Source organism: Dysidea avara, chromosome 6 (assembly GCF_963678975.1).
Source record: "Dysidea avara chromosome 6, odDysAvar1.4, whole genome shotgun sequence".
Taxonomy (NCBI): Eukaryota; Metazoa; Porifera; class Demospongiae; order Dictyoceratida; family Dysideidae; genus Dysidea; species Dysidea avara.
Window position 1 is genome coordinate 13,623,526 of NC_089277.1, and position 60,948 is coordinate 13,684,473.

At 37.8% G+C, this 60,948-nt stretch overlaps 1 protein-coding gene and 4 long non-coding RNA genes across 5 annotated transcripts; 3 read left to right on the plus strand and 2 right to left on the minus strand.

The window, feature by feature from the left end:
- Positions 1–37,070: 37,070 nt before the first annotated feature.
- Positions 37,071–38,480, plus strand: LOC136258289 (uncharacterized). Its single transcript, XR_010702729.1, has 3 exons — positions 37,071–37,443; positions 37,504–37,550; positions 37,600–38,480. It is a non-coding gene; the product is annotated as an uncharacterized lncRNA (long non-coding RNA).
- A 1,109-nt stretch (positions 38,481–39,589) lies between these two features.
- LOC136258288 (uncharacterized) lies at positions 39,590–40,589 on the plus strand. Its single transcript, XR_010702728.1, has 3 exons — positions 39,590–39,669; positions 39,714–39,810; positions 40,348–40,589. It is a non-coding gene; the product is annotated as an uncharacterized lncRNA (long non-coding RNA).
- A 6,190-nt stretch (positions 40,590–46,779) lies between these two features.
- On the minus strand, positions 46,780–47,884 carry LOC136257351 (TNF receptor-associated factor 4-like). The gene has a single exon (XM_066050519.1). The coding sequence runs from the start codon at positions 47,578–47,580 to the stop codon at positions 46,918–46,920; it is 663 nt and encodes a 220-aa protein (XP_065906591.1). The 5' UTR covers positions 47,581–47,884; the 3' UTR covers positions 46,780–46,917.
- A 154-nt stretch (positions 47,885–48,038) lies between these two features.
- Positions 48,039–50,439, plus strand: LOC136257353 (uncharacterized). The gene is made up of 2 exons (XR_010701924.1): positions 48,039–49,816; positions 49,872–50,439. It is a non-coding gene; the product is annotated as an uncharacterized lncRNA (long non-coding RNA).
- On the minus strand, positions 49,797–59,788 carry LOC136257352 (uncharacterized). Its single transcript, XR_010701923.1, has 3 exons — positions 59,599–59,788; positions 59,043–59,158; positions 49,797–50,083 (listed from the first exon to the last, which is right to left on the minus strand). It is a non-coding gene; the product is annotated as an uncharacterized lncRNA (long non-coding RNA).
- Between the last annotated feature and the right edge of the window lie 1,160 nt (positions 59,789–60,948).

Sequence of the window (60,948 nt, forward strand, 5' to 3'; positions counted from 1 at the left end):
TAGTCCAGCTTCTTTACCAAGCATTGTTGATGCTAATCTTACAGAGTATTCCAGTAAAAATGCCTATACAGATTAAACCAGCTCAACAACATGCTCACAACTGATGAAGACAGTTGGCCAGATGAATTTTTAGTTAGTGATGGCTTAAGTTGCTAGTAAACTGATGGCTCAATTGCCTTTTTTCAGATATATAGATGAATCAGAATAGTCATTCCAGCATCCTTATACAGTTGGATGTCCTTGATCAATTACACAGTTCCCACTATTTATGGGATACAGAAGTATTGTCAGAGAGCTCAGGAGTCAGTATAGTTTCATCAATTGGCAGACAATACAGTGCACAACTGTGCCAAATGTTGTAAAAACAGATACCAACCTCTAGAGGCACTGAGCATGTAATTGCTACTTTAGCTGTCTGTTAATTAAGACTCAAATCTCCTAAATTGCTTTTAATGGTATCAGCAGAATTAGGGAGGAACTTGCCAAAGTGATTAGCCATTCCTAGGATGCATTTGTTAAAAGGTGGTGATAGTATTCAGTGGTGTATTTTGTTATTTAGGCTATGCAACCCAAGTGAGTTTCAGTCAAGCATTACAGCCGTTCATAATGACTGTATTCCATGGTACAGCGCAAGTCATAGCACTCCAGTAGTGCTCCAATAGTTGGCATATATACCACAGTTACGCACATTATCTTGACCTGTTTATACCAGCGATGCAGCACTAGTATTGTGGTTATTGTAGCAGACTTTGAAATTTGTGGTGGCAAATATCTACTTGTGTTGTTTTTAATGTAATTACTCATTTTAACGCTGAATACTTCAATAATTAACATTTTGTAGCTGACACCTGTTAAATATAAAGTGCTTTAACACATTATAAGACTCTTCCATACTGGCACTTTTTGATGTACAATGTTTAGTGACAGCCATTATTATTATTGTATAATACTAACTGTTATAGTTTATTTTTATCTATTTTCTAGAACTGTCAATGTTTGGAATTTCCCTGAGAGCCACCATGATAATTCATTAGCTCTAACTACTAAGGTAATTTAAACTACACCTACATTTTGTATTTTATCAACTTTCTAGGTTAATTATGAACATGAAACAATGGTCAAACAGCGTAGCCACTTCAACAATGTAAGTCAGTTACTGTAGGTGTTGTAATATGAATACTATTGCTGCAGTTTCCAAGTGAGCTACGTAGAATAGTAGCAGTGTATACTGTTGTTTGTTTCTTTTTTTCATTTAGAACAAACTGATTACCATTGATGGTATAATAAATATCAGCCTACTGCCACCATTACGCAATCAGTTCCAAATTGTTAAGGTAAGATATGCTGGGTACGTGTTTGATACTCTATCTCCATTTCTAATTAATGCATTCCTGAGCTCAGTTAGGAGTGCTACTGTATAAGTGTATATAACATTTGTATACTATACCTGTAGTGATCAAAAGTGCCATGCTGTGGTATATATACCATGCTTTGTGGTTACACTTACCATATTTTCACACATTTCACGAAATCCTTACCTAAATGATATGCAGGTCTCTAATACTTAAATCTCCGGCCCTAATGGCACTCCCTTTCACCCACACGTCTCTATGGAAAACAAGTTAGAAGAAAAGCATAAAAAGGGAAAAAGAAAGAATTTACCTACAGAAAATACACCTAAAAGAACCTACAGAAGCCCAGGGAATGTTAGTGAACTGGTAGATGCCCCTTTGCAACGGCAAGATCTATTGTCGGGGGCACACCAATGTGCTTAGAGCATGATCAAGAACCACGGATGCACATGATGGAGGAGGGAAGCAAGGAGAACCCCAAACTGCAATGGAGCCAGCCCATCACCCCTGAATATGGGGAACTCTACTTCTCACTAAGTAATTGAGCCAATGCTTATAGGTGGTTCGCCTAAATCAACCAACATTAATTTTATTCACCTGAGCTGCTAAAAGGAATTTTCAGTGTGTCTCCTTCGTGAATGACTCATGAGTGTGGCACTACTAAAAACTCTGAAATGTCTGATCCATCAATGATTTCTTTGTATACAGTAAATCTACAGTCGTTTCAACTACTGGGTGTAGAATATACCAGTTATAACACAATTACTCAGGATATGGCTAAAATATACGCACAACTTTCTCAACCTCTGAAATATATGCACTCTTCCTTGAGCACACATATCCCTCATAAGCATATATACAGTAAATAATAACCTTCTCATTGCTTTGAAGTTAGTTGTTGAACTTTGTATTAGAATACACGTCTGGTCTACTGGAACATTTGCGAGTTATCTAATCCAAAACAGCTGCATATTTTGACTATAATTCTTGTGTAGTTAGTTATTATTGTGATGGGTACAAAAAGTACTGTATAGTGTAATGTTCTTTGAAGTAATGTATAATGTACATTATTTGTGTTACAGTTAGCATACTACATGCTACAAAATAGCAAATGTAATTGTATTTGTTCTCTTTATAGCCATTACTGATATTCTCCTCAATCACCTGGGAAGGCTTCAATGTGCTATGATTAGTTTTCCACAGCCACCAAGGAGAACATGTACTTTAATGCCACCAAGGTGATTAAAAGAGACCGTGTACTCTAATGTGAAGTTTACATTGTTTGTCTAGGTACTATGGCAAATCTCACATTGACAGCGAAGCCACTTTTGCAATGTAAGTAAATGTTTGTAGTATAAACAGTGTGTTTAAAAATGGTTAAGCTAAAAGTAGGGGTCCATTCATTTTGATGTTAAGTATTCTGTATGTGGAGTTGTTGATGTACACTAGTTAGGATACCATATCAAACGTAACGTAATTTGTTTAGCACATATCCTTTTACATCTGTAATTATCTATTCTCACTGTCGTAATATTAAACACCATCTGATATTAAAGTATGTGACCGGATCTACAAGAATCTCGTATGTTGGTGCTAGCCTAATTTTACAGGAGATTGCAATAAACACAATGGGTGGAGTATTTACAAAATCGCAAAAAAAAACACAATCATAAATTTTTAAAACGCTTTTTTCACAGTGAAGGAAAGTGATAAAGGCACAAACCTTGGTAGCATCATGGTCCCCAAAGCAAGAGGAGTTCCAAACTCTTTCGTATCATTATTCCCAAGGGGATGGAAGATATGAGCGTTAGTCTGGCTCGTATTGGACAAACAGTTCATAATATTTTTTTCTCACGTTTTCACCTTTGCCCTGGTCATAGGAAAGGCCCGGAAGATAAAACTTTCCCAGCAATGGATTCGCCTGTTCATGGAGAACTCGATGGTGTAATCCGTGTAAATTTCATCTTGGTAGAGGACTGCGTTTGTAAGTTCTGATCAAAAGTTTATTTTCTGTATTGTCACTGTACAAGTCAATTTTTCTGTTGTTGCCACTTAGTAGTGCTGTAACTTTGAAAGTTTTTGGCTTCTAGAGCTGAAACTTCACATATAGTACATACAGTAGGACCTTAAACCCTTGAATACGTATATGAGCAGTAGAAATGATTGTAGTATTAGTATTTTGTCATCTGGTGTATGTTCTGTTAGAGCATTTGAACAGAATCCTGTATATAAAAAATTGATAGGTCCATTTTGCTTAACAATTCAAAATTATCATCTGAACACTTCTGCTTGAACAATGACACACAGGTGTTGAAGTACTTATAACTATTTTGTTAGAAAACCCAGTAATTGTGGTATTAGGTGATTGTTGTATTAGGGAATTTAAGGTGACTGCTTTAATAGGGTATATGGATATTCTGTTTACATCAATTGGGTCTTATTAAAATATCCCACATAAGACATATCTTGACTTTTTTTGTAGTAGACTTGTTGCTATGTATAAAGCTTCTATCCTTGTAGCTTCTTCAGGAAAGATTTAAACTCATTTCACAAGTATTCACCACCTCTTACTGCTCTCAGTTAATTCCAGACAAGAAGGTTTGAATTCCTTAACTTCTCAAAAGCATTTGATTTTCTGCTCAGAATTTAGGTTAAAGTCCAGAAACAAATATAACATCCGGTCATTTGCTGTCCAAATAGTCTACATATCTGACCATAAATCAGTTTGCTCAGACATAGTAACTTATCTATCAAAAGAGGGATGTAGCCTAAAGAATACATTTTATCTGTTCAGCTTATGGCTTGTACTACTAATCATAACTACCACTTGGTTGCTAGGTGACACTACATTCTTATAACCCAAGGGGGTGGCCATGAAGTACTAGGCCTACTGTACTCCCATTCAGTTTGCAACAGTTGTTAGCTCGCAACAACAGCCACCAATGGTGTGTACAATTGATACAAACACCAATGGTGTGTACAATTGATACAAACATTGATGGCATTGATTTAACTAGTACATTCTGACTCTTGATTGAAATGTCCTACCTTGTCCTACCATGATCAGTCAAGTCTGCACATGATAGGACATTATGGTGGGTCTACTACTGAAAGATATTTGTCTCCGCATAATGCAAGTAGTTGTCACAAAGTAATGACCTTTGCCAAAGTTTGTGCCACATACATCAATGTACCAGCTGAAGCTTCTCTCTTGATCTTCCAGCTATCATTGGATGATGTGGTTTTCAATGACACTTCCCTGTATACAAGCTTCACTAATCTTGTGATTGTATGTCAATACTTTCTGTCCACTTACTGAAGCAATTGTTTTAGGTTAACATGAGCCAGTGTCTGGTTCATTTTAGAGCTTGCTAATATGGATGACCCAGTACCAATGTCCTTCCAGTTATTTAATAAGTTCTGTTTTTTGTCTATTTTTTTGTACAACATATCTGTCCTTCAACAAACAACTCTGCCACCATTGTGTAATGACCTTGACCTTGTCAAATGCAACAGCTGATATAGTATGGCCATCACTATGCCTCACTGGTCCTGGGATCTCAAACTCCTTGTAGTCACAATGTACGCTTGTTTCTCACCATGGTCAATGATCCAGTCATGACTTTTGTGTGTCTACTTTCAATCCCATTATACTGTAGCAACAAATATCTCGTTGCCTCCAAAGTAAGTGTCTGCATCTTTTTTTATTTTTTGGCTCTCTTGGCACATAAATGTCCTTTGGTAGAAGTATGCTTTTGTTTTGGGCAGTCTTAAGCAAAATGTCCACCACACTGCACAGATTAGTTATTTGTATTAATATGCTGTACCAATAGCTACTATAGAACTAATTATCCAAATCATTATTACCTTTGTCTGCTAAATGTATCTCTGAATCATCATCATCTTCTCTTTAGTATCTACTTTGTGGACAAGAAGATCATTTGTATTTTGTAGCTGTTGATCCACTTTAAAAGTTAATTCATTTCTGGGCCAGTGACAAGTTGTCATCAGTCACTACTTGTGTCTAGTATTTTTACTTATATTCAGTCATGGCAAAGGCAAACAATTAAATAGTGTTCTGATAGTAACCTCTTTCCTATACAATGTGAAGTATGCTCACTATACAACCTGTGGTCTTGTACTCAAAATAACCTTTTCTTCTAGTGTGTAGTATGGTAGTGAATTTATCATAGTACTAGTAGACTTCTTGTGCTTTGCATGTGCTGATCAAGAATTGCATGTCTTGTCTGAGTGTCTACTTACAGTAGCATCTTTTGTCATTAGTGTAGAAGCTATGTACTATAGTGCCTGCAAGGTAATCTTTTGAGGACACTATTTGACTAATATTTTTATCTAAACTGACTGGTATAGTTGCTTTTAGTAACTGGAATGTAACTTGCTTTCTACCTGCAGATTAGAAGGGCTTGGTATTGTTAATCCTGCAAGTTACTTTGTTGGTGTTACATCTCTCCTTTATTTTACAGCAGTCCATACTTACCCAGTCAAAGTGTTGTGTTCGCGGATCAAAACAAAACAAAACATTGTATACATCCATCCATCATCAATCTTTTGTAGATGCTCTTTTACCTTTGCTATTGCCATCCTCGCATCATGCCATGATGTTAGCCGCTGAAATGGGTTCTTCCAGTTGGCTAACTACACTCCCTCTTTCTGAACATGGTTTTATTTTACACAAAGGGCCCTTTTGTAATGGTCTCTGTCTCCGATATGGCTAGCAACCACCATTACTACCTTCAAGCTGTGTGTGTGGCAAACAATTCTCAGTTGAGCATGCCTTTGGATGTCCTTGTGGAGGTTTACCTATAATACATCATAATGAACTAAGAGATATTTACTTGCTGGATTTGCCAAGAGCAGACCGTAATGATAAAAGAAGCAGAGTATTTCAACTATCTGTCACTTGAGTTAATTTTAATATGAGTTGGGCCATATGTCCTAAAATGATTACATGATGCCATGGATACAATACAAGATGAACAAACAGCTGCATGTACTGTAGCTGATCACTATGAAAGATGGCAATGCCTTTAATAGAATAAAAATCCAATACCAGAATATAATGGATATGCCAACAAGAACAAGTATAATTCCAGTGTGTGGTAGCAGACTGTAACAACGTATAGACACAATACTATAGTTTAAGGTATGTGAGACAGCAGCAACGGCAACCACACAGCACTTATCTGCCTAAGGGCACATTTTGTGTATGTTGTGTTTATTATCTTGCGTGGATGTAATTAGCTATGGCTGTGTTTATACAGAAGTGCATGTCAGTGATCTCACTCAATCCCAGCACTGAAAGGTTTCAAGTTGAGAGCTATATATATATATATATTTATCACACAAACTTATCACCTGAAAACTGTGCTTTCTCCACACAATGGCCTGCCAGGCCCAATGACTTTTGGCCATGCAAAACTACTAGTAGCTGAGTGCTGGTACATCGATGGTGTGGCATTGGAATAATGATGTGTAGAACATACGGTACTGCTCAAATGTAACGTTGCACTCGCTTGAGCTGCTCGATTGCGAGTGATTAACAAACTCCCTAATTAAAAGGTGTGGCACCTGTTTCCTTTGCAAGTATTCATCCCATATGAAACATGATGAATATTTGCAAAGGAAACGGGTGCCAAGCTCTTTAATTAGCGAATTTTTAATCACTTGCAATTGAGCAGTGCAAGTGAGTACAATGTTACATTTGAGTGGTACCATACAGGAGATGCACTTATACCGTCGAGTTGTATGCAACAATGTATTATTTGCAACACTGAAGATGGAATAATTCAGCTATCAAGCCAGGTGAAGGATGAACAGAATATACAAAATGCAAACAAATTACAACATGAAAACATACTCTTCATCTCTCCAAGACTTGGAACTCACTATTCCACCTGAACAGCTTAATTAGCAAATAAAGAGGCACTAGCCACAACTACTAGCCACAAACAATCAGTATTCCAGTGGCCTTTCTCCGTGGTCGCTAATCTCCTTCCACTGTGGTCATTGTGAATAGCAAAATAAACCGGGTGTGGCACAACGTTGAAACCAGGTCACTACTGCTGACCCGGATGACCCACTGACCCGGATGTGACCCGGATTGACCCGGATTAATTAAAGCCGAGATGTGTTTCGGCTAGTCTCGAGCGAGCGAACGAGTCTACATTTTCAGCGTTCGATTCGTGTTGAGTAAATATTGCAACTTCAGCCTAGCTGTAGGTTGAAGACCAAAAAAAAAAAAAAAAAAAAATTTCTTCACCTACTGACAATAGCTACCCCTCACCATAGATACCCTCAATTTCGTGCTACATACTACACTTACTAACAAATGAGCGTGGCTGAGCGTATGTTGGTAATGCGATAAGTGGGCGTGGCTCACGAAAGAGCTACGCGATAGCGTTTATAAGTTTCCACGTCGTCAAACGAACAATTTCGTTTCTCACGTGATCCAATCCGGGTCAGACCCGGATAAATTGTAAACCGGGTCAGACCCGAATGACCCGGAGAAAATGTGACCCGGATGACCCGACCCGGTTTCAACGCTGGTGTGGCACTTAATTAGCTGCTTTGTACTGGGTGTTATATAGAATTACAGGTCCGTTTAAGTTATCAGTACGAACTGGCATAAGTATTGTACAATGCGCTTTCGTTCACAGGCGAATCTATCCCCAGTTAGTACATGTCTCTAGGCCTCATAGTTTTCGAGAGCATTAATTATTGTTTATTATTTACTAGGACCGGATCACACTACAACCAAGTGTATACTGTACACCAACGTTGCAATCTACCCGGCCATTGGGCATGTATAAACAGTGCCATAGCCAACACTCAGAGCAGTGTGTGTGCTGGTGGATCACAATAATAAAATACAACTGAACAATAGGAAAGGAATTAAGAATTTTAAGTTTGCATAGAACAAAGTAGGGAAACAAAGAAGGTCGCCTGCACCTGCAGATATACTAGTGGACATGCAATCCTTACAGAAAATAAATGTTCACTAGTTTATCTGCAGGTGTAGGGACCTCTGTTGTTTTGTACTTTTTATTTGATGGTCCGTAATCAAGTTTAAAATTTCTAATTTTTATTATACTTGTGGTTAGTTAGTATTTTCAATAAACCATTATAATGTGTTTTAAATGTGTTCTTAGATGTAGGACACAACATCATTTAACTGTTACTACCTACACAGGTTTATGACTCATGCCACCATATGTCAGAACAATGAAGTAATCTACTGGAATCATACAATGTAAGTTTTAAAATAACATCCAGGTAATTGCACAAATCTTTCTTACGTGCATTTTCTTGCACTACAAAATGATAGTATTATATACTAGTGATCATAGAGGTTTGAACATTCTCACTAACCAGAAACCAGCCTTACAATACCTTCACACTGTCTTGGCAAGCCCAAAAGTCAAACCAAAATGCTTCCAATAAATTACTACAAAATCTACTATTTTTATTAGGTGAAATTTTCTGCTTACATACTACATACTTACTAATGCCTTCACTTCTCAACAAGACATACATTTAGATGTTACAGCAAGACTAATGCTACTATTTTTCTTTGAGATGGTATGTGAGGGGTTCACACCATTCATAATTATGTAAGGCATGCACATTTATTAAGTCTAGATCCAGTTTTCTGGACTGTGTGGATTTAAGGGTTAAGTTTTTAAATGAATCATATAAAGAAGGCATTCAAAAACCTCATTCTTGAACAACAGTCATTTAGCATTTTAATTCTCTGTTAATCTAACTCTCTGTGATGCCTATTTAAAAGTATTTTGTTCAAATGGGCATGTTGGTTTAAGGGTTGAATGCTGAATTCTACATCAATGCATAAACAAGGTGTATACCAACTGTTATTGTGTTACAGATCACATCTATCTCACAACAAAGTGCCAGCTAAGGGAAAACCCCAGCCATGAACAAGACATACCACCAGCCACTATACCACATAACAGGTTGTTGGAAGGGAACAACCTGCCACTGAAATAATCTTTATCTACTACAGAAGGTATTGTGTAAGCCTGCCATCATGTGAGCTATATAAATGTCTGACAATGTGTATCTTAAATAAGTTAGACAAATATATGGCTCACACTTAAAGGGCAGAAGATATATAATGCCACTGGTAGAATAATATTGTGAGTTAGGTAAGATAGCATGTATAGTGTATAAATATGAATATGCCACCAATCCAACAATATTAATTGTGCTACAATAAATTACATTTTCTCACCAAAAAGAGAATGCCACCCATATATATCTACTGCACAAGGTATTGTAAAAGCCTTCCATCATGTGAGCATGTATATATTTGTCTGACAATGTGTATGCTAAATAATTAGACAAATATATACCCCACCTTCACATCTAAATATAGAAGTAAAGGGTATGTGTAAGCTAGCCACCGCCATATATGTAAGATAACATATACAGTATATCGATCTCTCACTTAAAAGGGAATGCCACCATCCAAATACAGAATAAAAACCATAATGTATTGGAAAATTTGCATTTGACATGTCAATATTATATTCACTCAAGTTATCACTGAATAATTGCAGACGTACAAAGCTCATAAGAACATTACATGCATTAGTGATACAGTATACTACATTACTGTACATGTAATGTTTGATAACACATCCTTTGCATAGCTAGATAGACATCAACTCTCAAAGGTCACACAATTCAGTGACCTTTACAAGAGTTAATACCCAGGACTATGTTAGTGACACATGTGACGGTGAATAAATAAATATTTCATAAGTTATACTACTGTATGCCACCACCTATAAAATATAATATGTGTATAATATATAAATAAAATATTTACCGCCGAGATAAAAGGCAATGCCACCTTCCAATACAAAAATATCACACGATAGCTCTAAGGTGCTACCCATAAAATATAGAATATGTTAATATTATATATAAATATTCATATGTTATAGTGTATACAATGTGAATTAGCTAAATATATTGAAAGGGACTAGTTATGTTTGCCACCACCTATATAGCGTATAAATATGAATATTTGTCTCCCAACTAAAAGGTAATACCACCCATAAAATATGAAATACATTACATGATATATAAATATCCATGTGTTATAGGGTATACAATGTGAATTAGCTAAATATATCAAAGGAACTAGTTATGTTTGCCACCACCTATATAGCGTATAAATATGAATATTTGTCTCCCAACTAAAAGGTAATGCCACCCATAAAATATATTACATGATATGTAAATATTCATAAGTTATAGTGTATACAATGTGAATTAGCTAAATATATCGAAAGGGACTAGTTATGTTTGCCACCACCTATATAACATATAAATATGAATATTTGTCTCCCAACTAAAAGGTAATACCACCCATAAAATATGAAATACAATACATGATATGTAAATATCCATGTGTTATAGGGTATACAATGTGAATTAGCTAAATATATCAAAGGAACTAGTTATGTTTGCCACCACCTATATAGCGTATAAATATGAATATTTGTCTCCCAACTAAAAGGTAATGCCACCCATAAAATATATTACATGATATGTAAATATTCATAAGTTATAGTGTATACAATGTGAATTAGCTAAATATATCAAAAGGTATGTTTGCCACCACCTATGTAGCGTACAAATATGAATATTTGTCTCCCAACTAAAAGGTAATGCCACCCATAAAATATGAAATACATTACATGATATATAAATATTCATACATTATAGTGTATACAATGTGAATTAGCTAAATATATCAAAAGAGACTAGTTATGTTTGCCACCACCTATATAGCATATAAATATGAATATTTGTCTCCCAACTAAAAGGTAATGCCACTCATAAAATATTAAATATGTACTAGTAATAGCATGGGTAGCAGTGAAATTTGGGATAAATACCACGAGTGTTGTATCGGAAATGGGGATAAATTTCACGAGGCGAAGCCAAGTGAAATTTACCATTTCCAATACAACAAGAGAAACTGGATATGGACAACATATGGACATGGTGAAAAACCTTTGGCCTATTAACGTTTATTAAACAATAGCTATCAACTCATTCATCAATCAATATTAACTTGCTACACTGCAATTTAATCAGTTATGGTAGCAACTAATAGTCTTTGGCTCTCACCTGCATGGGCCTAAAAGTGATCATCGAGCACAGGCCAAGTATTCATGTTCTCTAGTGAAACTTTGCTCTGCTTGCTGGCATGCAGTTATTGTACAAATTTCTAACATAATTGTGTAAATGAATCACTGCAGAAACTTCTTTACATAGCTATGTACTAAACCTATGTAAACAAAAAAAAAAGAGTTATTAAAAATTTAATTAACTTTACCACCAGCCAAAGCATGTAAATATTACAACTTATTTTGTAACAATAATTTTTTTACACATATAGCTGGTCATAACCATACAAAAATGGAGTGGTTTAAATATTGTTAAATTTTGTACTGTCACTATTTAGCTGTGACTGCTTAATGTGCATAAATACATGTACATGTTTGTAGCTGAATACATATCCTCTAGGGGTCAGCAATGATATTCTCAGGTAAAACATTGCATGCCACAATTTATATGCTCCTTATAAGGAGGAGCATAATACTTGTAAATGTTACGCTGTATGTATCCTCTTGGTTGGCATTAAGCAATCAAATGATAACAGTTACTTTTTTACCAAACAACTATATTATGGTCTCCGATTACACTGTCTGTGATCAAATATTGGATTTTGTATGATTGAACTCAAATGAAGACTAATCAGCTTGTCGCAATCTTAAAAAAGAAACACAAAGACTTTGTCGTACCTGCTTGTTGGTAGTACTGCCTGTTGGTAAAACCATGACAACTTGTCTACATCCCACAATATATATCATCATTTATTGACAAACACAACTAATGTATTAAACAATTATGGCAATAATGTTATATAAAAAATATGTAAAAGCAACAGATATTCATTACGATGGAGAAACATATATTGACAGTGAAGGTAAAGCCAATACTATAATCAATCGATTTGTTTCATCTCCTTCCCCACAAATCTCCAGCAAGCCAACTCCAGACATTTCACAGCTAACAATCAATATTGATGGCATTTTCAACCTGCTGACTCAAATTGAGCACAACAAAGCAGCTTATCCAGATGAAATTCCTCCAAGGTTATTGAAAGAAACAGCATATGAAATGATTTTACTGCTCATCTCTATCTTTCAGCCTTCACTTGACCAAGGCAAGATTAGAAATCAGCCAATATCATGCAAAAATAGAGAACAGGGCATGTCCAGCAAGTTTATCAGCCCATATCACTAACCAGTACTTGTAAGAACATATTCTTTATTTTTACTTATTGTCGAACTGCAACCTCTTGAGTACAAATCAACATGCGTTTCAACATTTAAATAAAGTTTAATTGTGTTACAAACTTTCACACTGTGGAGTTATGGATACAAAATACTTGACAAATCGTTTACTACTTGAAGTGAATCACACCCTGTTCTCTCAGGACTCAGTACTAGCACCACTTCTATTCCTCATGTATTCAAATGATAATCCATCACTAATATTCAAAATAATTTGCGCTGAAGTCTGCCTTCGGAAAATGACCTGCTGATCTTAACTGGGCATATAAATGGCAAATGAATGTATCCATAAAGAAAAAAAAAAAAGACCTACATAACATTTGTCATCGATCCATGGTCAGGGGATACAGCGAAATAAGTTAGCTAAATACCTAGGAATTGTGATTGACGAGGACTGATTTTGGAGTGTTTATGATATTTGTAGCAAAGCCATCAATGCAAAAGCTTTTTATGGTAATATCTCTTGTTATGTCCAGCATCAGTCAAATCCACATCCTTAGTGAGTGAGACCAAAGTGTATTTGCACTTACAATTATCTGTGTACTTATACTCTTTTTATCAGCAAACCAACAGTAAATGACTAGCCTCACTTCTTGCTACAAAACGGAACAAGAAATATAATGTTGTAATCTCTTTTGTTCATTGCAGATTGTCATTCTCCCTATTGTGTTCAGCCATTATGTGTCTTTGTGGCAGTCACTCTACTGCTGGTTGGCCTCAGAGATCTGATAGAGTTATCTTTGGTAGTGTGTCTCTTTGTCTGATTGAACTGTGGTACAAATTTATTACATGTATTATACAAGTATATGTTATTACAAAATAAAAACAAAGCACATAGCCCTCCCACTTCATGTCCATGAACAGATCATCAGAGATAAGTCTTGCAATTTAAAGATGTTTGCTGGTGACTATAAAGAGTGATTTTATCCAAGAGAGAAAGTGCTACTGGACTAGTGTAATTTTAATATCAGTTGTTATAAATGAGATTCAGCATAGCAGGAAATTGTTACAGAATATATTTTGCTACATTGCTGATTATTTCATGACTAGAAAACTCATCCATATTTAGAGTTCATATTTTGATCATCTTCAAAATGTTTGATCATCTTTGAAATAACAAATCATGCTATTACTTGAGTGGTCGTACTACTCTTAACACCAGATGTATGTGTTGTGAATGTGTGAACTATCATTCAACACTCCCCAACAGATCATAGACCATGCAAGTTTCACATACAAAATATTTTTTTCGGAATGGTTCAAGTTATTGTCTGTAAAGCTAAATTTCTTGAGGATACAAGATGCCACTTGATTTGTGAAAGTAATTATGTCAGTGTTACACAAGTGTGAATATAGGAATGACTGCAAACATTCTACTGAGTTACCATATCTCAACTACATAATCTTGATATCGTGAACGTGCAGCTTCAATAAACTCTCTTCACAATTAAACTTGATGATTTATGGAATCAAATTGTATATGAACACCAACCAAGCTATATATCCATTTTGACTATATGAGTTATACCAACATTTTAAGCTTGATCAAGTAGCTAATTATAATAACATCATCCATTGATCATGTTTTGTGGGTTTTGTGAGTGTGTATCAAAACAGTGTTCCTGGAAATTTCCATGACATGTCCAGTCTGTAGTTTTGTGTTACTCTAAAGAATAGTTCGTGTGTGTATCATTGTATGTTGTCACCTCCAGCCATATATAGCCATGAGCACCTAGCAATATTTTTCTTTACCTATCCAGTAGCAGCTTACATACATAAACATAGTCTGTGAAAAATTCTCACAGAAAACCTACTCATAGGCACTTGCGCACATACGCACGTATGCAGTGCATATAATTACTTTCTTACCCAGCACAGATACATTGCAACACTGTTTACATTGATACAGTTACCTTGGCATTATGAAATCACATTCAAACACAAGCTTATGATATATTTTGGTTATGTATCATCAAGACTGCCAGGCGATGACTTTCAAGAACTCGACCTCAGCTCTACTGGCTTTTGTTCCATACACTGCTTCCTACTTTGGTGTTGGTGTCCTTATTGGCATCAACTGTATACCTGCCTCAATTATTCTTCGTACACAGCTTTCTTGGTATTATGCTATCTATACCTGTGCATCTTAGCCCTTGGCAAATTGTTACATACCCTGCTGTCTCACTGTATTATTTTGGCTTGATTTGGCAATATGACCAAGGTAACCACAAGAGTGTATTCGCTTGCAAACCTGGCCACTATACACATGCACACACATACACCTATGCAACACACTTAAATGACTACAGAACTTCTGTAAATATTTTCAGAGTGACCATACAATGAACTATTTAATGGCACCAATTGCTTTGGAAAACTGGAGAGTCTCACTAACACTGGCTTATTTAACGTCTCACTAACACTGGCTTATTTAATGTCTCACTAATACTGGCTTATTTAATAACTTTTACACCGACAATTCATCAGAAGAATGATTGGAACTCTTGTTACCGGTAAAGGATAGTCATCCTGTGATCTACAGTAGATGTCTCACTCTAAGAAACAATACCACAGTGTTATATAGCTACTTTCTTTCCATGATTAAGCACATGTCTTTTCATTTCAATTTTACTGCAGAAAAGACAAATTTTGGTCTCTTGTTAACCATTAAGGATGTGTTTAATTATGAGCAGTAGCTCATACAATGAACAGGGCAAGAGTTTTTCTTTCTTACCCTGGTGCATGATACTGCACAAGCATGCAAGACTTGCACCAATCAAAACGGTAACACAGTGCAACTACAACACAGTACAACTACAACATGCTGCCAAAGGACATATTTCTACACAATTGGCAACCTAAGTGCACATATGCATCCACTATACAAAAGCAAGTCATACATGGCAGCCACTCACTGTACAAACATAAGTCATACACTGTTAAAATGGTAACTCTCCAGGGAGTAAGGTTGAGGTACCTTGCACAAATGCATGCACACACACACGTTACACATACACACACATGCTAAAAGACAAATTGGCAAGGTTGCTGCGTACAGTACCTACACAGAGCAACAAGACATACTGATCATCAGAAACTACAAGATGCTGCCAAAGGACATATTTCTACACAACTGGCAAGCTAAGTGCACATATGCATCCACTATACAAAAGCAAATCATACATGGCAACCACTCACTATACAAACACAAGTCATATACTGATCAAATGGTAACTCTCCAGGGAGTAAGGTTGAGGTACCTTGCACAAATGCATACACACACATGTTACATTCTTGGCACTTGGAACGCGCTACAGTCAAGGATTTGCTATCTTGTTCAAGTGCATAGCCAGATGTGTGCTCATGCACACACACATACACACACACACACACACACATACACACAAGACAAATTGGAGTGCAAAAACTAAATTGGCAAGGTTGCTGCATACAGTACCTACACATGGCAACCACTCACTATACAAACACAAGTCATATACTGATCAAATGGTAACTCTCCAGGGAGTAAGGTTGAGGTACCTTGCGCAAATGCATACACACACATGTTACATTCTTGGCACTTGGAATGTGCTACAGTCAAGGATTTGCTATCTTGTTCAAGTGCATAGCCAGATACACGCACACATACACACACATGCTAAAAGACAAATTGGCAAGGTTGCTGCGTACAGTACCTACACAAAGAGACAAGACATACCGATCATCGGAAACTACAAGATGCTGCCAAAGGACATATTTCTACACAACTGGCAAGCTAAGTGCACATATGCATCCACTATACAAAAGCAAGTCATACATGGCAACCACTCACTGTACAAACACAGGTCATATACTGATCAAATTTTAACTCTCCAGGGAGTAAGGTTGAGGTACCTTGCACAAATGCATACACACACATGTTACATTCTTGGCACTTGGAACGCGCTACAGTCAAGGATTTGCTATCTTGTTCAAGTGCATAGCCAGATGTGTGCTCATGCACACACACACACACACACATACACACAAGACAAATTGGAGCGCAAAAACTAAATTGGCAAGGTTGCTGCATACAGTACCTACACAGAGAGACAAGACATACCGATCATCGGAAACTATAAAAGTTTAGACTCCCAACAACTGTACTTAACAAGATTTTTCAGCCTTGCCCAAGTCCTCACATATGCACATCAATCAAATGGAAATTTGATGTAAGAACTAATCTTACATTCCAAGCAATTAGCAAGGTTGCACTACCTTGCCAGCTGCATAAGGAACAATACATAATAATGCTAATTTAACTTGGAAATCACAAAATATGTATGACATACATTAATTAAATGGAAATTTGTACTATTGTCTCTAAGCAATTAGCAAGATTATAAACTACAGTACATACTCAAGTGCATTATACACATACACACATCATGCAAACACAAGACAAACTGGCAACAAAACAGAATTATGTGAAGAGATTACCACAATTCATACACCAAAGTTGAGGACATACCATCAAGATATGCTTATAAATAGACAAACATTGTCAGCTTTTACACATTCTGTCTGTGCAGCTGCAGTAGTCAGTTAATTTAATTGCTCCATGGTTATTTGGTGGGAAAAAAAAACGGAGGTGGCATTGTGTGGTGTTGTACATAAGAGCTTATTTTAGTGATCTTGCATAGAGCTACAGACTTGGTGTGTGGTGGAGGTTTATGGTAATTGCTTTTTGTTGCATTTCACAATTTCTCACTCAATATGTTCATGATTTGCTTTCAAGCTAGCAAGAAGAAAATGGTCACAAGCATACAATGTCAACATTAACAATAAAGGCATAATGACGGGATACACCTGCCAAATGTAACAGATATCCAGCTTTTCCATCTCTAGATTGATTAAAACCTGAAGATAATCAACAGATGAGGTTTTCCATCTTCAGATTAAAACTTGAAGATATCAGGTGTTTTCATCTTTACATTAAAACCAGAAGATTTCCGGAGTAAAACCTAACAAGAAATTGTGATCACACCTGCTGAAAAATGTGGAGTTTTTATCTTAAATCAGCACAAACAAGGCCTTTAGTTTTTATCTTATGCTAACTTGCTGTCCAGAGTTGATCATCTACAAAACAAATTATTTGATGCAATCAAAGGTAAGGAGTTTGTGTTAGTAATAGATATGAATTCATCTGTTGCTGTTTTGATATAGATTATCTGAGAAGTGTGGATCCAACAGGCACAGACATAGTCAGTTAAGCATCATTCACCACACATCAATGATGAATAGTTTCAACTAACTTGTAAGTGCATAATAGTACATATAAATCAAAACACCATGCATGCATTCCATGTGGTGTGTGATGAGTGTGCATATTCGCTGTACTGTTAGCTTGTGTTAACTGAAGTGCACAATTTTTGTTACAGGTGGACTTGTATTGCAACAGACAATTGGGCAACTACGGTGGAGGATCACTCAGAAATAATCCACATCTGTTGAATTTCTCAAAGGAATTTTGATTATAAATTTTCTGACCAGCACCTACGTATGTCACAAGTTACATCGTTATGGCATTAGAGGCAACCTTCTAGAATGAAACACTTAGACACGAACAAAAGTGACCCTGTTGATGTAACATCTGGGATTCCACAGGCACTGTGCTGGCCCCTTTGTTGTTGTTATGTTTCATAAATGACCAAGTGAGTATGTCATTCAACATCATTCACAAATGAGAATTTTGACAAATTACAAACAAGATTAATCCTATCCGTTTTCAGTACATTTTACACAATGAAGTTATATGTGAAGTAGCACACACAAAATACTTTGACATAGTCATTGATTCTGGTCGCAACATATTCAAGAAGTTACCAATAAAGCTAACAAAATTAAAGGTTTTCTACAATGCAACATCCAGAATCATCCAGTATCTGTCAAGGCCAATGGTTGTAAGTATAAGTCTCTGGTCCAACATATATACGCAAGATCTGTGCTTAATGATTATTCCTACCACTCATGCATTATAGAAATGCTACAAAGATTAACTACTGATGAACTAAAAGCTATTACTATATTTACTACCTTATCCCAGTTGCATCTTACTCATTGAAGTTTCAGCAGTGACTCTCATTTTATCTGTCATCCATAAAGATTTGGAATGCACTACCCAATGATGTGATTTTGTCACAACTCTGAATCAGTTCAAGTCTAAACTAGCAGAACTAGACTAAATAACTTCATTCTGTTACTCTTCCAATGTGGTTTGGTGTATTCTCATCGCTTAAGTGAATAGTAAATCTGAAAAGCAAGTGAGGCATTTTAAAATTCAGACAACTATGAAAATTAATATCAGCTGTCAGCCTAGAGGATATATATCAGCTGTAAACCTAGACAATATCAACTTCAAGTTAATAGCACGCCATAAAGAATTGTGCAAATGTTGTAATATTTCTTTCTCTAATGCTGGTATTTATGCAAAATGCAGGTCTAAATGAAAGTACATAACTAAATCTGTCTACCTAAAGTATTAAGTAATACCTGTACCTGTTCATAACTGGATTTTTCAGGTGATTTAACACCTAAAGAAATGGTAAGAATTCATGAGGTGGGAATTTCAATCAAACAGGAAAAATAGAATACTTAGTGGCTATCAAACAAGGTGGGAGCCATATTCATCTTTATTGTAAAAAAAAATGAGTACCTAAACTCAACCCGATTAAAGAGCAATTTTCCAATTCTAAGGGATTAAAATATGGTATAGTGGCTATAAATCATTCGTCTCATCCAAACTGAATTGGTAGAACAAATACTATGTTGATGGCTACTAAACACTTTTGCAACAGTTGGACGAATAAATTAGTTATTTGGTGGCTATACTGGTATGGACAAGCAAAATTTTTCAAACTTAGGAAATGCTATCAAAGTTGTGGTGACTCAAGTTGGTGGCTCTAAAGCAATAAAGTCTAAGAATTAGTCTTTCTAGCAGAAAAAACACAATATTGAAGTAGTGGCTACAGCTACAAAATGACTAGTTGTGGCAAACCCAGACAAATTGTGGCTATAAATGATTTCTTCCAAACTGATCATGCAAGTATGAAATTGATTCCAAAACTACGATACAAATTTCAAATTGTTGGTTGAGCAGCTGTTGTGACAGCTACAAATAATCAAATGGTGGCTGTGAATACCTCTTCCAAAACTATGATACAAACTTCATGTTGTTGGCTCTTATAGGTGGTGGTAAGGCTAAGCTCTAAAAAGTTGAGCAGCTGTTATAAAGCTACTTCAAATGGTGGCTGTAAATACCTCTTCCAAACCTAGGATACAAATTTCAAGTTGTTGGCTCTTATAGGTGGTGGTAAGACTGACTAAGCACAAAAAAGTTGAGCAGCTGTTGTGACAGCTAGAAATAATCTAATGGTGGCTGTGAATACCTCTTCCAAACCTATAACACAAATTTTAAATGGTTCACTCTTATATGTGATGGCAAGGCTAAGCACTGAAAAGTCGAGCAGCTGTTGTGAGAGCTATATACAAATAATCAAATGGTATTTTGAGCAGCTGTTGTGACAGCTACAAATAATCAAATGGTGGCTGTGAATGCTTCTTCCAAAACTATGATACAAATGTTGAGTTGTTGGCTCTTATAACTACAGGTGGAAAGACTAAGCACAAAAAAGTTGAGTAACTGTTGTGACAGCTGCACATAATCAAATGGTGACTATAAAGACATCTTCCGAAGCTATGATAAAAATTTCATGTTGTTGGCTCATAACTGGAGGCAAGGCTGAACACAAAACAGTTGAGCAGCTGTTATGAGAGCTACAAATAATGAAATGGTGGCTGTGAATACCTCTTCCAAAACTGTGATGCAAATTTCATGTTGTTGGCTCTTATAGATGGTGGCAAGGCTAAGCACTCAAAAGTTGAGCAGCTGTTGTTACAGCTACAAATAATCAAATGGTGGCTGTGAATACATTTTCCAAACCTATAACACAAATTTTAAATGTTCGCTCTAATAGGTGGTGGCAAGGCTAAACACAAAATAAGTACTTTGAGCAGCTGTTGTAACAGCTACAAACAATCAAATGGTGGCTGTGAATACCTCTTCCAAACCTAGGATTCAAATTTCATGTTGTTGGCTCTTATAGGTGGTGGCAAGGCTAAGCACAAAAAAGTTGAGCAGTTGTGACAGCTACATTAATAATCAAATGGTGGATGTATGTGAATACCCGTAACATAAATTTTAAATGGTTCACTCTTATAGGCGGTGGCAAGGGTAAACACAACAAAAGTACTTTGAGCAGCTGTTGTGACAGCTACAAATAATCAAATGTTGGCTGTTAATACCTCTTAAAACTATGATACAAATTTTAAATGGATCGCCCTTATAGGTGGTGGCAACGCTTAGCTAAAAGTTTGGGCAGCTGTTGTGACAGCTACAAATTATCAGATGGTGGTTGTGAATACCTCTTCCAAGCATATAACACAAATTTTAAATGGTTCGCTCTTATGTGTGGTGGCAAGGCTAAGCACTAAAAGGTTGAGCAGCTGTTCTGACAGCTACAAATGGTGGCTGTGAATACGTACCTCTTCCAAACATATAACACAGATTTTAAATGGTTCGTTCTTATATGTGGTGACAAGGCTAATTAAGCACAAAAAAGTTAAGCAGCTGTTGTGACAACTATAAATAATCAAATGGTGGCTGTGAATACCTCTTCCAAAACTATGATACAAATTAAATGTTGTTGGCTCTTATACATGTAGGGTGGTGGCAAGACAGCTGTTCTGACAACTACAAATGGTGATACCTCTTCCAAACATATAACACAAATTTTAAATGGTTCGCTCTTATATATGGTGATGGTGGTTGTGAATACGTACCTCTTCCAAACATATAACTCAAATTTTAATGGTTCACTCTTATATGTGGTGGTAAGGCTTAGCACTAAAAAGTTGAGCAGCTGTTGTAACAGCTACAAGTAATCAAATGGTGGCTGTGAATACCTCTTCCACAACTATGATACAAATTTCATGTTATTGGCTCTTATAGGTGGTGGCAAGACTTAAGCAGCTGTTCTGACAGCTACAAATAGTGGCTGTGAATACCTCTTCCAAACATTTTAAATGGTTCGCTCTTATAGGTGGTGGTAAGACTTAGCTCAAAAATGTTGAGCAGCTGTTCTGACAGCTACAAACGGTGGCTGTGAATACCTCTTCCAAACATATAACACAAATTTTAAATGGTTCACTATTATAATAATCAAATGGTGGCTGTGAATATCTCTACCAAAACTATGATACAAATTTCATGTTGCTGGCTCTTATAGATAGCTACAAATAATTAAATGGTGGCTGTGAATACCTCTTCCAAACATGTAAAACCAATTTTAAATGGTTCACACTTATATGTGGTGGCAAGGCTAAGTACTATAAGTGGAGCAGTTGTTGTGACAGCTATAATTAATCAAATGGTGGCTGTAAATACCTCTTCCAAACCTATAACACAAATTTTAAATGGTTCACTGTTATGTGTGGTGGCAAAAAAGTTGAGCAGCTGTTGCGACAGCTATAAATAATCAAATGGTGGCTGGCTGTGAATACCTCTTCCAGAACTATGATACAAATTTCATGTTACTGGCTCTTATAGGTGGTGGCAAGGCTTAGCCCAAAAATGTTAAGCAGCTGTTCTGACAGCTACAGATGGTGGCTGTGAATACCTCTTCCAAACATATAACACAAGTTTTAAATGGTTTGCTCTTATATATGGTGGCAAGGCTAAGCACTAAAAAGTTGAGCAGTTGTTGTGATAGCTACAAATAATCAAATGGTGTCTGTGAATACCTCTTCCAAACATATAGCTCAAATTTTATTGGTTCACTCTTATATGTGGTGGCAAGGCTTAGCACTAAAAAGTTGAGCAGTTGTTGTGACAGCTACAAGTAATCAAATGGTGGCTGTGAATACCTTATAGGTGGTGGCAAGGCTTAGTGAAAAAAGTTGAGCAGCTGTTGTGACAGCTACAAATAATCAAATGGTGGCTGTGAATACCTCTTCCAAAACTATGATACAAATTTCATGTTGTTGGCTCTTACAGGTGGTGGCAAGGCTAAGCACTAAAAAGTTGAGCAGCTGTTGTGACAGCTACAAATTATTAAATGGTGGTTGTGAATACCTCTTCCAAACATGTAAAACAAATTTTAAATGGTTCACACTTATATGTGGTGGCAAGGCTAAGCACTATACAGTGGCGGATCTAGGAATTTATAAAGGGGGTTTCCAGTTTAGAAGGTGGAGATATATATTGACATGAGATACGCAAACGTTTGCACTACATCGTCTGGTTTGGTAAGGTGAGACCAAAAAAAAAAAAAAAAAAAAAAAAAAAAAAAGGTCACAGCCTAGTAATAGTACATAAAATATATTAAAAACTTCCTACACACTACTTTAGTAGCTACTGTGACTGCTCTAATTACAGTATCTCGATCGAGACGCACGCCGCGATAATTAAAACATTTAATTGTTACGCAATCATTTTTCAAAGGGGGTTTCCGTGGAAACCAATGAAACCCCCCTGGATCCGCCACTGCTATAAAGTGGAGCAGTTGTTGTGACAGCTATAATTAATCAAATGGTGGCTGTAAATACCTCTTCCAAAACTATGATACAAATTTCATGTTATTGGCTCTTATAGGTGGTGGCAAGACTTAAGCAGCTGTTCTGACAGCTACAAATGGTGGCTGTGAATACCTCTTCCAAACATATAACACTAATTTTAAATGGTTCACTCTTATATGTGGTGGCAAGGCTAAGTACTAAAAAGTTGAGCAGCTGTTGTGGCAGCTAAAAATAATTAAATGGTGGCTGTGAATACCTCTTCCAAACATGTAAAACAAATTTTAAATTGTTCACACTTATATGTGGTGGCAAGTAGTTGTTGTGACAGCTACGTATAAATAATCAAATGGTGGCTGTAAATGCCTCTTCCAAACATATAACACAAATTTTAAATGGTTCACTGTTATGTGTGGTGGAAAGGCTAAACACAAATAAGTTGAGCAGCTGTTGCGACAGCTATAAATAATCAAATGGTGGCTGTGAATACCTCTTCCAAACATATAGCTCAAATTTTATTGGTTCACTCTTATATGTGGTGGCAAGGCTTAGCGAAAAAAGTTGAGCAGCTGTTGTGACAGCTACAAATAATCAAATGGTGGTAGCTACAAATAATCAAATGGTGGCTGTGAATACTTCTTCCAAAACTATGATACAAATTTCATGTTGCTGGCTCTTATAGGTGGCAAATGAGGTTGTAGCTGCAAATTGTGGCTATGAATACCTCTTCCAAACATATAACACAAAATATAAATGGTTCGCTCTTATATGTGGTGGCAAATGGTGGCTGTGAATATCTTTCCAAAACTATGATACAAATTTCATGTTGTTGGCCCTTATAGTTGACAGCTACAAACAATCAAATGTTGGCTGTTAATACCTCTTAAAACTATGATACAAATTTTAAATGGATCGCCCTTATTGGTGGTGGCAAGGCTAAGCACATAAAAGTTGAGCAGCTGTTGCGACAGCTATAAATAATCAAATGGTAGCTGTGAATACCTCTTCCAAAACTATGATACAAATTTCATGTTGCTGGCTCTTATAGATGACTACAAATAATTAAATGGTGGCTGTGAATACCTCTTCCAAACATGTAAAACAAATTTTAAATGGTTCACACTTATATGTGGTGGCAAGGCTAAGCACTATAAGTGGAGCAGTTGTTGTGACAGCTATAATTAATCAAATGGTGGCTGTAAATACCTCTTCCAAACCTATAACACAAATTTTAAATGGTTCGCTCTTATATGTGGTGGCAAGGCTAGGCACTAAAAAGTTGAGCAGCTGTTGTGACAGCTACAAATTATCAAATGGTGGCTGTGAATACCTCTTCCAAACTTATATGTAGTGACAAGGCTAAGTACTAAAAAGTTGAACAGCTGTTGTGACAGCTACAAATTATCAAATGGTGGCTGTGAATACCTCTTCCAAACATAACACAAAATTTAAATGGTTCACTATTATAATAATCAAATGGTGGCTGTGAATACCTCTTCCAAAACTATGATACAAATTTCATGTTGCTGGCTCTTATAGATAGCTACAAATAATTAAATGGTGGCTGTGAATACCTCTTCCAAACATGTAAAACCAATTTTAAATGGTTCACACTTATATGTGGTGGCAAGGCTAAGCACTATAAAGTGGAGCAGTTGTTGTGACAGCTACAAATAATCAAATGGTGTCTGTGAATACCTCTTTCAAAGCTATAACACAAAGTTTAAATGGTTTGCTCTTATATGTGGTGGCAAAAAAGTTGAGCAGCTGTTGCGACAACTATAAATAATCAAATGGTGGCTGGCTGTGAGTACCTCTTCCAGAACTATGATACAAATTTCATGTTACTGGCTCTTATAGGTGGTGGCAAGGCTTAGCCCAAAAATGTTAAGCAGCTGTTCTGACAGCTACAGATGGTGGCTGTGAATACCTCTTCCAAACATATAACACAAGTTTTAAATGGTTTGCTCTTATATATGGTGGCAAGGCTAAGCACTAAAAAGTTGAGCAGTTGTTGTGATAGCTACAAATAATCAAATGGTGTCTGTGAATACCTCTCCCAAACATATAGCAGCTCAATTTTTATTGGTTCACTCTTATATGTGGTGGCAAGGCTTAGCACTAAAAAGTTGAGCAGTTGTTGTGACAGCTACAAGTAATCAAATGGTGGCTGTGAATACCAGTTGAGCAGCTGTTGTGACAGCTACAAATAATCAAATGGTGGCTGTGAATACCTCTTCCAAAACTATGATACAAATTTCATGTTGTTGGCTCTTACAGGTGGTGGCAAGGCTAAGCACTAAAAAGTTGAGCAGCTGTTGTGACAGCTACAAATTATTAAATGGTGGTTGTGAATACCTCTTCCAAACATGTAAAACAAATTTTAAATGGTTCACACTTATATGTGGTGGCAAGGCTAAGCACTATAAAGTGGAGCAGTTGTTGTGACAGCTACAAGTAATCAAATGGTTTATTAGCTCTTATAGGTGGTGGCAAGACTTAAGTAGCTGTTCTGACAGCTACAAATGGTGGCCGTGAATACCTCTTCCAAACATTTTAAATGGTTCGCCTTATATGTGGTGGCAAGGCTACTTAAGCACAGAAAAGTTAAGCAGCTGTTGTGACAACTACAAATAATCAAATGGTGGCTGTAAATACCTCTTCCAAACCTATATCACAAATTTTAAATGGTTTGCTCTTATATGTGGTGGCAAGGCTAAGCACTAAAAAGTTGAGCAGCTGTTGTGACAGCTACAAATAATTAAATGGTGGCTATGAATACCTCTTCCAAACATGTAAAAACAAATTTTAAATGGTTCACTGTTATGTGTGGTGGAAAGGCTAAACACAAATAAGTTGAGCAGCTGTTGTGACAGCTATAAATAATCAAATGGTGGCTGTAAATACCTCTTCCAAACATATAACACAAATTTTATTGGTTCACTTTTATATGTGGTGGCAAGGCTTAGCGAAAAAAGTTGAGCAGCTGTTGTGACAGCTACAAATAATCAAATGGTGGCAGCTACAAATAATCAAATGGTGGCAGCTACAAACAATCAAATGTTGGCTGTTAATACCTCTTAAAACTATGATACAAATTTTAAATGGATCGCCCTTATTGGTGGTGGCAAGGCTAAGCACATAAAAGTTGAGCAGCTGTTGCGACAGCTATAAATAATCAAATGGTAGCTGTGAATACCTCTTCCAAAACTATGATACAAATTTCATGTTGCTGGCTCTTATAGATGGCTACAAATAATTAAATGGTGGCTGTGAATACCTCTTCCAAAACTATGATACAAATTTCATGTTGCTGGCTCTTATAGATGGCTACAAATAATTAAATGGTGGCTGTGAATACCTCTTCCAAACATGTAAAACAAATTTTAAATGGTTCACACTTATATGTGGTGGCAAGGCTAAGCACTATAAAATGGAGCAGTTGTTGTGACAGCTACAAATTATCAAATGGTGGCTGTGAATACCTCTTCCAAAACTATGATACAAATTTCATGTTGCTGGCTCTTATAGATGGCTACAAATAATTAAATGGTGGCTGTGAATACCTCTTCCAAACATATAAAACAAATTTTATATGGTTCACACTTATATATGGTGGCAAGGCTAGGCACTAAAAAGTTGAGCAGTTGTTGTGACAGCTACAAATAATCAAATGGTGACTGTGAAAACCTCTTATAAAAACTATAATACAAATTTCATGTTGTTGGCTCTTATAGTTGACAGCTACAGACAATCAAATGTTGGCTGTTAATACCTCTTAAAACTATGATACAAATTATAAATGGATCGCTCTTATAAGTGGTGGCAAGGCTTAGCCAAAAAAGTTGAGCAGCTGTTGTGACAACTACAATAATCAAATGGTGGTTGTTAATACCTCTTCCAAAACTATGATACAAACCTATGATACAAATTTCTTGTTATTGGCTCTTATAGGCGGTGGCAAAACTTAGCTCAAAAATGTTGAGCAGTTGCTACAAATAATCTGGTGGCTGTGAATACTCTTCCAAAACTATGATACAAATTTCATTACTGGCTCTTATAGATGGTGGCAAGGCTTAATTCGAAAAGTTGAACAGCTTTTGTGACAGTTACAAATTATTAAATGGTGGCTGTGAATACCTCTTCCAAACAAATTTTAAATGGCTCACACTTATATGTGGTGGCAAGGCTAAGCACTAAAAAGTTGAGTAGCGTTGTGACAGCTACAAATAAACAAATGGTGGCTGTGAATACCTCTTCCACAAGTATGATACAAATTTCTTGTTGCTGGCTCTTATAGGTGGTGGCAAGGCTTAGCCCAAAAAAGTTGAGCAACTGTTGTGACAGCTACAAATAATCAAATGGTGGCTGTGATTACCTCTTCCACAACTATGATACAAATTTCTTGTTGCTGGCTCTTATAGGTGGTGGCAAGACTTAGCCCAAAAAAGTTGAGCAACTGTTGTGACAGCTACAAATAATCAAATGGTGGCTGTGAATACCGCTTCCAAAACTATGATACAAATTTCTTGTTGCTGGCTCTTATAGGTGGTGGCAAGGCTAACTGTTGTGACAGCTACAAATAATCAAACGGTGGCTGTGAATACCTCTTCCAAAATTATGATACAAATTTCTTTTTGTTGGCTATTATAGGTGGTGGCAAGGCTTAGCCCAAAAAGTTGAGCAGCTGTTTTGACCTGTGAATATCTCTTCCAAAACTATGATACAAATTTCATGTTGCTGGCTCTTATAGATGGCTACAAATAATTAAATGGTGGCTGTGAATACCTCTTCCAAACATGTAAAACAAATTTTTAATGGTTCACACTTATATGTGGTGGCAAGGCTAAGCACTATAAAGTGGAGCAGTTGTTGTGACAGCTACAAATTATCAAATGGTGGCTGTGAATACCTCTTCCAAAACTGTGATACAAATTTCATGTTGCTGGCTCTTATAGATGGCTACAAATAATTAAATGGTGTCTGTGAATACTTCTTATAAAAACTATAATACAAATTTCATGTTGTTGGCTCTTATAGTTGACAGCTACAGACAATCAAATGTTGGCTGTTAATACCTCTTAAAACTATGATACAAATTATAAATGGATCGCCCTTATAGGTGGTGGCAAGGCTAAGCACATAAAAGTTGAGCAGCTGTTGTGACAACTACAAATAATCAAATGGTGGCTGTGATTACCTCTTCCAAAACTATGATACTAATTTCATGTTATTGGCTCTTATAGGTGGTGGCAAGACTTAAGCAGCTGTTCTGACACCTACAAATAGTGGCCATGAATACCTCTTCCAAACATATAACACAAATTTTAAATGGTTCACTCTTATATGTGGTGGCAAGGCTAATTAAACATAGAAAAGTTAAGCAGCTGTTGTGACAACTACAATAATCAAATGGTGGCTGTTAATACCTCTTCCAAAACTATGATACAAATTTCTTGTTATTGGCTCTTATAGGTGGTGGCAAGACTTAGCTCAAAAATGTTGAGCAGCTGCTACAAATAATCTGGTGGCTGTGAATACTCTTCCAAAACTATGATACAAATTTCATTACTGGCTCTTATGGATGGTGGCAAGGCTTAGTTCGAAAAGTTGAGCAGCTGTTGTGACAGTTACAAATTATTAAATGGTGGCTGTGAATACCTCTTCCAAACAAATTTTAAATGGTTCACACTTATATGTGGTGGCAAGGCTAAGCACTAAAAAGTTAAGCAGCGTTGTGACAGCTACAAATAAACAAATGGTGGCTGTGAATACCTCTTCCACAAGTATGATACAAATTTCTTGTTGTTGGCTCTTATAGGTGGTGGCAAGGCTTAGCCCCAAAAAGTTGAGCAACTGTTTTGACAGCTACAAATAAAGAAATGGTGGTTTTGAATATCTCTTCCAAAACTATGATACAAATTTCATGTTAATGGCTCTTATAGGTGGTGGCAAGGCTAACTGTTGTGACAGCTAAAAATAATCAAATGGTGGCTGTGAATACCGCTGATACAAATTTCTTGTTGCTGGTTCTTATAGGTGGTGGCAAGGCTAACTGTTGTGACAGCTACAAATAATCAAACGGTGGCTGTGAATACCTCTTCCAAAATTATGATACAAATTTCTTGTTGTTGGCTATTATAGGTGGTGGCAAGGCTTAGCCCAAAAAGTTGAGCAGCTGTTTTGACAGCTACAAATAAACAAATGGTGGCTGTGAATATCTCTTCCAAAACTATGATACAAATTTCATGTTAATGGCTCTTATAGGTGGTGGCAAAGCTTAGCAGCTGTTCTGACAGCTACAAATGGTGGCTGTGAATACCTTATAGGTGGTGGCAAGGCTTAACGAAAAAAGTTGAGCAGCTGTTGTGACAGCTACAAATAATCAAATGGTGGCTGTGAATACCAACTATGATACAAATTTTAAATGGATCGCCCTTATAGGTGGTGGCAAGGCTTAGCACATAAAAGTTGAGCAGCTGTTGCGACAGCTATAAATAATCAAATGGTAGCTGTGAATACCTCTTCCAAAACTATGATACAGATTTCATGTTATTGGCTCTTATTGGTGGTGGCAAGGCTTAGCCCAAAAATGTTGAATTTCTCTTAAAACTATGATACAAATTTTAAATGGATCGCCCTTATTGGTGGTGGCAAGGCTAAGTACTAAAAAGTTGCGCAGCTGTTGTGGCAGCTACAAATTATCAAATGGTGGCTGTGAATACCTCTTCCAAACATATAACACAAATTTTAAATGGTTCACTATTATAATAATCAAATGGTGGCTGTGAATGCCTTACAAATTTCATGTTGCTGGCTCTTATAGATGGCTACAAATAATTAAATGGTGGCTGTGAATACCTCTTCCAAACATGTAAAACAAACTTTAAATTGTTCACACTTATATGTGGTGGCAAGGCTAAGCACACTATAAAGTGGAGCAGTTGTTGTGACAGCTATAATTAATCAAATGGTGGTACCTCTTAAAACTATGATACAAATTTTAAATGGATCGCTCTTATAGGTGGTGGCAAGGCTTAGCCAAAAAAGTCAATGGTGGCTGTGATTACCTCTTCCAAAACTATGATACTAAGTTCATGTTATTGACTCTTATAGGTGGTGGCAAGACTTAAGCAGCTGTTCTGACACCTACAATAGTGGCCGTGAATACCTCTTCCAAACATATAACACAAATTTTAAATGGTTAACACTTATATGTGGTGGCAAGGCTAATTAAGCATAGAAAAGTTAAGCAGCTGTTGTGACAACTACAATAATCAAATGGTGACTGTTAATACCTCTTCCAAAACCATGATACAAATTTCTTGTTATTGGCTCTTATAGGTGGTGGCAAGACTTAGCTCAAAAATGTTGAGCAGCTGCTACAAATAATCAAATGGTGGCTGTGAATACTCTTCCAAAACTATGATACAAATTTCGTTACTGGTTCTTATTGGTAAGGCTTAGTTCGAAAAGTTGAGCAGCTGTTGTGACAGTTACAAATAAACAAATGATGGCTGTGAATACCTATTCCACAACTATGATACAAATTTCTTGTTGCTGGCTCTTATATGTGGTGGCAAGGCTTAGCCCAAAAAAGTTGAGCAACTGTTGTGACAGCTACAAACAATCAAATGGTGGCTGTAAAAGTTGAGCAGCGTTGTGACAGCTACAAATAAACAAATGGTGGCTGTGAATACCTCTTCCACAAGTATGATACAAATTTCTTGTTGTTGGCTCTTATAGGTGGCAAGGCTTAGCCCAAAAAAGTAGAGCAACTGTTGAGACAGCTACAAACAATCAAATGGTGGCTGTAAAAGTTGAGCAGCGTTGTGACAGCTACAAATAAACAAATGGTGGCTGTGAATACCTCTTCCACAAGTATGATACAAATTTCTTGTTGTTGGCTCTTATAGGTGGTGGCAAGGCTTAGCCCAAAAAAGTTGAGCAACTGTTGTGACAGCTACAAACAATCAAATGGTGGCTTTAAAAGTTGAGCAGCGTTGTGACAGCTACAAATAAACAAATGATGGCTGTGATGATACAAATTTCTTGTTGCTGGCTCTTATAGGTGGTGGCAAGGCTTAGCCCAAAAAAGTTGAGCAACTGTTGTGACAGCTACAAACAATCAAATGGTGGCTTTAAAAGTTGAGCAGCATTGTGACAGCTACAAATAAACAAATGGTGGCTGTGAATACCTCTTCCACAAGTATGATACAAATTTCTTGTTGTTGGCTCTTATAGGTGGCAAGGCTTAGCCCAAAAAAGTTGAGCAACTGTTGAGACAGCTACAAACAATCAAATGGTGGCTGTAAAAGTTGAGCAGCGTTGTGACAGCTACAAATAAACAAATGGTGGCTGTGAATACCTCTTCCACAAGTATGATACAAATTTCTTGTTGTTGGCTCTTATAGGTGGTGGCAAGGCTTAGCCCAAAAAAGTTGAGCAACTGTTGTGACAGCTAAAAATAATCAAATGGTGGCTGTAAAAGTTGAGTAGTGTTGTGACAGACTATGACACAATTTCATGTTGTTGGCTCTTATAGGTGGTGGCAAGGTTAAGCACAAAGAAGCTGAGAAGTTGTTGTGACAGCTACAAATAATCAAATGATGTCTGTGAATACCGCTTCCAAAACTATGATACAAATTTCATGTTAATGGCTCTTATAGGTGGTGGCAAAGCTTAGCAGCTGTTCTGACAGCTACAAATGGTGGCTGTGAATACCTCTTCCAAACCTACGTACAACACAAATTTTAAATGGTTCGCTTATATGTTGTGGCAAGGCTAACAACTTTCATGTTGTTGGCTCTTATAGGTGGTCACAAGGCTTAGTCCAAAAAAGTTGAATAGCTTTTGTGACAATTACAAATAATCAAATGCTCATTCAAACATATAACACAAATTTTAAATGGTTCTCTCTTATATGTGGTGGCAAGGCTTAGCACAAAAATATTGAACAGCTGTTTTAACAGCTACAAGTAATCAAATGGTGGCTATGAATACTTCTTCCAAAGTACGATACAGATTTCATTTGGCTTGCTCATATAGTTTGTTGCAAGTCTAAGCACCAAGAATTTGAGCAACTGTAAATAATCAAATGGTGGCTATAAATATGATCAAATGACGGCCCTGAATACCTCTTCCAAAACTATGATACAATTTTCATGTTGTTGGCTCGCTACAAACAATCAAATGTTTGCTGTTAATTTCTCTTAAAACTATGATACGAATTTTAAAATGGATCGCTCTTATAGGTAGTGGCAAGGCTTAGCCAAAAAAGTTGAACAGCTGTTGTGACAGCTACAAATAATCAAATGGTGGCTGTGAATACCTCTTCCAAAACTATAACACCAATTTTAAATGGCTCGCTCTTATATGTGGCTGTGAATACCTCTTCAAAATCTATAAGCACCAAAAAGTTGAGCAGCTGCTGTGACAGCTAAAAATAATCAAATGGTGGCTGTGAATGCACTAAAAAGTTTAGCAGCTGTTGTGAATACCTCTTCCAAACCAATAACACAAACTTTGAATGGTTCGAAAAAGTATTTGAGCAGTTGTTGTGACAGCCACAAAATATCAAATCGTGGCTGTGAATACCTCTTCCAAAACTATGATACAAATTTCATGTTGCTGGCTCTTATGGTTAACAGCTACAAATAATCAAATGTTGGCTGTGAATACGTCTTGAAACTATGATACAAATTCACAAATTTTAAATGGTTCGCTCTTATTGGTGGTGGCAAGGCTAAACACAAAAAAAGTATTTTGAGCAGCTGTTTTGACAGCTACAAATAATCAAATGGTGGTTGTTAATACCTCTTCCAAAAGTTGTTGGCTCTTATAACTAGTGGCAAGGCTTAGCAAAAAAAAAGTTTAGCATTTGTTTTGACAGCACAAATAATCAAGTAATGGCTGTGAATTCCAAACCTATATCACAATTTTTAAATGGTTGTAACTGTTGTGACATCAGCTACAAATAATCAAATGGTGGCTATAAAGACCTCTTCTAATAGTATGATACAAATTTCAAGTTGTTGGCTCTTGTAACTGTTGTGACACCTACAATAATCAAATGATGGCTGTGACAGCTACATTTCGTTTGCTGTGAATACCTTTTCCAATACAATGATATAAATTTCTAGTTGTTGGCTCTTATAACTAGCACAAACAAGTTGAGCAACTGTTATGACAACTACAAATAATTAATTGGTGGCTATGAATACTTCTTCCAATCCTATAACACAAATTTTAAATGGCTCGCTCCTATAGGTAGCGGAAAGGCTAAACACAAGAAAAGTATTCTGAGCAGCTGTAGTAACAGCTATAAAATCGAATGGTGGCTGTAAATACTTCTTCCAAAACTATGATACAAATTTCATGTTGTTGGCTCTTTTAGTTGACAGCTACAAATAATCAAATGTTGGCTGTGAATACCTCTTAAAACTATGATACAAATTCACAAATTTCAACTAATCAAATGGTGGCTATGAAGAAAACGAGACAAATTTGAAGTTGTTGACTCTTATAACTGGTGGCAAGGCTATACACAAGAAAGTAGCTGTTGTGACAGCTACAAAATAATCAAATAGTGGCTATAAATGCTTCTTCCAAGCCTATAACCCAGATTTTAAATGGTTTTCTCTTATGGGTGGTGGAAAGGCTAATCCAAAAATGTATTTTGAGCAACTGCTCTAATAACTGGTGGCAAGGCAGCGGCTCTTATAGGTGGTGGCAGGGCTAAACACAAGAGAGTAGCTGTTGTGACAGCTACAAAATATTCAAATGGTGGCTATAAATGCTTCTTCCAAGCCTATAACACAAATTTGAAATGGTTCATTTCTAATGGTGGCTATGAATACTTACTATGATACTGGTGGAAAGGCTAAGTACAAAAAGTTGAGCGAAGAAAGATGCATCTCCCTACGGAAGGTTTCCAGATGTAAAAAGAATATTCCAACTGATCTAGTGTGGCTAGGACATAGTAAGCTTATTAATGAAACAATAAAGTTGAGCGGTTTGATTTTATCAGTAATTATACAATATATTTATTACATGTCTATTATTCCCTACCGGATAACTTGTTCACAGCTGATCTCTCTACTAAGGGACTTGAAATGTAGCTGAACCATGTCAATGCTGATTGTATGTTGTATATGGTTGTGCACTCTGTTGACTATAAGTGGTTTGCAGGTTTTCGGATAAGACGTGCAATAGTTGGGAGCAACAGGACAACTTTGTGAAGCAATCTGGCAAATATGATCTAATTGCAGTGGATTATGAAGCCGCGGTAAGACTGGTCAACCGTACAGCATACATGTACAAGTACAAGGAAAAATTAGGAAGTTTCAGTTTGATTAGGGATCATAGACAGAATCTTATACTAATAAGATATATAGTAGCTTCTTTAACTTTGGTGTGTACTGGGTCAAAGTATGTACAGGAAGTCATGTGGTAAAATGACAGAAAGGTAACAGAAACTGGCTACAAGGCTTAGATTACATTCCTCACCTTTTTAAGGTATGTTGTTTAGTGAAATTTTAATAATTGAATTTATTTTCTTTCTAGGACCTCCTGCTTGTACCAGAGAGTTTTTCATTAGGAGAACTGTTCTCATTATGACTCACTATCATGCACTATCCAGCTTTGCTCTTGGCTGGAAATTGATTCACTTCAGGGACATTATTATGGAGATTTGTCACCGTTAATACACTTCTGTTACTAGGGCAACCCTGTTCTAGGTGTGATCGAACCAACATCAGACTCAGAAGTGACCGACTCTGATGTAGGATTTTCACCAGTGAACTCTTCACCTGGCTACCTTGTAAACTCTACTGATAAACATTTTGATAGTAAGTATATAAGTTGTGTACCTATTTTATTTGCCATACCTTCAGTGTAACCTGAAAACACACAACACGCAGATAAGTAGGGGTCTATACTTGGTAGCTGACATATCACACATATTGTTGTGTCCGGTGGTTCATTGACGAATTAAGTTGTAGTTGTACCCGCCACTTTTGTTGGGTGTGGCTGCCATCATTGTTATTATTGAAGCACTGCCCGTGCTTCCACTACTTGGGATGTAGTTGATCTGTTTACCTGTTAAGAAGCCATGTATAATTGTTAAAACAGCCAAGCTGTAAAAAAAGGAGTGCGGCCCTTGAAAAGGCTATGGTGAAAAAAGATGTGAAATCCAAGGTGGCGGCCAAGAAATGGCTGTGATGGTAGGTTAATGGTAAAAATTTTAATAACGACAATTCAGGTGAATTTGGTGCCGCTTGGTCAATTGGCACAAAATTCACCTGAATTGTCGTTATTAAAATTTTTATCATTAACCTACCATCACAGCCATTTCTTGGCCGCCACCTTGGATTTCACATCTTTTTTCACCATAGCCTTTTCAAGGGCCGCACTCCTTTTTTTACAGCTTGGCTGTTTTTGATTAGATTTCACTTCTTTTTGTATTTGTATACCCCAAAGCCGGCCTATGGCCAGCTTTGGGGCTTTTTAACCTATATATTTTTCTTTACCACAGGAAAAAGAAAAAGATGAAGCAGATTTTATAAATACTTTAACTCATTCTGATTTTATCAGTATATGTACAAATTATATATATAATGCATATATCAAGAGTTAATAATATAAAAAGAGAGCATATATTTATTACATGTCAATTAATCCCCACAGGATAATTTGCAGCTGATTTCTCTACTGGGTGACTTGAAATGTAGCTGAACTCTCTACAGGGTGATCTGCTTGTATGTAGATGAAGTCTTTACAGGATTCTCTCTACAGGGTGACTTGACTCTAGCTGAACTCTCTGCAGGGTTATCTGTTTGTAGTTGAATTCTCTACAGGGTGATTTGTTTGCAGCTGATGAACTCTCTACAAGGTAACTTCTTCTAGCTGATCTGTCTACAGGGTGACTTGTTTCTAGCTGGTCTCTCTACAGGGCGATTTGTTTGTAGCTGAATTCTCTACAGGGTGATGTGTTTGCAGCTGAACTCTCTACATGGTGGTTGCTTTGTAGCTAAATTCTCTAATAAGTGACTTCATCTAGCTGAACTCTCTACAGGGTGATCTTTTCATAGCTGAACTCTCTACAGGATGATTTGTTTGCAGCTGAACTCTCTACATGATGATTTCTTTGTAGCTGAACTCTCTACAGGGTGATTTGTTTGTAGCTGAAATCCCTACAAGGTAACTTCTTCTAGCTGATCTTTCTACAGGGCGATTTGTTTGTAGCTGAGTTCTCTACAGGGTGTTCGTTTGCAGCTGAATTCTCTACATGGTGGTTTCTTTATAGCTGAACTCTCTACAAGGTGACTTCTTCTAGCTAATCTCTCTACAGGGTGATTTGTTTGTAGCTGAACTACTCTCTACAGGTGATTTGTTTGTAGCTGAACTCTCTACAAGGCGATACTTCTAGGTGATCTCTCTACAGGATGACTTGTTTCTAACTGAACTCTCAACAGGGTGATCTGTTCATAGCTGAACTTTCTACTGGGTGATTTGTTTGCAGCTGAACTCTCTACATGGTGGTTTCTATGTAGCTGAACTCTCTACAAGGTAATTTCTTCTAGCTGAAGTCTCTACAGGGTGACTTGTTTCTAGCTGATCTCTCTGCACACTGTTAAAAGTGACGTGTTGAAATAACACCAAAACCAGGTGTAATTTGACGGTACCAAATATAACACCACCTTCTGGTGCTATATTAACCAACACAAAGATGGTGCTAAAACAACATGATTATTTGGGTTGAATTGACACTTTTAAAAATGTAATAATAGCACTCTAAAATGCAATAGTAGCATCTGTTACAACTGAGTTCTATGTCAGTTCTATAGTTGAGTTCTTAATTCATCATATCATCTTCAAATATCCAGGCAGTGATCTCTAGTGCAAAAAGACAAAGACACTGGCTTCTGCCACTCTTGATCCTGATATCCTCATATCTGAAGGTTCTCCTCCATTTAGATCTTTTGAATGCTGTTCAGGTGGCTGCCATTGAAGTAACTATGCCACTACCAAGTGATTGGAATAGTCTTGAAATAGCTATTTAAAAGGTACAAAACAGTATGTGTATGTTCTTACTACATACCATGTTCACTGTCACATGTTATCAGCACAAAGTCTTTCTTCCACCTCAAATCTAAAAAAATATCAAATAAAGGTATGGCTAAAATTATGAATTGTTTAACATACTTGTTGTCTTACTGTAGCATTTGTTCAGCTGAATCAGACATACCCATTTATCTAAAGATCAGAGCAATTACATACAAACAATTAAAATTGTTGTATGCATACCTGAAAAAGAGACTGCCACTTTTTCATGCACATAATCAGTTTCCACTTCTGTGACCTATAGCAAGAGAAGCATAATATTTAATATGTTGCTACTACAGACCAAAAGCTAAGTTGGTTGTACCTTTGACTATTGATGCATGTTTATATAGTAGTCTACAATAAGCTTTCTCAATGGACGTTGAACGTTAATATTAATGATTTCTAGACAATACTTATATAATTATAACTGAAACACAGCAGAATGATACTGTACAGATACAGCCACAAAAATCCTATAATACCCTCTTTGGCTATTAACACAAGATCCCACACATTTACACTGGTTTTATCCATAGTTACTTACATGAAACTGTCGCCAAGAAGTTAGCTTCTTTTACTTCACAAGTGACATGAACTACATCTGTCCACATCATGATTCATGTCCCTAGTCCTATATCAATGACTTTATCTGACGGAGACATTATCTGCAGGTGACATTTTACTCTTGCTATGTGTACAAAAAATATCACAGCAGGAAGATGCAAGTTTTCAAACTCCATGCAGTAGCCATTGTAAATGGAAAAATTGCAGGGTCTTCTGTCTTTATTAGCACTGACATAACAGGCAACACTAACACTCATCACAAACTATAACGCAAACAACTAAGATAAACCATATGTATAAATTATTGTCAATAAAAGGCAATCCACAATTCTCCAGCATAACTCAAGCAACCATGCAAGTTTTTTGGTAGCAGCAGTGTAGTAGTAGTAACAGCAGCAGTAGCTATGTTTATCTTTGAACATCGGATTCCACATTCCACATTCCACATAAATATTAGTTCAATTTTAGTAGCTGATGCTGGCACGTTCATTCATAGATCTAAAAACATCAGGAACACAGAGAGAGAGTCAGCACGTATGTACAAACAATATGAATTCTCTTTACCTGTATATGTGATAGTGCCACTACACAGTGCAGTTCCCAACCTCTTGTACAATGACCTATAGTAAGAAAAGCATAAGGAACTACAGATCAAAAGCTATAACAGTGTATACTGTACCTTTGACTTATGGTTCTGATGGGTATTGTAGTCTTCAATAAACTAGCTTTTTCCAATGGACAGTTAATATCAAACAATTCTATTATAAACACAGCATGCAGAACAATGAGAATATGTACAGATACAGCCACAAGCCACAAAAATCCCACACCACCTATTAACAAGATCCCACATATTTACACTGGTTTTATAAAGGTTACTTGAAACCGTTGCCAAGTAGTTAGTTTCTTTCACAATTATATTGACAAGTGGCATGAACTGCATCTGTCCATATCATGAGTTGAATTGTAATCACCTTTATCAATAACTTCCATCTGCCAGCAGTATTGCTGTCATGGAGACATAGCTATAGAGACTCGGATGTAGGAGTAGTAGGACTCTGCGTATGCATAAATAATTATTTGTTATATCAATGAAACATACTTACAGGAGCACCCAGATGTAAAGGAGGCTGCGCGTTAGCCCATAATAGCTGTATCCCTCCTGCATGAGTCCCCTCGGCCGGGAGGTTAATCACTACGTACTTGACATCACATGATGTTGAGGGTCTTAAAGATCAGTCCTTGATGCCAGATGGCTATGACACAACAGGTTAGATTGACGCTCATCACCAAATAGCGGCTGCGTAGTTTCACTATCAATTGAGAGGCAAGCTAATTTAGCTAGCTACCTACAAAATACTGCTCTCGACTGTAAGCTTCATCAGAATAGTAGTTTTTCTGCGAGAGCTTTGGCATGACCTGACCTATCTTTACAAGCGCTAAGTTTTCCATAGTAGCAGCGGCCTCGGTAGCAGCCCTTCTCTTTAAACATCAGATTTATCATCCCCTCTAGTTCACTGCGGTTTAATGCGCTATGATGGTGCGCGTTCATTCTAGTTCATGACGCCAGAGATGATGCTAATTATCGTTTGAATGGCGAGCTCCCTCAAGTAGATATCTTAGTGAGCTAGAACAAGCCTGTATTTAAAGTAGATTACTTACACAGGTTCGACCAACCGTGACACGGGAGAACGGCAAACTTGCACCTGACCGCGGGCTGGTAGAGACCGAGGGTAGAGACTGCATGAGTATAGCGCGAAGAGGTTAGTGTATGGTGCTGCTAAGCTAAAATTATGGCACTTCATAGCTATACACTCTGCACAACTAATCATGAGTCTGACTCAAGTTAACCATAATCAAATGATAAAAGCTATAGCTACTGAGCCGTACCCTGGATAGTCAGGTTTGTTCAGGTTTCAAGACTATTTGATGATATACAGAGCTATATGGCTATAAGGTCTATTACCATGTCTGACTTAGACATGCAATACAGTTCAGTATAGCTCATGGCCTCATGCTAATGTACGTGCATAGCTAGTTAATCATTTGACTTTTGTACAACCTGATGTTCAACATCCAATGTAGCTAATTGCAAAAGTCTAGAGGTAGTTTGTAACTTATAGTGAAACGATTACCTCTACCATAACATTCCATGTACATGCTCCAGCAACCAACAATTTTACAAACATTTGTCGCTAAAATGTGCACCAACCGACTGTAATATAGTAATTCTTAAATTTTATGGTACTATCCAAAAAGTAGTACCATGTGTTATAGTACATTGTTCTTTAACACTGTAGACAGCGAAGTTTTGAACTATACATAAGATATGGACTCAACATTACTATATAACTTTTCGTCTATATGCTGACTTAAATGAAAACGATTGACTTTTTTATTAATTGTAAATATTATATTATGTGTATCTGTTATCAACATTATTACAACACTGTATAATATGTACATCATTATGTAAATGTGGTATAGATGTTGGAGAATAATAAATAATATTCACTTTGGTGTTCTTGGCACTGCTGACTGACTTTCTTCCATATCTGATGTTACAATGACAGTTCCTGAATTGTGCGCATCTCACTGGTGAGAATCACAGCCAAATAATATTGACCAACTTCAGTAACACAAAATAACCTGTTAAAATAACAAGTACCATGTTAAACTAGCACAAAGGCTGATGCTAAAGTAACATAGGTAGCTTAAATTAACCATTATTTAGTAATATTAGCACTCCCATAGTGACAATAGCATTGCAAGCAAGTTGTTAAATCAACTCAATGAGTGCTAAAATAACTACCCAGTTTTAACAGTGCAGGGTGATCTGTTCATAGCTGAACTTTCTACGGGGTGATTTGTTTGCAGCTGAACTCTCTATACATGGTAGTTTCTTTGTAGCTGAATTCTCTACAATGTGACTTCTTCTAGCTGAACTCTCTACAAGGTGACTTGTTTTCTAGCTGATCTCTCTACAGGGTGACTTGTTTCTAGCTGAACTCTCTACAGGTGATTTGTTTGTAGCTGAACTCTCTACATGATGGTTTTGACTCTACAAGGTAACTTCTTCTAGCTGATCTTTTTACAGGGCATATTTGTTTGTAGCTGAGTTCTCTACAGGGTGATTTGTTTGCAGCTGAACTCTCTACATGGGAGTTTCATTGTAACTGAACTCTCTACAATGTGACTTCTTCTAGCTGAACTCTCTACAGGGTGACTTGTTTCTAGCTGATTTCTCTACAGGGTGACTTGTTTCTAGCTGAACTCTCTACAGGTGATTTGTTTGCAGCTGAACTCTGGTTTCTTTGTAGCTGAACTCTCTACAAGGTAACTTCTTCTAGCTGATCTTTCTACAGGGTGATTTGTTTGTAGCTGAATTCTCTACAGGGTGATTTATTTGCAGCTGAACTCTCTACAAGGTGACTTCTTCTAGCTGAACTCTCTACAGAGTGATTGATTTTTTTTCAGCTGAACTCTCTACATGGTGGTAGCTTTGTAGCTGAACTCTCTAAAAGGTGACTTATTCTAGCTGAACTCTCTAAAGGGTGATCTTTTCATAGCTGAACTCTCTACAGGATGATTTGTATGCAGCTGAACTCTCTACATGATGATTTCATTGTAGCTGAACTCTCTACAGGGTGATTTGTTTGTAGCTGAACTCCCTACAAGGTAACTTCTTCTAGCTGATCTATCTACAGGGCGATTTGTTTGTAGTTGAGTTCTCTACAGGGTGTTTGTTTGCAGCTGAACTCTCTACATGGTAGTTTCTTTGTAGCTGAACTCTCTACAATGTGACTTCTTCTAGCTGAACTCTCTACAGGGTGACTTGTTTCTAGCTGATCTCTCTACAGGGTGACTTGTTTCTAGCTGAACTCTCTACAGGTGATTTGTTTGCAGCTGATCTCTCTACATGGTGGTTTCTTTGTAGCTGAACTCTCTACAATGTAACTTCTTCTAGCTGATCTTTCTACAGGGTGATTTGTTTGTAGCTGAATTCTCTACAGGGTGATTTATTTGCAGCTGAACTCTCTACAAGGTGACTTCTTCTAACTGAACTCTCTACAGAGTGATTGATTGTTTTGCAGCTGAACTCTCTACATTGTGGTTTCTTTGTAACTGAACTCTCTACAGTGTGATTTGTTTGTAGCTGAACTCTCTACAGGGTGATCTGTTCGTAGCTGAACTCCCTACAAGGTAACTTCTTCTAGCTGATCTTTCTACAGGGCGATTTGTTTGTAGCTGAGTTCTCTACAGGGTGATTTGTTTGCAGCTGAACTCTCTACATGGTAGTTTCTTTGTAGCTGAACTCTCTACAATGTGACTTCTTCTAGCTGAACTCTCTACAGAGTGACTTGTTTCTAGCTGATCTCTCTACAGGGTGACTTGTTTCTAGCTGAACTCTCTACAGGGGATTTGTTTGCAGCTGAACTCTCTACAAGGTAACTTCTTCTACCTGATCTTTCTACAGGGTGATTTGTTTGTAGCTGAATTCTCTACAGGGTGACTTGTTTCTAGCTGATCTCTGTACAGGGTGACTTGTTCCTGCTGAACTCTCTACAGGTGATTTGTTTGCAGCTGAACTCTCTTACATGGTGGTTTCTTTGTAGCTGAACTCTCTACAAGGTTACTTCTTCTAGCTGATCTCTCTACAACATGACTTGCTTCTAACTGAACTCTCTACAGTGTGATCTGTTCATAGCAGAACTTTCTACTGGGTGATTTGTTTGTAGCTGAACACTTTGCATGATTGTTTCTTTGTAACTGAACTCTCTACAAGGTAACTTCTTCTAGCTGATCTCTCTACAGGGCAATTTGTTTGAGCTGAACTCTCTACATGATGGTTTCTTTGTAGCTGAACTCTCTATTAGGTACCTTCTTCTGGCTGATCTGACTACAGGGTGACTTGTTTGTAACTGAATTCCCTGCAGAATAATTTGCAATGTAATATAATTGAGTAAATTATAAATGCAGCTGAATGCTTTATTAGGGTGACTGTTCTATTAGAGTATCTCGATCTCGCATTTGCTACACGTAGTTGCCTTTCGAATCATAACTCAGTGGTTTGTAATCCGATTCTTCTGTACTACTGCAAGGACTTTCTATGATGATTATTCCTGCTACATACTGATTTTCAGCTCTTTGCTCTAAGCGGTTTGCCTGGTAGATACGAAAACTAATAGTTTTTTATTCATAAAAATCGATTGCGTAATTTTGACACAGGTCGGGTTTTGTGTCATATCTCCGTGGTCTTTATCCCGATTCCTTTCAAACCACAAAAAGGCACTCCTACGATGGTTGCTCCATCTACATATCAATTTTCAACTGATTCCTCAAAGGAGTTTACCCTGTAGGCGTGACAGACCTTCGACCTTATTTTACGCAAATAATCGGTCATAACTCCGTGAATGTTCATCGGATTCCTACCAAAGTTGGTACACAGATCCGCCTTAATGAGCCCTTTAAGTGTGCCAAATTTAAATTTCATTCCGATCCGAGCACACATTCATGTTTTATGGCGGATCTTGCGAATGTGCTTACTTTATTTTTAAATTTATATATTTTTAATATACTAGCTTGTTCAGTTTTTTGTTAAGGCATATAGCTAGTTATAAACATGTGACTGTTCTATTAGGGTGACTGCTGTATCAGAGTATCTCAAGTCAGCCTGCAAAGATGTGCACTTGCCCAAAAAGGGGGTATGGTTTTGATCGATTATTACAGTATATCGAGTCAGCCTTACAACTTGAAGGTGTGTGGTCACTGAAATACAGCTAGCGTAAAAGGTGTGTGTCATCGTGGTTTCAATTGATAGATCGATAATGCATAGAATGAAGAATGGGCGTGATCTTGTGACCTATCATGAAAGCTGTCTAGTACCGGTACCTCCGTACAGTAGCATAGTCTAAGCGCCTTTAATAATCTTGTAGCATCTATTGAAAGTGTTGATATACGGAAAATTAATGCCTCAATATAGTTTCGTTGGATGAAGACAAGTAGTCTGATTGAAGATAAAAGAAAAGAGGGCACACACTCGTTGGAACCCCAAAAGGCACATCCCACTGGTGAGTTTGTTATTGTGGTGTAAAATGGTGGCCGTGCACTGCTTCGTTTGACCTCTAGGCTTGCGACTGTGGTCAGGCAGTCAGTCTAAAATTCAAGTTTTGGCAATTCTGTATCCGGCCACCTGTAAGTGTTTTGTTGTATTTAATGTTGTTTTATGTATTATATGGACTAGTACTATTCCGTAAAGGTGATTTTCGTCTCGTAAGATATTTCTAGGATGATCTTTAAAGGCAGAATTTTGGGCAGCGCGTGAAAATTTCACCAGAATACCTACTTAACGGTATGACCGTACCGTTTGATACACACCAAGACTAACTTCTCAAGCTAATCTAGAAGAATATCATTATCTGATCACTGAGTAACTATTACTGTCACGTTCCCTGCAACATTGCTGTCATGTTCCCTGCAACATTGCTGTAATACTAGGGTATGAAGTACTGTAAGTACTATCAGCTACACATGATTGGCATAAAAAAAGCAGCGAAATCACTACAACATTTTTCACATGTTTCACTGCTCATATTCAGTGTATAGTAGCAAGCCGCAGGTTCCCCAAAGAACACTTAACCAGTGAGACTCAGTAAATCCAACTATAGAACATGTAATCAGTCCCCAGTGTTCCAGTCTAGTGTTCCAGTCCAGCAGTCCAGTCCACTGAATAGTGATGCCCAATAGAACAAGGCAATCCTTTTGCAAATGAATAAATTTGGGTACCACTGTTCACTGGACTGGACTACTGGACTGACATCGGTTTTTACACATGTTGTGATTGGATTTGTTAAGTCTTACTAGCTAAAGGCCTTTATTGAATCATTAGCCCATTACTAATTTTTTATTTATTTTTAGTAGCACAAGTACACAGAAAAATTAAAACAACAAAAGCTACAATTACAAAACGCTGATTACTAAATGCCGAATATGAGCAGCAGAATAATCAGAAACTGTCTTCTAAGGATTTCACTACTACTACTACTGCTGCTCTGCAGCACTTATACACTCCTTACTGTTGTGTGTAATACATGTAATGCTGCAGGGCTGTGATAGCGATAGTTAACTAGCGACAGAGAATGACAACTCTATAGACTAGTGCATTTCTAGTAAATTTTTGTCTCAAATATAGTGGGTCATCTAGCACATGCAAGTAGCTATGGCAGGCAGAAAAAACTTTATTACTTTTGTATATTAAAATACGTTGAGTATATCTCAGATTGTATGGCATCTACTGTAGCCCAAAGGTTGCTCTATGTCATTCAAAGATATCATTGGCATCTTATAATTAACCATCGTTATCACAGTCCTGCAGCGTTTCTACACACAAGGGTAAGGAGTGTTTAATAGTTGTAGAGCAGTAGTGATTTCCTTAGAAGACAGTTTTTAGTTATTTCACTGCTCACATTTGGCATTTATAGTAATGGCCTAATTATAATGATTCCCTAAAGGCCTTTAGTTTACAAGACTTAATAATTGCAACCATAAAATGTGTATAAATCAAAAAAATGTCAGCTCAGTGTTCCAGTCCAGTATATGTGTCCAGTCTAGTGAATACAATAAACGTTAAAATTTATAGAAGGTGTATAGATTAGTTGTTTTGAAAGAGTTACTGTACACTGTATGTCCCCAAACAAGTTTTAATAGAATGACACCATAGGGCAATGTCTATTGTAATACTTGGGGCTGTAGAGGTAACATTTTTAAAATCTTAATATTTTCTCTCTTCTGATCACCTCTACCATCCTACTTATCTCATTATCACTGGGTTGAGATTTCACTATGTAATTTTGCTTGATACCATCCACTATTTGATAGAGCTCTTGTAGTATTTGTTGTTTCGTTGTATCTAATTTTGATTGCATATGACTTGGGCTAGCAGACCATCGATTTACAGTACAGCTTTGAACATCACTAATGAACTGACTGGTATGCTGATCAACACCGTTTACTTTTTGTACATGTTTTCTCTTTGTATCCTCCACATGTTGACATTTTTTATTAACACTGTCAATATTACCTTGTAAACTAGTAAACATCTTTGTCACTTCTTCATTGATAGAAGGTAATTTGTATTTTATTTCAGTCACAAGAAATCCTGCATGTGCAACACTATTATTGTGTTTAGTGGTAGTTAACTCTTTCTTAAAATCATTTTTCTGTTTTTGTTAGTTTTTGTGCAAGTTGATCTTTAGCAGTTTTTACAGAAACCAGCTCTTTCTTACTAGCTACCAAATCTTGTTCTGTCTTTGTAAGCCTTTGCTTGAGTTCACCTTCAGTTTTTGCTGCCTTGAGTTTAAACATTTCCAGTTCTTGTTTCACTGTCACTAGGTCATGTTCTGTCTTCTTCTTGAGGTCATTCATTTTTTGCTGTGCATTAAGTTTGGTGGCTGCTAAATCATGTTCCATCTTTTGCATCAGCTCAACTTTCACACTTGTCACATCATGTTGTAGTCTTTCTTCAACAGCCACCAGGTGTTGTCTGGAGTTAATCAGTTCAGATACAGCCAGTGCTAAATGTTCCTCCATGTTTTCCTTGTTGTGTTCCCTTTGGTGTTTATGGATTATCACATCATCACACCCAACACACTGGTATTGGCACTGAACTGTCTCAAGAGGACATTCCTTCCTGTGTGTATCGATGTCTTCCAGACTTACTTTTAACTCACTATCACAATTGTTGGGACAAGGTAGCGAAAACTTGGGACATTGTTCCTTGTGTTGGCCTTCAATAAACTGGTGCTCTCCTGTAAGTTGACAAAAGTGGCAGTTGACTATACGACGTGGACAGTTGGTCTCCAAATGACTGTCTAAATATATTGACGTTGTAATTTCTTTCCACATTTGTTGGAACACTCAACTTCTTCAAGAGGACACATCTTCCTGTGTTCAGTCACATCTTGTCGAAGAACACTTCCTACATCACATCTGTTAGGACAAGGTAGAGGAAATTTGGGACACAGTTCCTTGTGCTCTCCCTCAATAAGTTGATATTCTCCATCAACACCACAATACTGGCAGGTAACCATACGACGTGGACACTCAGCTTCTGTGTGACTGACCAGATACTGATGTTGTACTATCTCCCCACATTTATTGGAGCACTGGACATCTTCAAAATCACAACCATCACTCCTTCCAAGATGATTACTGATGTAGTACACTTCACCCTGCCATTTACAACCTTTTTCTTTGTTGGTACAGTAGACGTGAAGATTTCTTACAGCTCGGTCAATTTGTTTATTGGGAAATGTCACGAAATCCTCACTACGACACATGGGACAATTGGAGGTAACAATGGCAGCAGCTTTCTTGGTATTTTCAAGGAAAGACTTACAAAAGAGATGACCACAACACACAGATAAGTAGGGGTCTATACTTGGTAGCTGACATATCACACATATTGTCGTGTCTGGTGGTTCCTTGACGAAGTTGTAGTCGTACCCACCACTTTTGTTGGGTGTGGCTGCCATCAAGTCAGGATCGAGCGAGGAATGGAGTTAGGATAGTTAGGTAGGTTGCAGTGCAGGTAGTGACTTTCTACGCAGTAAAATCAACAACGAAAATAGTATTTAAGTTACTACTTCTCACTCCATCACATTTCAGTCCTTCCTACGATAATTCCGAATCACGTGATTGTGAATTCCAAAAAACGAGCATCATTGGTGAACTGTTGTGTGAATGAGGTTAGTATGTGAGTTGTTACATAGGCCATCATTATTGTATTCCTTGTTAATTTCCCGTCACCGCCCTCATCCATTTTCATTTGATTACAGATCACGTGAACGTCTCATTTCTGTGCATATACCCTCCACTTTTGTCAACAGGTGTCAAACCTTGATTCTGGGGAGAGGTGACAGCAGCCAGTGGCCTGTGATGACGTGCTACTAAGGGGTCTGCCAGGATAACAGAGGTGAGTTATGTATGCATCAGTATGTATCACATCACCACTGTCTGCCTTTCATTTGTGACAGTTAGCTATAGTGTGTGGGTCATGCCATTCTACAGGTGTATGTTATATATTACTCCACCATTACTGAAGCTCAAAGCAGCCACTGAAATCAATTTATTGTCATGCACAGTGCTGTATAGGTTGAGTAGCTGTATTGCATGATTAAACACCTTAAATTAATTTTTAATATTTCATTGAATTAGTTAATACAGATATATTGGCATTGAATTACATTTGCAATCTTTGCTGATAGTACAGTCTCGTGCAAGGTTTTGTACCCTGCCCCATGTTGTGCATACAGATAACCTTTGTTATTTTATACAATTAGGCACGAGCAGCTGTTACTTCATAACATAAACACAATGGACTGCCTATGTTGGGACTGGTGGGATACAGGGAATTTGGGGATTCACCCATTCACCATAGGGACCTTAGTACAGACTGTCCCAATATTCAATGAGATCAAGAGGGTTATCATTTCTTCCATTTGTTATCCAGCGTGTGCAAGTTCAACTCTTGCTCGTGATTAGATATAATTGAATCACTCCAGTCTAGCAGTTAAATTTCAAGTACATTTACTGCAAAATGGTGTTACACTGCACACAATCAGTAGAGTCTGAGTTAAAAAACAAACCAAGTGAATCGCCTCAGTTGGCAGGCATCAAATCATCCTCCATAATCAGTAGCAAACAAATCAAGGTACAGCAACATGCATGTGTGTGCCTTCAAAATACCAGCTATACTGTTACAGTATGTAGTAAATTGAAATTGTTTACAAGAACTTTGTCCTGTATGCTGTCACTGTAAGGCATACCCACAGAATGTGGACCATGTCAGCGTCTCCAACTGTGAAGTAATTTATTTAGCAGGTCTGCACTATATTGAACAGCAACAATTCAGCACGTGCACTATTCTCTTTCCCTACATCAGGACCCTTTCCCCCTTCACTAAAGGCTTGAAACATGCTATTAATATGTAAAGCTGCTCCTGTACAACTGTAACTACTCTATTTATTAGACTGGAATGTTGTTTAAAAATCCACTGCTTTCATATCATGTACAGCACAGCGTGTTTTGCACTGCTAGGGACATTAAGTACATATAGGCTTCAGATGAAGTGATCCAATTCATGTGTGGTAACCCATGGCCAGGGGTTTAAATCAAAGGTAAAGTGCAGTTGTGATTCTGTGTACAGTGAATGTGTATGGGGTTTGTTGGAGAATCAACTACGGAAAGGTTGTGAATAATACTTAATGGTGAAATCGTACTTAGAACAAGTAATGTCCCCTCTGTTGGAGAAGCGACAAGTTCCTGGTGATAACAATCTGACTGAGTGTACAAATGATAATTATGAAGTTGTAGATAATGACACTCTTGAACTGTCTAAACTTACATGAACATTATTGTTAGTGTCTGTATTGATTATGCATTCCCCCTCCCCCCACTGGATGCATCAATAATTACTGACTGTCCAGTATGATAAATAAAGACATAATGGTTTGGTTCCAAATTCAGAAAAGGAGACCAAATGGTGTGTTTCCTAGTACATATAATACAGTGACATTGTCGGACCACATAGGACATTGAAATAAAAGCTTCAAGGTGTTTTACCAGGTCAAGCATTACTACGAATAAGCCACATTCCATTCATAAATTATTAGGGCTACCATCTGAATGTAATAGAGGTAACATACATGTTCTGTTACAGAAAGAAGTTATGGTAATATCGGATCTACTATAAAGATGTGATAACAAAGGGTTAGTTATTTGTAAATAAGAAGATGTGATATTTAAACAACAATAATATGATCAGTTACAGCATGTATATAAAACTTGGAACAAAAAGTTATTGAGCGAGGTACCACAGTCTAGCATCACATTATTGCAAATGCTACAGCTCTTCAGCAAAAAAAGTCACTCTTGATGATAGGGTTCTATGTACAATATGAGGAGTTACTGGCTAATTTCACCTGCTGTGCGAGTAGTCACGACTGACCCACAATTAGACGATGACATCATTGCTACCTGAATTAACAAGAACAAACAAAATACTTACTATTGTATTTCATTTTACAGAGTATGTCTAAAAAAACTTTTGCAAAATGACATTTGTATTAGGAGAACGGCAGAATTCTACATGGAAAGTCACTACTGTCATCAAAATGAAGAAGTGGACACATACATAGCTACAGAAAGAAACTCAGTCATTACTGATGACATTACTGATGTGCATAACATGCATATGTGGGTAAAACCCACTGGGTTTTTCCCTGAATCATCTTGGTGTTGGGATGGTTCAAAATTTTTACATTTTGATTTTTTGTTGCTAGCCCTTGCTCTCCATTGTTGTATTTAGTCTTTCATTATATTCTATTCACTTATGAATGTAAGTTTTCAGGTGGTAGTGCTCCTGGACTTACGTATGGTTATTGTCTTGTATCTATGGTTACTAAGTATGTTGTTGGTTGTTTGGAATCAATGACAGATAGCCTGCTACAGTTGCTAGTGATGCAAAACCCAGATGTTATAGATTACAATGGGCAAACAGGGTGTGAGTTATTTGGAGTATGGTGGAGGGGGTTAGACTGTGATTTCAGAATCACCTGTTTAATTGTAGTGCTAGGCTTATAAAACAAAACACTAGGGGTCACTTACTAAGTCATCTGTGATTGTGGTCAAACTCACAGTCAACAGTCAAGACTACAAAATATCACTACAGTGGGAGATGGGAAGAAATGTTAAAACTCACAGTTACCTATAAATAAATATTAATCAATGATGTATCTTTCACAACTGCAGGTCAGGGGGTAGGACAAGATCACGTGCACTACAAAGTACTAACAAAATATTTTATTAAACCGTAGTCATACTACCTGTTGAAAGTAATAGATCATACAACAATGATTATATTGTAATCGTTGTTGCCTACTGTTACTGTTGACGTGAAAGTCATGAGACAAAGTGGCAGTAAAGAGGGATTTCTAGGGGTCTGGGCATACTCCCCAAGGAAACTTTTTGAAACGTAAGTGTGCCAAGATTGAACCTGGAAATGATTTTAGAGAATGATTGAGATCTGGAAATAATTATAACTACGTATATAATTATGTGCATGAAAGCATTGATTTGATGAATGCATTGATTTTCAGGTTATTTTATTTTATAGTGAACTGTAAGAAAGAAATTAAAACTAGTAAGGCAATTTTTAATCAGAGTATAGTAGACCATGAAATAGAAAATGGCTATCTCAAGATGCATCTTTAGACTTTTAGTCAAATCCCTGTGGTAAATTGTAAAAGAGTTAAGAGGTACTATACAATACATAAGTATACTTTCCTGTGGTAAACCTGGCTATTTTGTCTAAATTTTAGAACTAGCCCAATCACCATTTGCAACTAGCCAAAAGACATTTACAACTAGCTTTTTGGCCACAACTAGCTTCCCTTTTTAGCCCTTGCCATAACAGCAGCATCTTTCTGTATCAAGCCCCTTCCTCTACTTTTTGTACAGGGTCTATTCAGTTCACTTTAAGTACTTGTGCAACATTATTACGCATTCACGTGGTCTTGTCCTACTCCCCTGGTTATTATATAGGTAGCATGTATTAAGAAATTTCTATAGACTATTGGAAGCACAGGACTGGTGTGTATTGGTAAATAGATACCATCCAAAAACAGCTTATAGCTGTAAAAAAAGTGCGCGTCCAAGTAAAGCAGAGTTAACTGCGACAAAAAGTAATGATATCATAATGCGGCCATGTGCGAGGTGTGCAAGTTGTAAAATTAATATTAGCTAATCAGATAATACAATGTTATTGTTAAAGTGTTAATGAGAACTATGTGATGCTGCTAGTTTTTAAGTGTGTGAGCATCTTCATAAATGCCACATATATTTAATTCTCAATAAAGCAATGTGTATAGATTCTCTGATAGTAATAAATAGTTTGAGTTTGGCCGCCTTTCCTGTATACAGCAATGCTACGAACAAAGGAAAGGTGGCCAAACTCAAACTATTTATTACTATCAGAGAATCTATACACATTGCTTTATTGAGAATTAAATTTATGTGGCATTTATGAAGATGCTCACACACTTAAAAACTAGCAGCATCGCATAGTTCTCATTAACACTTTAACAATAACATTGTATTATCTGATTAGCTAATATTAATTTTACAACTTGCACACCTCGCACATGGCCGCATTATGATATCATTACTTTTTGTCGCAGTTAACTCTGCTTTACTTGGACGCGCACTTTTTTTACAGCTATAAGCTGTTTTTGGATGGGATTTCAATACTTTTTGTTAGAATAAGCAATGTACTGTTGATAACAGTAGGTGAGTTTCCATGGTTTTGACAGAAACCCCAGATTACAGTGACAGAATATTAAATATAACTGTAATTTTAGTGGCCAGGGCCGCCCACATTGGGGGTAACTGGGGTATTTTGCCCCCTACCACAGCCCGAAAGGGGCCACTTGAATACCTGTTTAAAGAAAGATCGATATACTCTAATAGAGCAGTCAGGATCTAGACCCTTCCTTGCCCCTGGACCCCTCTTTAACTCTTTTCCCTGGGCCCTCTAATTTCTCTGGACGGCCCTGTTAGTGGCATGCAACTGCAGTCAACTAACACTTGAGTCACATGGCCAAGTGGATCTCATCCACTGACAGAATATACAGGATTAGATCACGTGTATAAATTACGGTGGAACTTGTTTATTGCTACCTTCACTCATTCAGCAGGTAACAGTGTATAAATTATTGGAATTGGCTTTTCAAGAGTGGTTGTCTTTCTATACTAGTGGCCATTAAGACAGGTTGTACTGATAGAGTGTACATACTAGAGATGCAACAATATCCTCCACTTAGTGTCGTTTGATAGTGATGCAATGGAGACTATGTATTATTGCATTTAAATACTATACTATTATATTGCAACTCTAGCACGTATTTATAACAGGAATGTTTGTTAACCATTTAGACATGCTGGAGCCACACCCACTCATCTGGATTCTACAAATGAAGTCATACCAACTTGTTGTTGTCATACTTACTCGTTACTCCCATTGCATGCCATCATGTGAGACTTGCTACCATGGCGGGCCACTGGAAAACATTTGCATAGCAGTTATATTACAGTCATTATTGTACAATTCTTACATTATTATTGTGAAAAGTGTTTGGTATTCATGTGTCTCCTCTGTATGTTGTAATTACATGTGTAATTTTGTGTGGGGGTGCTATAAAATGCGATAATGCATGGTGACAATTGTATTAGGTGATTTTGCACACTTCCTTTAAAGCTAGCTACATGTGCTAATTACTCACAGCTTGTGTCAACAACTGGTAACCGAAGTTGTACTCTTGTGTCATTCTTTAAGCCGCGCCCTTAGAGGGACAAATTATGTGGGGGCTGTGGAGGACTTGGATATATGTGTATTGTTATAACTTGATTGTAATCATTTGTAATCATATTAGGCCATGATGTAATTGGGGCACGTGATTGTACTTTAATTGGAACTGTGACATGTGCTCTATGATTTATATGAGAATTACTGATCAGTCATAACGCTACATGGTGACAGGAATGGGATGGCGTTTCAACTACAGCCGCCCAACCCGTTTGATTTCAAGCGTCCAGATGAATGGTCCAAATGGAAACGAAGATTCGAACAGTATTTTCATGCTTCAGGCCTCGCAGCTTCAAAGGATGAAGAACGCCAAGTTAGCACCTTACTTTATTGTCTAGGGGAGGAAGCAGATGATGTTCTTTCCTCGACTAATATTTCCACGGAGGAGAGGGCAAGTACGGCGATGTCATGGCCAAGTTTGACGAATACTTCAAGGTGCGAAAGAACGTCATTTTTGAACGAGCAAGATTTAATCGAAGAAATCAATTACCTGATGAAACAGCCGAAGAGTATATTACAGCTCTGTTTCGTCTAATAGATTCATGCAACTATGGCAATCTGAAGGAAGAAATGCTACGCGATAGGCTGGTTGTGGGCATTCGTGACGCGGGATTATCCCAACGCTTACAGATGGACTCCGAGTTGAATTTGGCTAAAGCCATGAAATTAGTGAGGCAGAGTGAAGCTGTGAAGCAACACACCAGCCAGCTGCAAGATTCCTCCAGTACCCGACCTTCAGTAGATCTAGCTAACATAAGCAGACGTCCTCCACACTATAGGAAGGGTCCCCACTTCCACAGAAATGATGGCATAACTAGCAGGGCTCATTCTCAAGGTGGGAAATCCTGTTCCCGATGTGGCAAAGCTACCCATCCGCAGGGAACCCAGTGTCCTGCAAGTGGAGTCACTTGCAAAAGGTGCAAGAGAAAAGGTCATTTTGCTAGCCAGTGTTTCTCAACCACCGTGAGGCTCCCAACCAATGAGTTAACCATGGAACCAGAAGTAGGTGATAGCACAGCCGAGGAAGATGAGGTCACACTAGACACTGATGTCAGCAATGAGCTCAGTTTGGATACTGCATTTCTTGATGCAGTTACATCGGAAAAACATGCATCCTCATGGAGATCCACTGTTTCAATCGAGCACACAGAAGCCACTTTTAAGCTAGACACTGGAGCAGAAGCAACTGCCATTACTGAGGACACATACAAACTGTTGCCACAAACAGTCCTTCAGAAACCCAAGAAATCCTTACAAGGCCCTGCCAATCAACGCCTTGATGTAATAGGCCAGTTCCAAGCTACTCTGCACCATGGACAGAAGTCCTCAACTCAAACACTGTATGTTGTTCGTGGCTTGAAGACCAACTTGCTTGGTCTCCCTGCAATTATGTCCCTAAGTCTGCTACACAGAATGGATTCAGTGTCTTGTTATTCAGAGACTGTCCACACACAATACCCAACGTTATTCAGAGGTTTAGGCACGTTAGGTGACAAGTATACCATAAAGCTTAAAGATGATGCTACTCCATACTCTCTATGTACTCCCAGAAATGTGGCAATCCCACTATGAGAGAAAGTACGTCAGGAGCTTGGTCGCATGGAGACCAATGGGGTTATTTCCAAAGTCACTAATCCCACTTCATGGTGTGCTGGGATGGTGGTCGTGCCCAAACGAGATGGCACTGTCCGGATATGTGTCGACTTCAAGGTCTTAAATGAAAGTGTTTTGCGTGAGGTCTTTCCGATACCCAAGGTAGATGACACCTTAGCTCAACTTTCAGGTGCCGCCATATTCAGTAAAATTGATGCCAACAGTGGGTTTTGGCAGATACCATTAGCAGAAGCATCCCGCCCAATAACAACCTTCATAACACCTTATGGGCGCTACCTCTTCAATAAGCTCCCATTTGGGATTTCATGTGCCCCTGAATTGTTTCAGCTCAGGATGAGTAAAATACTGGAAGGGTTGGAAGGAGTAGTCTGCCAAATGGATGATGTCTTGGTGTTTGGCACCACCCAAGATCAGCATGACAAGAGGTTAACGGCAACGCTGGAACGGATAAAAGCTGCAGGAGTGTCACTGAATAAAACTAAATGTAAGTTCAGTGTCAGTGATGTGAAATTTCTTGGCCATATTATTAACAAAGATGGCATAAAAGCTGACCCAGACAAAACAGCAGCTATTCTCAATATGAAGTCGCCCCAGAATGTTTCTGAACTTTGTAGGTTCATGGGGCTAGCAAATCAACTGGGAAAGTTTTCATGCCATCTTGCACATCTCACACATCCACTCCGTGGCTTGTTAAGTTCCAAGCGAGCATGGGTATGGGGACCAGACCAAGATTTCAGCTGATGCTTCTTCTTATGGGTTAGGAGCAGTGTTGCTCCAGCGTATGGCCAATAATTGGCGACCAGTGGCTTATGCTTCCAGGGCATTATCAGAAACTGAAAAACGATATGCGCAAATCGAGAAGGAGGCACTGGCTGTTACATGGGCTTGCACAAAGTTCAGTGATTACCTTCTAGGCAGCAACTTTCTCATAGAGACTGATCATAAGCCGTTGGTCCCATTACTTAACACAAAGCATTTGGACTGCTTACCCCCACGCATACTAAGGTTTCGTTTACGCCTGGCCAAATATGACTATACTGTTGTTCATATTCCAGGGAAGCTGTTATATGCTGCTGATGCACTATCGCGAGCACCTACTTCTCCAGCAACTCCCATGGAGGATGACTCTTTGCAAGACGATGCAGAGCTTTTGGCTAGTACTGTGATATCATCCCTTCCGGCTAGCAAGCAGAGGTTAGCAGTTTATGTTAGTGGTCAAAAGTCTGACTCAACCCTTTCCAGGGTTAGGTGGTACTGCCAGAATGGCTGGCCTGGCAAACATGAGGTAGAACCAACGCTAAACCCTTACTGTCTGGAGGTTAGATACTCACTCACTTTGTGCGATGACCTTTTATTATACAATGATCGCATCGTTGTACCTCATGCATTGCAGAAAGAAACCATCGAGAAGATTCATGACGGTCATCAAGGGATTGAGCGGTGTCGCATGAGAGCTAAGTCTGCAGTTTGGTGGCCAGGCTTGTCCAAACAGCTTGTTCAAAAAGTGCAACAATGCCAGGTATGTATACAACACAGCACGGTTAGGCAAGCACCACTGATCATTTCCTCTCTGCCTGATTATCCATGGCAAGTTGTAGGGACCGATTTCTTTGAATTTAAGAAGAAACATTACCTGGTAGTCATTGATTATTTTTCACGGTATCCGGAGGTAGTGAAAATGAATTCTACCACATCCACATGCACTATTGCTGCATTGAAAAATATTTTTGCCAGACATGGCATCCCGGAAATCGTTAGAAGTGATAATGGGCCCCAGTATAGTTCTCATGAATTCTCAGATTTCGCCAAGTCTTATCAATTTCAGCATATAACCAGTAGTCCTCTGTTTCCACAGAGCAATGGTCAGGTGGAAAGGTCGGTGCAAACTGTAAAGAAATTGCTCAATAAATCAGAAGACATATACCAAGCCTTACTGAGCTACCGGAGTACTCCATTGCCCTGGTGCAACCTCAGCCCTGGTGAGCTTTTAATGGGTCGAAAGCTTAGAACCCTTCTCCCACTAACAGACCAGCACCTCATTCCACAATGGAGTTATTTGCCACAATTTAAAACTGCAAACCAACAGTTCAAGGGCAAACAGAAGAGAGATTACGACAGACGTCACCGTGCAACTGAAATACCACTTATCACAGATGACAGTGAGGTGTGGGTCACATCAGGGAATGAGGCTACTAGGGGAAGAATAGTGTCATCAGCACCAGCTCCGAGGAGTTACTTGGTTGATACGCCATCTGGTACTATCCGAAGAAACCAGTAACATCTTAGGCTTCTCCCAAATGTACCGCAAGCCAGAAGCACCGAGAACTTGCAAGCACCTGAAGATAATAATACTGAGAACCATCAGCTACCTGCTGGTCGGCAAAGTAGAGGAATTACAAGAGGCTCAGAAATAATGACCCGATCCCAGACTGGTACTGCTATTGTACTCCCACAACGGTATCGGACTTAAAGGGGAGATGTGGAGGACTTGGATATATGTGTATTGTTATAACTTGATTGTAATCATTTGTAATCATATTAGGCCATGATGTAATTGGGGCACGTGATTGTACTTTAATTGGAACTGTGACATGTGCTCGTGTGGTTATGATTTATATGAGAATTACTGATCAGTCATAACGCTACAGGGGCGACTAATTTCAAAACGAAGGATGGTATGCAGCACCATAGATTATATCTATGGACTATAATCTATGGCAGCACACTTCTTGGTGGCTATATGTACTGATTAACTACATAGAGCGCCAGTTCATCAATACCCAGTGACTGCAGTTGTGCTCTGCGTCATTCTTTAAATTCCGAGTAAAATTCTTAGAGAGCAAATGACGTGGGGGCGACTAAATTCAAATTTCAAACTAGCCATTCTCGAAAACAAATGTTTCAATCTGAACGAAACTTTTAGAACAGTTTAAAGACACATTGCCCTACATGCCAAGCGAGTATTGCGGAAAACAACAATCTGGGATTTGTATTTGGCCTCTAGGTCGACTGAGGACGACTGAAACTTCGTTTGGTGCTGAAATCACGACTGTAGGGTAATCATGTATGGTGAAATCGATGATGTAAATCTTGAGGTGATTGAGTGGATACTGAAGCGATAACAGGGCGATCAATGTTCGGAATGCACAAAGGAACGCAAGGCATACACCTGCAGTTGCGTCTAACCGCATGCGATAAAAAAAAAAAAGAAACTTCCCCTTTGATGTCGGCAACCTCGATCACGAAACAATCGGCATGGATTTGCTTCACTGCTTGTGTAGTAGTTACTAGTGACACGATGAGTTCAACTCCAGAGTTTCAGAGGGATAGCGTAAGTGACGGGTGGATTACAGGAAGGCCGAATTTGACAACGTTCGTTCTTGTAAAATCCTCACGTAGTGGTCGCGTCATTTATTGTCTGCGGCGCGCGTTTCTGCTTTACTGGCCGTGCGACTCACTACCGTGAGTCTTGATAATAAACCTAAATAGTTTCAACACTTATAGTAACAATGAAGGTGTACGGATTTATATCTAGCTGGCTCACATGGCCCAGACAGCAGCTTTCTTGGTTTACTATAGTTAGTTATACTAACTTTTAAAATTGCAAAATGGCCACATTGGATGTGGCCAGGGATGAAAACCTAACAATTAAGCCTAAAACAACAGACAAAATTTCAGGAAGATGCATGACAAAATGACAGGTCAAAAGCTGTAAGCCAAAGGCTAAGGTAAATTTTGTCTTTGACGAAGATCATCCAATAGTGAGTGCTTGTGTGACACCCCAGTGAAACAAATGTACACTAGGTCCCTATAAAAGATAGTAACCAGTAGGTTGAAATATCCCTGAAGTAACTTATCACCAGGCTTATGCTAAGAATTCTGTTCATAGCATTTTTAAAACAGTACACTCAAGGATAATGGAAGGTAACAGTGGTGATGTGATACATAATGCATACATACCTCTGTTATCCTGGCAGACCAATTAGTCACACATCATCTTCAGTCATCACAAGACTGGCTGCTGTCACCTGCCCCCATTATTGAGTTTGATGTGTCTCAGTGCTTTATCGATGTGCCTATAATGTAGTGTTGTTACATAATTGTATGTAGGGGTGCATCAAACGATGTGAAAGTCAGTAACAAAAACTGTTTCAGAAATTGTAAGATAATATGTGAGTTTCAGACCCTTGGGAAGGAGGCTGCAGTATTATCCATTAGCTACATAGTTGTGCTATTCTTCTAGTTAAGAATACTTTAACTACGAACACTGCTGCAAAACCATCAACACCACTGCAACTGCATGGGACAATCTAAGCGGCCTTTGCCCCTACTAATTGACCAAGGCAGGTTGAAATATATCTGGACTGAAGGAAATTGTTACCATGTCTGTGTTAAGAGTTCTGTTCATAGCATTAATACCGGTATTGTAGCATAAAACATTACAACCAGGCATAAAGTAACAGTTAGTAGTGATCTTGGTGGTGATGTGATACATACTGCTGCATACATTACTTACCTCTGTTATTCTGGCAGATCCCTTAGTCACAGAACACTGGCTGTTGTCACTTCTGCCCATTAGATTCTATGTATCGAGTTTGATCTGGCTTGATAAAGCGTGTCCCAGTCAGTGCTTAATAATTATTTTATTAAAGCGCCTCTAACGCAATGTTGTTACGTAATTTTACGTAGGGGGCATCAAACGATGTGAAAGTAATGAAACCCGTTAGAATAAGGGGCGAAGTTATTAAAGCCCCTTCTAACATACAAAAGAAAGAATTCTACCCCAGTTGGCCTCTCTCCCACTTTCTGATAGTACATATTACGCGAATATTAATATTTTGACAATGACTTAGCTTTAGATCACGTGATGCAAACTGCTGACATCATTTTCGTGCTGAAGGTAAAGCGGAAGAGTGAATAATTCTTTACGCTCGTGATTTAGTATGTCGATGATATGTATCCTACCATCTGTTATAGTAGTAATCAAATAGTGAATTAAATTTGATTGCTCTACGGATAATTATAAATGCTTAGTTCTATAGCAGCCACGCCCAGCAAAATTGGTGGGTACGACTACCACTTCGTTAAAGAACCACCGGACACGACAGTATGTGTGATATGTCAGCTACCAAGTCGAGACCCTTACCTATCTGTGTGTTGTGGACATGTTTTCTGTAAATCTTGTCTTGACAGTGCCAAGAAGGCTGTTGCTGTTGTTGCTACCAATTGTCCCATGTGTCGTAGTGAAGGATTTGCTGTGTTTCCTAATAGGCAAATTGATCGAGTTGTGAGAAGTCTTCACATATGTTGTACCAACAAAGAAAAAGGTTGTAAATGGCAGGGTGAAGTGAACTACATCAGTGATCATCTTGGAAGGAGTGATGGTTGTGATTTTGAAGATGTCCGATGCTCCAATAAATGTGGGGAGATAGTACAACGTCAATATCTGGTCAGTCACATGGAAGCTGAGTGTCCATGTCGTATGGTTACCTGCCAGTATTGTGGTGTTGATGGAGAATATCAACTTATTGAGGGAGAACACAAGCAACTGTGTCCCAAATTTCTTCTACCTTGTCCTAACAAATGCGATGTAGGAAGTGTTCCTCGACAAGATATGACTGAACACAGGAAGATTTGTCCTCTTGAAGAAGTTGAGTGTTCCAACAAATGTGGAAAGATATTACAACGGCAATATTTAGGCAGTCATTTGGAGACCAAGTGTCCACGTCGTATAATGAACTGCCAGTATTGTCAACTTACAGGAGAGCACCAGTTTATTGAAGGCCAACACAAGGAACATTGTCCCAAGTTTCCCCTACATTGTCCCAACAATTGTGATAGTGAGTTTAAAGTCAGTCGGGAAGAC

Coding starts and splice junctions, on each gene's coding strand:
- LOC136257351 (XM_066050519.1), bottom strand. CDS start 47,580: ATGGCAGCCACACCCAACAAAAGTGGTGGGTACGACTACAACTTCGTC.